At 35.2% G+C, this 69,046-nt stretch overlaps 10 protein-coding genes and 1 pseudogene across 14 annotated transcripts; 8 read left to right on the top strand and 3 right to left on the bottom strand.

Annotated features, from left to right (window-relative positions):
• The first annotated feature begins 10 nt into the window (after positions 1 to 10).
• LOC106398388 (3-isopropylmalate dehydrogenase 2, chloroplastic) lies at positions 11 to 2,642 on the top strand. The gene is given in 22 exon segments (XM_048774613.1): positions 11 to 600; positions 602 to 656; positions 765 to 906; positions 984 to 1,009; positions 1,012 to 1,055; positions 1,058 to 1,096; positions 1,209 to 1,221; positions 1,224 to 1,283; positions 1,375 to 1,479; positions 1,594 to 1,623; positions 1,626 to 1,643; positions 1,646 to 1,677; positions 1,765 to 1,785; positions 1,788 to 1,829; positions 1,832 to 1,888; positions 1,963 to 2,023; positions 2,026 to 2,069; positions 2,178 to 2,231; position 2,285; positions 2,326 to 2,393; positions 2,395 to 2,483; positions 2,567 to 2,642. Coding segments are annotated over 22 exon segments (1,251 nt in total). The 5' UTR covers positions 11 to 426.
• Positions 2,643 to 13,822: 11,180 nt separating this feature from the next.
• On the bottom strand, positions 13,823 to 15,280 carry LOC125603925 (classical arabinogalactan protein 9-like). The gene is made up of 2 exons (XM_048774626.1): positions 14,731 to 15,280; positions 13,823 to 14,556 (listed from the first exon to the last, which is right to left on the bottom strand). Exon 2 carries the CDS (start codon positions 14,554 to 14,556, stop codon positions 14,173 to 14,175), a length of 384 nt encoding a protein of 127 aa, XP_048630583.1. The 5' UTR covers positions 14,731 to 15,280; the 3' UTR covers positions 13,823 to 14,172.
• A 4,751-nt stretch (positions 15,281 to 20,031) lies between these two features.
• LOC106398399 (3-isopropylmalate dehydrogenase 2, chloroplastic) lies at positions 20,032 to 22,450 on the top strand. The gene is made up of 11 exons (XM_013838963.3): positions 20,032 to 20,401; positions 20,507 to 20,636; positions 20,726 to 20,837; positions 20,915 to 20,990; positions 21,073 to 21,161; positions 21,267 to 21,353; positions 21,459 to 21,575; positions 21,671 to 21,778; positions 21,872 to 21,925; positions 22,028 to 22,180; positions 22,258 to 22,450. Exons 1-11 carry the CDS (start codon positions 20,185 to 20,187, stop codon positions 22,342 to 22,344), a joined length of 1,230 nt encoding a protein of 409 aa, XP_013694417.2. The 5' UTR covers positions 20,032 to 20,184; the 3' UTR covers positions 22,345 to 22,450.
• A 1,018-nt stretch (positions 22,451 to 23,468) lies between these two features.
• Positions 23,469 to 25,854, top strand: LOC125603915 (3-isopropylmalate dehydrogenase, chloroplastic). Its single transcript, XM_048774615.1, has 11 exons — positions 23,469 to 23,739; positions 23,811 to 23,940; positions 24,003 to 24,114; positions 24,199 to 24,274; positions 24,379 to 24,467; positions 24,575 to 24,661; positions 24,743 to 24,859; positions 24,947 to 25,054; positions 25,140 to 25,193; positions 25,295 to 25,447; positions 25,578 to 25,854. The coding sequence occupies exons 1-11, from the start codon at positions 23,520 to 23,522 to the stop codon at positions 25,650 to 25,652; spliced, it is 1,221 nt and encodes a 406-aa protein (XP_048630572.1). The 5' UTR covers positions 23,469 to 23,519; the 3' UTR covers positions 25,653 to 25,854.
• A 36-nt stretch (positions 25,855 to 25,890) lies between these two features.
• On the top strand, positions 25,891 to 28,770 carry LOC125603914 (BRAP2 RING ZnF UBP domain-containing protein 2-like). Its single transcript, XM_048774614.1, has 12 exons — positions 25,891 to 26,194; positions 26,283 to 26,398; positions 26,491 to 26,599; positions 26,691 to 26,814; positions 26,984 to 27,081; positions 27,174 to 27,280; positions 27,380 to 27,626; positions 27,726 to 27,779; positions 27,917 to 28,060; positions 28,147 to 28,211; positions 28,294 to 28,348; positions 28,433 to 28,770. Exons 1-12 carry the CDS (start codon positions 25,979 to 25,981, stop codon positions 28,604 to 28,606), a joined length of 1,509 nt encoding a protein of 502 aa, XP_048630571.1. The 5' UTR covers positions 25,891 to 25,978; the 3' UTR covers positions 28,607 to 28,770.
• Positions 28,771 to 28,847: 77 nt separating this feature from the next.
• LOC111198053 (F-box/LRR-repeat protein 14) lies at positions 28,848 to 30,812 on the top strand. Of its 3 annotated transcripts, none has more exons than XM_022703583.2 (2): positions 28,848 to 28,920; positions 29,379 to 30,812. In XM_022703583.2, the coding sequence occupies exons 1-2, from the start codon at positions 28,899 to 28,901 to the stop codon at positions 30,794 to 30,796; spliced, it is 1,440 nt and encodes a 479-aa protein (XP_022559304.2). In that variant the 5' UTR covers positions 28,848 to 28,898; the 3' UTR covers positions 30,797 to 30,812. The 3 variants fall into 3 exon arrangements, with proteins under 3 accessions (XP_022559304.2, XP_022559306.2, XP_022559307.2); XM_022703585.2 differs by having other exon boundaries at positions 28,874 to 29,024; XM_022703586.2 differs by having other exon boundaries at positions 28,908 to 28,952.
• An 11,832-nt stretch (positions 30,813 to 42,644) lies between these two features.
• Positions 42,645 to 45,360, bottom strand: LOC125603920 (annotated as a pseudogene).
• A 4,053-nt stretch (positions 45,361 to 49,413) lies between these two features.
• LOC125603919 (RNA-directed DNA methylation 4-like) lies at positions 49,414 to 51,576 on the top strand. Its single transcript, XM_048774621.1, has 10 exons — positions 49,414 to 49,558; positions 49,648 to 49,749; positions 49,826 to 49,906; positions 49,972 to 50,060; positions 50,163 to 50,240; positions 50,323 to 50,364; positions 50,480 to 50,631; positions 50,700 to 50,891; positions 50,984 to 51,060; positions 51,171 to 51,576. Exons 2-10 carry the CDS (start codon positions 49,656 to 49,658, stop codon positions 51,437 to 51,439), a joined length of 1,074 nt encoding a protein of 357 aa, XP_048630578.1. The 5' UTR covers positions 49,414 to 49,558; positions 49,648 to 49,655; the 3' UTR covers positions 51,440 to 51,576.
• A 4,260-nt stretch (positions 51,577 to 55,836) lies between these two features.
• On the top strand, positions 55,837 to 57,585 carry LOC125603918 (U2 small nuclear ribonucleoprotein B''-like). 3 transcript variants are annotated; one of them, XM_048774619.1, is made up of 5 exons: positions 55,837 to 56,046; positions 56,263 to 56,435; positions 56,581 to 56,674; positions 57,006 to 57,079; positions 57,168 to 57,585. In XM_048774619.1, exons 1-5 carry the CDS (start codon positions 55,974 to 55,976, stop codon positions 57,438 to 57,440), a joined length of 687 nt encoding a protein of 228 aa, XP_048630576.1. In that variant the 5' UTR covers positions 55,837 to 55,973; the 3' UTR covers positions 57,441 to 57,585. The 3 variants fall into 3 exon arrangements, with proteins under 3 accessions (XP_048630576.1, XP_048630577.1, XP_048630575.1); XM_048774620.1 differs by having other exon boundaries at positions 55,876 to 56,046; positions 56,298 to 56,435; XM_048774618.1 differs by lacking the exon at positions 55,837 to 56,046 and having other exon boundaries at positions 56,169 to 56,435.
• Positions 57,586 to 57,695: 110 nt separating this feature from the next.
• On the top strand, positions 57,696 to 59,520 carry LOC125603917 (probable WRKY transcription factor 25). Its single transcript, XM_048774617.1, has 5 exons — positions 57,696 to 58,031; positions 58,157 to 58,273; positions 58,364 to 58,848; positions 58,930 to 59,091; positions 59,180 to 59,520. Exons 1-5 carry the CDS (start codon positions 57,813 to 57,815, stop codon positions 59,316 to 59,318), a joined length of 1,122 nt encoding a protein of 373 aa, XP_048630574.1. The 5' UTR covers positions 57,696 to 57,812; the 3' UTR covers positions 59,319 to 59,520.
• Positions 59,521 to 66,896: 7,376 nt separating this feature from the next.
• On the bottom strand, positions 66,897 to 68,440 carry LOC125603916. Its single transcript, XM_048774616.1, has one exon. It carries the CDS (start codon positions 68,208 to 68,210, stop codon positions 67,674 to 67,676), a length of 537 nt encoding a protein of 178 aa, XP_048630573.1. The 5' UTR covers positions 68,211 to 68,440; the 3' UTR covers positions 66,897 to 67,673.
• Positions 68,441 to 69,046: the final 606 nt, after the last annotated feature.

The following is a 69,046-nucleotide window of genomic DNA, read 5'->3' as shown; positions in this document are numbered from 1 at the left end:
CACAGAAATAAGAAATTTTATCGAATACTATAATAACCAATTTTGATTTATTACAAAATCAAGTGTAATAACTATTTCACTCTTTTGGTTGTGCATGACAATCATAATCCCAAGGAGACGGGAACATAGACGGTTATCAGTCTCCACACACGTACGTACACTAACTGTCTCACTTTATTTGTCGTCATCAAAACAACCAAAAAACACCTAAAAACGTGGCGAAAATAGTACTAACTAAAAAATGTGAACAGGTGAAAATAAATCCGTAAAATGCAATTGGTAAAAATGAAGATTGGGTTAAAAGAAAAAGTCCTCTTATAAATAGAAGTATTTGGCGGAAGGCAAAATCCCACGTCGGTCAAAAGCATCCAATCAAGAATCACAATTTTAGTGATACATCTCTATCTTAGTTTCTTCTAACTCAAAATGTCGACAGCACTTCAGATCCACGCAAGCGGAATCAAATTACCGGTCTCACTTATTCCTAGTACTACCAAACAAATCTCTAGGGCTAGTAAACGTGTTGTAGGATCAGATGCTCCGCCCACCACCACAAATAAAAAGTACACCATTGCCGTCCTCCCCGGTGATGGCATCGGCCACTGAAGTCACTCCAGTTGCCGTCGAAGCTCTCCGCCTCGCTGGCTCTCTCGAAGGTTACTATAATTAATTATATTACAATAAGTTTTGTTAATATAATCAATTCAAGAGTTTCCTTGCTGCGGAAGTAATGTGTTTAAAGTGATTTTCCTTGGTTTTTATAGGAATTGATTTCGAGTTTAAGGAGATGTTGGTCGGTGGTGCCGCTTACGAGGCCACCGGAGTTCCGTTCCCGGAAGAAACCCTAAAAGCGTCTCTTGAGTCCGACGCTGTTTACCTAGGAGCAGTTGGTATCACCAAAAAGATGTTAAGTACAACTTACACAACACACATATATATATATTTATGATGATATATATTAAGATGTGTATGCGTAATTAAAGGCCGTCGTCGGATCATCTACCGAAGCATCTAGGCCTGAAGTTGGCCTGATGCGTATCCGAAGAGCTCTCGGGAGTATATGGCTAATCTCAGACCCATCACCGTCTTTCCTCAGGTAAATCAGTTGATTATAACATGTGTAAATGTAAGTAATATACTATAAACTGTTATAACAACTCTTCTATATTTATATAAAATTAATATTGTGGTTTAATTGTGCTAAAAAGTTATTGGAAGCTTCCTCTTGAAGAGGAGTGTGACGGAAGAGGTTGACTTTATGATCATAAGAGAGCTCGCTGGAGGTTTTTTTATGACAATGCAACTGTTTTTATTACTACTTGTCTCAATAGAAATAGTTCTATTAACTGAATGATATGAAATTTAAAACGCTAGGTTTGTATTATGGAAAACCAAGAGGCTTTGGAATCAACGAAAAGGGCGAGGATACCGGTTTCTGCACGGAGATTTATTCCAGTAGCGAGGTATACTTAATTAGCTGTTGGTCAAGAAAAAAAGAACTTAAATTAGCTAATTATATAACACTAAAATTGAAAGTTTCTCTGCATTAGCCAATAATAATTATTACTTAGAGTTAATTGTTCCTTTAATTAGGTTGATGTGTCGCTCGAATTGCATTTGACATGCAATGGAACGACGTGGCAAAGTTGCTCAGTCGACAAAGCTACCATCTTGGAAGTAATTTCGACAATTTTACAACTAATATATATTTGATAACATGTCGTCAGGAATTTTTTTTTTTTTGTTGGGGTGGATTATATATAGTCGTCGAGGTTGTGGAGGAGGAACGAGTGACGATTATGTCGGAAGAGTATCCAGAAGTTGATCTGTTCGCATATTGCTAGTGGACACATCTGGCATGGAGCTGATTCGGTACCCCAAACAGTACGTTACGTTTTAGTTAGTAACTTAATTCGGTTATAGTAAACTATAATCTTAATTTATTGAAAACCGGTTTTGCAGTTCGACGTACTCTTGACAACGAATGTCTTTGGAGATATCTTGTCGGATGTTTCAGCTATGATCACGGCGGCATTGGAATGCTTCCCTCCGCCTGCATCGGAGCCCCGGTATTTATAGAAAAAAATATACACACATATATATTACCCTTAATAAAAAACATATTATTATTTAATCTGTATGTATACTGCCTAATATTCATGCATTATTTGATAAAGGGACCGCAGCTCTTCGAACCTGTTCACGGTTCAGCTCCTGACATCGAGGGAGAGGTAACACTTAATTAAATCACTCAACTTCGATGGTTAATATGACTTTTGTGGAGGGTACGTAAAAATTGAAATTAAAATGATTTGTAAATTATAGGACGTAGCAATCCACTGGCTGCGGTTCTCACGGCCGTGATGCTTCTGAGGTATGGTTTGAAGGAGAAGCGGTCGCAAAAAACGCATAGAAAATGCTATTTTTGATACCTTAAACGAAGGTTTCAGAACGCGTGATATTTCCACTCCCGGAGCCGAAGCTTTTTTGCTTAATTGATGAATTAGGTTAAATTCGCTGTTTTAAATGATTTTTAACGATCATTGACGATTAATGTGACAGAAAATGTGGGATGCAAGAAGATGGGTGAAGAAATATTGAAGTCACTTTACGTCAGAGTTCCGTCGTATCAATTGAACTAGCATCACAAAACCAACATCTCATAGCCTGCCGACAATTATCCATGAACTGATTTCAATTTAATGTCGTTAGTATAATTGTGTGTTGCATGAAATAAAACGACACGTCTCAATGTTGAGACTGCTTGGTCCGTGTAAAAAATATCTGTTACTATGCATTCAATATATTATTGGCGTGTTTATTTTATTTCTCCACATTGATTAATGATTGTTTGGTCGGGTACTCTTTTCCTATGATACACAGGAGACATGACAAAATACTATTGTATGGTGTCCTCCCCCCCCTCCCTTAAAAACACAACAAATCATTTTGGAGTAATTTCACATGGAGCAATATGACCGAAATAGAAAACACTTTTTAGACCAACACCAGTTTTAGATGCTTTCGAATGCTTTGCAAAAATTTACTTCTCCAGAGTGTTACCCAAGTTACAAACTGATTAAACATATAGCATTAGATCATCCACAATGGTTAGTTTCTAGATGAGTTTTTATTAGATAAAATATATTTTAAGTAACAGTTTCAAAAAAAAAATATATATTTTAGAAAACCAAAATAGAGGAAATATAACATTATCATTTCTCAAACAGAGATTCAATCCCATTTTGGAACTACTCTCTGCCATTTGTCACATAATATATTGATTTTTATTATTATAAATTTTATATTTGAAATTCTATTGAGTTTCTACCACTAGTTTACATTTTTTAGTTATGATTACATTGTTACATAACTAAAAAAAATGTAAGAATGTCTTTTTATATATATGATGATATAAATATATTTTTTTTAAATAGAAGCAAATATTATTTGTTATATATATACATATGTATTTAGTATGGGACGTTTGCGAATAAAAGGGTACGATAAATAATTGCAGGAAAGCGACACTGTTCACTGTTGTTAGGGCTAAACTAAAGAAAATGACGATGATATTTTTTATAATTAATCACGTGGATAAAATCTGAAGGAGACGTGTGCGATTCTCAAGTAGACTGGCGTCTATTGCTTGGGCGCTGGGACCAAAGAATGAGTATAAAGACAAGAAAAAGGATGATATGGTACTTTTTATAATTAACGAGTACGATAAAGACAAGAAAAAGTTATAAATGTGAAATGCTATGACAATCCGCGAACCCAAGCTCACAGTCTTCCCGATCAATTGGTCACAATTTGTCTTCTGGAATATTGTTAAAAAGTAAGATCTTTCGACAAACATCAAACACACTAATAACTTATATAAAGGAGTCAGTGAGGACTCACATGTGAAGGATTATGATCGGTGCCGTGCAGGAATGTGAACCTAGATCCACATAACGGATTGTCACACATAAATTATGAATGTAGCATAACACATTCACGTACCAATAATCTGAGGAAACATTTACAGCATTGGACACATTTCAAGTTTCTTATTACATTCTAGGTCACTTCTTGCTCTCAACACAATTTTTCATACACTTTAACACTTTTTTCTTACACTTTAACACATGAAAATACCAACATGTCCTTCGGTCTTTCTACTCTTTATTCTTTTTAGTTAAATCATACATATATACTAATCAATTTAATATATATTTCTTGTATTGCTCCCCCGAAAAGCATAGTTCTCTTTGTACCTCCACCACCGGATTACCTATATGTTTCTTCACGTACGATCTCCCACAAAAATTAAATCTGCGATGATGGATCTTCAAAGCTTAGATGCCGAGCCTATCACCGCCAAGATTCTCCCATTCTGGCCCAGACTTCCGGGATCAAGACATCGTCGACCACTAGATCATGGTCTTGCTTCTCACGGCGGCGACTAAGAGAAAGAGGCGGTTAGGGTTTTGATATGGTTTTGAAATACTGATTTTGATTATTTAGGTTTTGTAGTCCCTCTCTTGAATCAGAGCTCAGAGATGTAGTTGGGTTTTTGAAATCTCTCAGAAACTATGAGAAATCGGGTGTGCTGAAAGGAGCTGCAATTGATTTCGGTGATGCATTTATCTCGGTAGGAAAAATGTCTCATTCTTCGCCTCCATAATCCTCATTTCAAATCAAAGCTTGTCTCATGTTTGGGTTTTTGTGTGTTTTCTTCTTAGAATGAGATGAATTTCATTTTTGCGATGTTCTGAAAATCAGTCATTTAATTAAGTTGCAGTTACATCTATAACATGTAATTCTCTAAGATTCGTTTTGTATTCAAGAAATCCAAATGAGTTAAGGTTTTTGCCTCTAGAGGATGGTGTTTTCTTCTCCACTTCAGGAACTAGTAGTCCAGTGAGAAACCAAATTGTGTAGATTTAAATTGAAAGAAACGTCTGGAACTCACGCCAATGATAACACAATACAGCCAGGATTTGATTTTGTAACGTTTGATAATGTGATATTACTCTTATGTTATATCCATGTGTACACTTTATATGATATCTATGAGATTTTTTGTAAACAATTTATCCATAAGATGCAATGTGAACCACCTTTCGCATACTTTTTTCAAAATGACTTTTTTCTACACATATGTACACTTATATTATATTGTACATGTGGTTTTGGCAAGAACAAGTATTTCTTCAAGCTTTCAACAAAGTAATCCACTTAGAGCATGATTAACCCAATCTCTTATTTGGAGTTCTTAACTCATGATTTGACACTTTTTTAACACTTTTCGGCTAAGAGCCGGCTCTTATATCTCTTATTTAATAGACGGTTCTTTTTCTTAGTTAAAAGCTAAGAAACGGTTCTTAGCCGAAGCTAAGAATCCCACATTAAGAGCCCGGGTTAATCATGGCCTTATAATTGTTTCATGTCGAAATAATCATACTGTGTCTTAGACAATTTGGTCCTTTCCAAATAATGTTGCTCAGTTAGGTTACGGCTCAATACAACAATCCACAAAAAAACCTAAAACATTGTGTCCATGTGTACACCGTCTGGCCATGTCCACATGTACAACGTCTAGCCATGTATATACATCTAGCCATGTCCATGTGTACATTGCTACGCTTCCTCAAGAACCATCTGTGTACACTGTTGCGGTTTTTCTACGAACTGTCCATGTTTTTAAACTTCATTCTTATTGTCCTAACAAGCCGGTTCCCATTCAAATACTCTACCAAATCTTCCCTTACATTTCACACCCTCTGCCAAGCCAATAATCACTAGATCCTGCAATGGGTATCGTGCACAACTCATTTCAGTGTGGTTAACCGCAACAGGTGTTTGAAACTGTGTCTCCTCCAAATTAAATTGTGGTTTCGATACATACATAAATTGGCGGAGACAATGGCGACTGAGGAAAAGAAGGAGCTTATTGGGACCAGAAGAAAGAAAAACTTGTCATATTGACCATGGATGAGTATCTCTCGGGTTGAAATTCTGTGAACCGGGTTGTGGTCGGTTCGTCGAAATCTCAAACTAGGCATGGAAAGATGAATGAGATAAATATTTTGTCGAAGTCGCCGTAGCCATCAACAAAAACTTTGTAAGTTGAGATAAGGAAGGTAAATATATGATGTCAAGAAAAGAGTATTAAGATAATGGGGGTGATTGGTTGAGCTGTATCAAGTGACTAGCTTTATTTTCTATCTACAACCATAAAAATTACCAATCATGTTTTATGTAGTTGTTAAAGCTAAAGCCAAAAAAACTAAAGAAAGAACTGTATGAACCTTATTTTCTAAAGCAAAAAAAAATTGTTGTAAGAATCTCTTTCCTTTTTTTTCTCATTTAATTTCTACAACTACATTTGTTACAGACTTACATCTACATCAAAACATTATATATGATAAATTATATAGTAAAATTTCTATAGTTGTAGTTCAACCAATCACTCCCAAACGATGTTTTTGTGTGGCTGTGATTATATGAATTAAAATAACTTTATGCTTTTTGAAATCTGAAAACTATTTTAATCTTCTCAAGAGAGGGAGAAAAAATAGAAATAGTTATATAAACAAAATTGTTAGTTGAGGACAACTTTGTCATTTTTCCTTTATAAACTACCTCAAGAGTGGAAGCCCCTTTAGTCCAATGGTTTGATTAAGGGTTCATTAATGCTTATACACCAGCAGGTCCAGGTTTCAATTCCCGGAAAAAGCGATTTATTAAACAATTATGCAGGCTACGGAGGAAAGGCTTACAAGGGATCTTCAACATGGTGCAAGTAAACTCGACCAGGCGTGATCTTCGTTTGACCGTTCAGGTGATGCAGTTATGCGTAGATCCTTATAACATATGTAGTATTGTCGGTTGTCAGATCGTCTTTATAATCTTTCTCATAATTGTAATATCATAATAAATCAGCGTTAAAAAAAACTACCTCAGGAGCACAAAGTGACTTTCAGTGCAATAAAAACTCAAAAAGTGACATGCACTGTAAAAAAGCTCTCTGAGATATTTACAGCCTAGGACATATTTCAAATTTTTTATTACATTCTAGATCACTTCTTGCTCTCAACACACTTTTTCATACACTCACCTTTCTCATACACTTTAACGCATGAAAATACCAACATGTCATTTGCTCTTCTCTTGTTTATTCTACTCTTTATTCTTTCTAGTTAAATCATAACTATATACTAGTCAATTTAATATAAATTTCTTGTATTGCTCCCCGAAAAATCATAGTTCTATTTGTACCTCCACCACCAGATCACTTATCTGTTTTTTCACGTACGATCTCCCACAAAAATTAAATCTCGCGATGATGGATCTTCAAAGCTTAGATGTTGAGCCTATCACCGCCAACATTTTCCCATTCTAGCCCCAGACTTCCAGGATCAAGACAGCGACCACTGGCTCATGGTCTCGCTTCTCACGGCGACGACCAAGAGAAAGAGCTGGTTAGGGTTTTGATTTGGTTTTGAAATACTGATTTTGATTATTTTAGTTTTGTAACCCTCTCTTGAATCAAAGCTCAGAGATGTCGTTGGGTTTTTGAAATCTCTCGGAAACTATGAGAAATCTGGTGTGCCAAAAGGAGCTACAACTGATTCCGGTGATGCGTTTATCTGGTAGGAAAAAACGTCTTATTCTTCACCTCCATAATCCTCACTTCAAATCAAGTCTTGTCTCATGTTGGTTTTTTTTTTGTTTTTCTTCTTAGAAATAGATGAATTTTATTTTTTGCAATGTTCAAAAAATCAGTCATTTAATCAAATTGCTGTTACGTCTATAACTTGTAATTCTTTAAGATTCGCTTTGTTTTCAAGAAATCCAAAGAAGTTAATTATCTAGAAGATGGTGTTTTTCTTCTCCACTTCAGGGACTAGTAGTCCAGTGAGAAATCAAACTCTGTCTAGATTTAAATTGAAAGCAACGTCTGGAAGTCACGCCAATGATAACACATTACAACCATTATTTGATTTTGTGAAACTCTGTCCTAATTTGAGTTTGCGTCCATCATTCATTATGAATTGAATGTGAGCCCTTTTTGGCTAGTGTGTTAGCTTTTTTAAATATATTGTTAATGTACAGAACATTAACCCCATCTGTCCTTTAGGAGAACTTGTACAACATAAGGTTTTTATTTATAACGATGGGTTTGTATATCAAAATGAAAGAGTTAATGATGAAGGATGTCATCTATACACATGGAGAAATCTAACAAAAAACTATTCAATGAAAGATAATTGAACGCCATAACGAGTGAAGACTAAACAGTAACACCAGTAGATACCATATGATAGCTTCACAATAAAGAGCAAGACAACAAAGACTGCTCCCAACCAAGATCCATCGAAACGTAAAAAAATAGCACTGATAAGGTTGAGTTTGAACTGTTTTCTTCTTGAGCTCAAAAAGCAGAATTGAAACCTGAGAAGACTTGCATTTATTGTCATAACCAAAGTTGAAATCATCTATATACCGAGAAACAACACTAAGAACCTATCACTTCCGTTTTGATAAGAGTATGAAGCTTTCGAAGTTCACCTTACGACTTCGTAAATTTAAGAAACATGACCCAAAATTCCAAACCGTTGGACTAGAGCCGGAAAAATTCACCTCAGAACTTGCGAACAACACCATAATTGCATATCTACGATCACTGCAGCGAAGTAGACAAAGATCCAAGGCACGAGGCTTGCAATGAAAAGGATGGAGAAGACTCGAGAAACCACTCCACATATCGAACCACAACAAAATTTGCCAGAAACACGCAGTCAAGCCCAAAGAATAAAAATAGAGAGATGAGATGCCTTCTCCGGTGACGGCAAGGAACACCGACAGCCGGAGAGATGGAAACTGAGATGAAAAGTTAACGGCTGCTAGATACAAAATAAAAGATTCCGAGGTAAGGTTTTATGAAAACAAATATGATAATAGCTCGTTGACAAAAAAATGATAATAACTCATATAATTGAAATCGACAAGGCAAATATATAATATAATAACATGATATAATTTATGAAGCAAAAATTTGTGTACATAACATATATGCTCACAAGACGCAAGTAATTATTTGCACAAAATAATATACTAATTATTCTCAAAAGATGCAATTTATTGCAGATTTAGGATGCAAAGCTAATCGAACGTTCCATAGTGTTGTATGCAGAGCCGTTGTGGTCGTGTGCTATGAAGAGAGAATGTTCATCGAAGATGTCATACATGCAGAATTGTCTGTGATCCGTGCTTTAGGGGGAGAGCTGCATCGTGGAGGCGTTGTTCGATAAGTTGTTAATTATATCACATATGTTGCATGTAGTTAATCATCATATATAATATATTACAGATTATATGATGATGCATTTGAGATTTGACTAATGTTAAAATAATTTATTTAATTTACAAGAGAATATATTAATTAGACATATAAAGTAAAATATACAGTTTGAAGACAAAATTGAAATATACAGTTGTGATGGGGGAAAACACTTTGATTGATAACAAGCGCGAAACAAGATTAGCTTGATATCAATGTATTGTCATCATCCAACCAATCGGAATTCACCATTGATTTTTATTGTAATCGTAATTGTCAAATCATATTTCTGTCGGTTACATTATTTTCTCAAGAGCTTGTTTTGGCTTTCTTGATGCGATGTACCATATCAACTATTAAGCTATTGTTTTTGATAGACAATATTGAATAAAAAAAGTCTTAGATGGAAAGAGAAGAAGACAAAATTCAAATACTACATTGAATTCGTTTTAGCCTTTTAAAAAGAAACTAGACTTCGAATGGTAAAAACAATTCAAGTGATGTTGAATCAAAAAAAATATGTTGATCAAGTGGATCACGTGCAGATCATGTAAGAAAAATGTAGATCAAACAGTTTATTACAGATTATAATGATAAAAAACTATTCAAACAAAATAGATTATACTAGTGTGTTTCACCCATGCTACGCATGGGTATTAATTACTTTTCAATAAAATATAAATGTTATTTTTTGTTTATTTATAAATTAATAACAAACATTTGTTTCTAGTTCAACTTAACTGTGTAACCATAAAAACTAATGTTTATTTTACATGAAATTATATTTAAACAATGAGAAGGATTGTTTCGATGGAAATATCTCAAAAAGTTATGTCATTTTAGTATATCTATACTTTAAAACAATTACTAAGAGAAATGTTGCATAATTTAGGTATTATAATTGGTTGACCAATCTGTATGATAATATTACAGTGTAAACATATTTAACAAATTACTTATATTACTTTCATTTTGTTTTAGCAGATTAAAAATGGCCTCAAGCATCCATACATGCTTATATACTACCCATGATATTTATTATCATATAAAATACTACTCAAAAGTTGTCAATCTTAAAATGTTTTCAGCATTATTTGATGGTTAAAGGGAAAAAAGGAAAACAAAAAAAATATTAATCAAAGTTTTGCATCTGACCTATTAACTAAAGGGTGAATTAGCTAAGCAAAATTGGAGTCCATCTTCTCTTCTATTATTCATGAACTCTCGTCGACTTCAAAACCTTTACAGCCCATCAGATTGAAGTTCATCTTTCTTCAGAGAAAAAGAAAATATGAAAGCATATATTTTATTTTTGTGGAATAAATTAAATTGTTTGTAGAAGTTGATGTATGGAGTTGATGTAATGTATATGAGAAGAAGGTGGAAATTTTTTATTTTCACTTTTTTTATTTAGCTGTAGAATAAAGTGCTTGTTTTAGAACTATTTTTATTTTAATTTTTTTCCAAATTTTTTTTAACAATAAACATGTGGCATAAATAGATTGGTAAAGTGACTTGTGCTTTAGTATATAAACTAGTGTTAATCTCATGCATAGCATGGATAAAATAATTATATATTTAAATGATTTACTAATATATCTTTATCTGTAATTATAATTAGAAGACATTATTATTTTAATTAAATAGTATATAAATACATATATTTGGTTTCATTAAAACTAAAAATTTGGAAATGGTAAAACAATATTTCTTATATTAAAAAAAAATAGATATCTGTTTGCAAGCATCTTATGTTTATAAATTAAGATATCTTACCAACACATATAAATATAGTTTAAAGTATTGTATTTGATTCATCCAGTTTCTTTGTATTTGTCTTGTAAATGAACATAAATTTGTATTTTTTATTATAAAAAAATAAAATAATTATAAATTATAACATTATTAAAAATTTATACCTATTTTGATATTTTGAGACCTAGTAGAAACCTAATAGAAAGTATGGAAACAATATCCACATATTTTAGTGTTCAGAAAAACACATTTGATATTTTTCTTCACAATTTTTCCAAACATGTTCATTATCTTTTAAATTCAAAACACTCTTAATGGGTACATATTTTTCTTCTTCTTTCCTTTCTATTTTGTTTCTTATTAATAGACAATATTTTGTTTCAACTACGTTTTCTACATCTGTAACAAATAGATAACATAATTTTTCTAATATAAGTCACAAAACAGATATGAAAAACAATATATAGAGAAAAGAAGTACAGCTATTTTGTTACATTCTTTGCCGATAAAATTTGTTTCCAGTTTTTTTTATAAACTTGGACACCAGACTAGTGTATACTCAAGTGCTATTTTCAGTTTGAAACTTTATAGAATAAGGACAAAAAGAAATGCATTAATTTTTTTGAGTTCTTTACTATATTGATACTCTAAAATTTGAAACAATGATGATATAGAGAAAATGAAGAGTAATATGGTGAGCTCGAAGACGATAGCATTATATGGGGAAGAAAGCAGTTTGATAATGGAAAAACAGATCGAAAAGTGGGATCAAAATTCTGAGAAAAAAATAAGAATTTAGGTAGTTTGAATTGCTGAAAAATAGGGGATGAAAAAAAACAATCGATTACTTTTTATTTTTATTTTTATTTTAAAAACCAGTGCCATGTGTTAGAATTTTGTTGGCCAAGTGATTTGCAAGTTAATATATAAATGAAGATATTCAAATAATAAAAATGACAACAAAAACCACAATATAATATATATATATATATATACAATTCACAAATAACAATATCAAAATATGAAAATAATAGTAATTAACCAAATACATCTATCTTCCATTAAAATATATATATATATATATAAACTACAATACTATTTATTTACATAAATAGTTAAAAACACAGACATCATATAAATAATTTGATAAATGTATAATTTATATGACAAAAATAAGATAGAGAGACAAAAAGAAAATGAGAATTTTTTGTATTCACTACAAGAAAACATATTTTTTACGAGGGCAATATACGTTGTAACTTCGTCGTAAACGGGGTGTTACGACGAATGAACCGCGAAACACGTTTCGTCGTAAAACGCCCGTCGTAACCGACGTTTCGTCGTAAATGACTTGTTAAGTTTACGACGAAATATATTCCTCGTAAAGCGCAGGACAGAGATTCGTCGTAAACGACACGTAAAATTTCGTGGTAAACTCCACGTAATGGATTCGATGTAAAGCACACGTAAACATTTTCGTTGTAACACCCTCGTAAATATTTCGATGTAAACTCCACGTAACATTTCGATGTAAAGACCACGTAAAATCTTCGATGTAAAAGACTCGTAATTATTTTCGACGGTAATCAGTTGTAAATGTTTACGTCGAGCCTACATCGACGTTTCGTTTTATAATATATTTTGAATATTATTTTTAACCTCAAATATATATATATATAAATTTGAATTTATTTAAAATTCTGAATTTTAAATAATTTTAATTTTAAAACGAAATATGAAAATAAAAAACATTTATAAAAAAGCATTTAAAAGTCATAATATTTAAATTCATAATACAAACCGAAAATATTAAAAAAACTACATATCATCGAAGTAGTCGGTGGGGTTGCTCGGCTGTTGACGGGTTGGATCGGACTCTTGGGGATCTCGTACTGGCAACCCAAGAGCGGCTCGTCTCTGACTCAACATTCTCTGCATAACCGGGTTTCCCACGGCCATCACGTCTAGCAAATCCTCAAGAGAGTCTAAACGAACCTGCTGGCTATCCATTCGAGCTTTCATCTGAGAAGTCTCTTCATCCCGTCTCGAAGTGTATGACGAAGTTGCCCTTGCAACTTGGTTAACGGAGCCTATACCGACTATTCGGCCCTTCTTTCTAGGAGCCAGCTATAAAATTAAAACATATATTAATATAGTTATTAAAAATAATGAAAAAAAAATTTTAGTTGTACTACCTCTTCGAAGATTCGGTCGGCTTCTTCGGTGGACAATGTGACGGGTAATCCATCGGGAGACTCCTGAGTTAGTTGCGTCTCCCGTTCTTCAATCCGAGTAGCCACTGCTTGAGCGAGTTTCTCTGATGCAGGATCCACAAAAACTCCGTCGGATGTGGCGTGAGTCATCTTGAATAGGTCAGACAGAGATGGTAAGACTCCCGTCTTCTCCAACTACAAAAAAAAAATATTAAAAGTTATATTAATTGAATATTTTAAAATAAATATTTAAAAACAAAACTTACAACGTCTAGACGGATGCCTGCATGTGGTTTTTGGCCGGTTCTGTGAAGCATGGGCAAATTACCATCTTTATCCTTCGTTCTTCGAGAAGCCGAGCACGAATTGGCCTTTTTGATCGAAGACGGGTGCTTCCAATAGGCGATGAGGCCATCCCACACATCCGTCGTGAGCTCAGTGGGCTTTCCCTCATACCCGTCGAGCTCCCACTTGTCCTTCCAATCGGAGACTGTGTTGCAGAGGCGGATCTTTGCTTTTGCAACGAATTCCGCCTTCACCATCTCGGTGATTCCCAAAGACCAATGCCACTTTTGCTGAAACACAAAAAATTTGAAAAAATTACAATTAATAATAATATTTAAAAAATATATACATATTTAAAAGTTAAAATTTAATTAAATTTAAAAATCTTACCGCAAACATTTTAAACCACGTGATCTTAACGTGATTTGGAGTCTTGCTCCAGTTCGGATATGCCCCGTCGTAGTAACCCTTAATCGTTTTCGAAACGCTCCGGCCAACACGGTTATTAGCCCCAAACCTGAAAGGAAAACAATTTAACCGTTAGAAAATAAAAATATTTTAAATTTTTATGTAATAAAAATTAATAACTTACCAATAAGTTCCTCGGGGTCTATCGGGGTCTAGAACATCCAAACCCTCTCGTCCGGGCTGGGCAAGCAAATCCTCTACCGTATATCTCGCGAATGGGGCATATGAAGGCACACGCAAATCCGGATGAACTGCACCTTCTGGGACAGGCTCAGGTGCAGCCGCTGGAGGAGGAGGTGGAGGCATATGCGGTGGAGGCATTTGCGGTGGAGGCATCTGCGGTGGAGGAGGACTCCAAGCAACTCTCTGAGAAGGCTGAGAGTCTGGAACTGCGGTGGAGGATGATGGACCAGAAGACGATGGACCGGAAGAAGATGTACCGGAACCATCGTCGCCAAACAAATCTCTATAACTAGGTGCTCTGGATTTTCTTCTAGGAGCCATCTAAAAAAAATTAAAATAAATTTTATCAGTTACGACATAATAAAAATATTATTCCGTTACCTAACTAATCACCTAAACTAATTACCTAACTAATCACCTAAACTAATTCCGTTACCTAACTAATCACCTAAACTAATTTAAAAAAAAAAAAAAGAGAGAGAAGAGAGAGTTTACCTTAGAGAGAGCAAAGGAATTTGGGAGGAATGAGCGAGGCAGCCTCGCTCTCGGCGTCCCCTTATATAGATTAGGATTCGTCGTAAAATCGACGTAAATTTACGACGAAATTACCAGGCCCGCGTTTTTCCATTTACGACGAATTTACCAGGCCCGTGTTTTTTAATTTACGACGAAATTACCAGGCCCGTGTTTTTCGAGTTACGACGAAATTACCAGGCCCGCGTTTTTCCATTTACGACGAAATTACGACGCTTAACCCTAAACACCGAGAATGAAATCCCTAAACCCCAAAGTGACATATCATCTAACATCATATCTTATATCATACTACTTCTTACTCTTTCTTTTAGAAAATGTTACAATAGAGAAATCCAACATTTGATACATATATTACATCACTCTAAATCGTTTTCGTTCTCATCACTATCATTACAATCATCATCGTCGCTTCTCTCGAACTCGTCTTCACGTGCTTCATCTGTCGCATCTTCGGGAATATCTTCATATTGAAAGTTTTGCGGGTCGATCAAAAGGATTTCATCAGTTGGTTGTTCTGGTACCTCAACTTCAGTGATAGCGTCTTCTTCTTGCAAGGGCGGTTCTTCTCCAACGACAATGCGTCCACGAGGTGTAACTTTGATAGCAGTTACCCAGTTTATCCCGGAAGTTCGAAGCCGAGGATAAGGAAGGAAGCTAACTTGCTCGGCTTGTGAAGCTAAAATGAAAGGCTCAAATTTGTTGTATCTTCTCCCAAAATTGACATCCACAACACCAAATTTGTTATACCGAATCCCTCGGTTCACAACAGGATCGAACCATTCACATTTGAAGAGGACGCATTTTAGCTTCAATAACCCCGGAAATTCCACTTCAATAATCTCCTGCAATATCCCGTAAAAGTCTGTTTCACCTTTCACACATATTCCGTAGTTACTCGTTGCCCGATGTCTCCCATACTCGTATGTGTGAAAGGTAAATCCTCGTGTGAAATACATAGGTGATGTGGTGACCTTTGCAACTGGACCTTGAACCAATTCATGAAACCATACGGGATAATAAGGATCGTCATAATCAACCTGCAAAAAACATATATATATTCTTAAACACTTACTTAATTAATATAATAGTATGAGATATATTACCTGTGATTTTAACCACTTGACAAAGTGCTTATCTTTACGTGTATCCACATCAGTTGCAGATATTCCTGGTATTGCTTCTTCAACTTGAGATACAAACATCCTGCAAATTGAACAAATAATCAAATCATACATAATTAACTTCAATTCATATAATTAACATTCACAAAAAATTTACCTTTCAAAGTAACGGGTCATTGCATCCTCGCAGTTGAGCAGAATATAAGTGTGGGCACTATGTTTATCTTCTTCACATGACCACCATACTTCTTTCGTTTTACCACCAAACCGTCCAATTTCGCAGAAAATGTCAGGAACACCATCAATTGGATATGATGTCGGTACTCCACCATCATCATATCTTCTAGGAACTCTTTTTCTCGTACGAACAGTTGGAGCAAAGTAGTATGATGTGAAGTTAGATGTTTCGGCTGTCAAACTCCCTGCAACTATTGAACCTTCTACCTTTGCAAGATTTCTTGCTTTCCCCTTCAAATGTTTCATCTGTCGCTCATACGGATACATCCATCCGTTGTGAACAGGTCCACGAAGCAATGCTTCATACGGTAGGTGGACAACTAGATGCTCCATGACGTCAAAAAATGAAGGAGGAAATATCTTCTCCAGGTTGCACAATATGATCGGAATGTTCTGATGAAGTTGTTCGATGACTTCTTCTTTGAACGTACGTGTGCTAAGATCTCTGAAAAATGCTCCGATGGCTGTATATTTTAAAAGGAATCAAATTAATAACATTTCGTAACATAGGTATATATATAAATTTATAATTACCTGCAAGTGCTTCGTGGACATTTGCTGGAAGGAGCTCGGCAAAAGCAAATGGAAGCAGTCGTTGCATAAACACATGACAATCATGACTTTTCATTCCGGAGAACTTTTGACCTCGTTCAATACATCTTGACATATTTGAAACATAACCATCAGGAAACTTAACTTCCGATGCAACCCAGTCAAACAAGGTTGTTTTCGCTGCTGATGACAACCGGAAGATGGGAACAGGAACGTTTCCATTGCTCTTGATATGTAACTCACTTCTTGAGCAAATATCAGGTAAGTCCATCCTTGACTTTTTGTTATCTTTTGTCTTCCCAGGGACGTTAAGTAATGTATTCATGATGTTCTCAAAAAAGTTCTTCTCGATATGCATGACATCCAGATTGTGGCGTAAGAGAAGATCCTTCCAATACGGTAGCTCCCAAAATATACTCTTCTTATGCCAATTGTGAGATACACCATACCCATCAGGCATATTTCCAGGAACATGCCAATTTCCTCCAACCTTAACTGTTTCCTGAGCTCCGTAATAATCAATGTCCGCTTCGATCTGCTGGCCGGTGAGATATGGAGGAGGACTGTCTCTGACAATTTTTTTGTGTCGAAACAATGTCTTGTTTCTTCTGTACGGATGGGCAAGTGGAAGAAACCGACGATGACAATCAAACCAACAACTCTTCCTACCATTCTTCAGTTGAAAAGCATCCGTGGATCCAAGACAATACGGACAAGATAATCTTCCATGTGTTGTCCAGCCAGACAACATCCCATAAGCAGGGAAATCACTTATCGTCCACATCAGAACTGCTCGCATCGTAAAATTGGTTTTCAAGGAACAATCGTACGTCCTCACCCCTTCTGACCACAATTGCTTTAGCTCTTCTATCAACGGTTGAAGAAAAACATCAAGAGACCGTTTTGGATGCTTCGGCCCTGGGATTAATATGGTCAAAAATAGAAATTCTTGTTCCATGCACATATCCGGCGGTAAATTATACGGCGTAAGAATGACTGGCCACAAAGAATATTGTCTACCAGACATTCCAAATGGACTAAATCCATCGGTGCATAACCCAAGATAGACATTCCGAATATTTGTAGCAAAATCTCCGTGTACCTTGTTGAAATGTTTCCACGCTCTTGCGTCTGATGGATGTGCAACCTCACCATCTCTCTGGACATGTTCGGCATGCCACCTCATCGACGCAGCAGTCCTCTCAGATTGATATAATCTTTTCAATCTGTCTGTAATTGGTAGGTACCACATCCTTTGGTACGGTACCCTATTCCTCCCACGGCCTTGCGGTTTGAATCGTGGTTTTTTGCAGAATCGACACTCTTCTAACTTGTCATCTTCCTTCCAGTAGATCATGCAGTTGTCGATGCAAACATCAATCATCTCCGAGGGTAACCCAAGACTATAAACCAATTTCTGAATCTCATAATAAGATTCAGCAGACACGTTGTCTTCTGGCAAATACTCTTTAAACAACTCCGCCCATGCATCCATGCAATTCTCAGGTAAATTATGATCCGTTTTAATATTCATCATCCTAGCTGCTAGAGACAATTTAGAGAGACCTTCTCTACAACCAGTGTAGATTGGTTGATTTGCAGCATCTAGCATTTCATAAAATCTTTTTGCATCCAAATTAGGTTCTTCTACATTTCCAGTTCCATCTGCTATTGTTGTAGTTGTTTCTAAAAATGCATCACTAATCATATCTTGAACCCTATCATGATCTACCATCTGCTCCTCTTGATGATAATTATATTCATTATGCACATGATTCGGTTCTTCATTATGATGAGCATCCTCAAAATTAGCATTACTACTACTAGCTTCATTTCCCCCATAACCCTCTCCATGTTGATACCAAATGTAATACTGTGGTGTAAATCCTCTGTTTACTAAATGATTCCATACAGTTTCACTACGTGCAAATTTCGAATTTTTGCATTTTGAACAGGGGCAGAACATCTTACCGCTTTCCTGCGTGATCGGTGTACAGCCCGCCTGGTGCATGAATGTCTCTAGCCCGTTCAGAAATGCATTCGTCACTCTCCCGTCGGAATCTTTGTGCAAATACATCCAACTTCGTAACTCGTAAATACTACCGCCACCGACCATTTTTTCTACTATTTTTTTTTAAATTTTTTTTTTCCGTTTGTGTCTTGTGAGGAAGAGAGTTGTGTGTTGTGAGGAAGAGAGTTGTGGGAAATGACATATATATAGAGAAATTTTCGAGTTGGGTAGTTGAAATATAACAACGATTTTACAAGGGAAAGTTTACATGGATTTTACATAGTTTTTTTACAACGACTTTACAACGAAACTCGATAAGTTTTTCACCTAAATATAACGGTAACATGATTCGTTGTAATATCGATGTAAAATTTCATTTTCGACGTACTTACGTCGTAATATTACATGGCGTTTACGACGAAATTTGGTTTCGTCGTAATTGCGTTGTTACCCCACCAATTACTATTTCTAAAACAACGATAAGGAACCTGTGTCGTTCGTCTGTCTGCCAATTCAGTGGAACGACAAGGAGAAAGTGGACGGAAGTGCAGCTGGTTTGTACTTGAGAGGAACCTTTGACGATGGTCGGAGGTTTCACTCAAGTATAAACCAACTTCACTTCCCTCCATTTTCTCCTTATCGCTCTACTGAATTGGCAGACAGACGAATGACTCATGTTCGTTATCGTTATCTTCGAAATAGTAATTGGTGGTTCGAGAAGAAGAGAGTTGTGTGTTGTGAGGAAGAGAGTTGTGTGTTGTGAGGAAGAGAGTTGTGGGAAATGACATATATATAGAGAAATATGGTAAGTTTTACATGGATTTTACATGGAAAATTTACAACGCGTTTACAACGAACTTAGGTAAGTTAAAGCACTTTCAATACACGTTTTCACCTTTATGTAACGGTAACATGATTCGTTGTAATGTCGATGTAACGTTTACAACTATTTTGCATTCCACGTACTTTCGTCGTAAACTTACATTAACTTTACGACGAATACATTTCGTCGTAAATTACCATCGAGTTTACGACGAAATCATGTCGCGTCGTAATTGCGTTGTAAAGCTTATGTAAATTTACGAGGAAATAATTTCCTCGTAAAATGCCGTTGTTACTGCTACGTTTTCTTGTAGTGATTGTAAATTTTTTTTGGGGTAAAATATTGTAAAAGTTGTAAGAAAATATAATGAAAATGGTGTTATTTATAAGATATTAAATATATTAATAATTTGTGGCAAAATTATTTACTAGTCATAAAAGAAAAAAAAAAAAAAAGGGGGGTGAATATCAATCACCAAATGTGTAAACGGATATTACTGCATGTGGCAAATCTGCTTTTTCTTTTGTAGAAAAAAAAACAAAAAAAAAAATCTGAACTGAAGGCTGAATGGCATTTCAAATGCAATTCTCCTACATAAGCAGATGATCTGCGCTTCTTTGACTCTCCCACTCATTCATAATCTAAAAGCTTTCTCTAGTCCGAACTAAATGGCGGGAGCTCTAGGATTACACGTCATCACTACACAGCTTCCGATTGCGTTTATCTCCGCTACCAAACAGACCTTTAGGAGAGCTTCTGTGATCAGATGCGCCGCCAACCCACCGAATAAACGGTACACCATAGCGGTGCTTCCCGGCGATGGCGTCGGCAATGAAGTCATCCCCGTCGCCGTGGACGCTCTTCGTCTAGCTGGATCGCTCGAAGGTTCCTTCTCTCTCTCTCATGACGCCAAAATTGCTTGACCTTCGAACTGTATTCACGGAAGATTCAAACTTTGATGTCTCTTTGCATCATCAATACATGTATCAGGGCTAGATTTGAGGTTCGAGGAGCTGCCCATAGGAGGTGCTGCTTTGGAACTCGTCGGAGTTCCACTACCGGAGGAAACATTGAGAAAGGCAAAGCAGTCGGATGCTGTTCTTCTCGGGGCTGTTGGATGGCACGTGCTCATCATAGTTTATTTGTTTTTTTTTTTTTGATAAACAGTAATAGTTTAAGTTTTTTATTTTTTATTTATTGGGATTGAAGGCCGAAATGGGATAACAGTCCGAAGCATTTGAAGCCTATAACGGCGCTGTTGCAGCTTCGTGCGGGTCTTGAAGTGTTTTCCAATTTAAGGCCCATCACTGTGTTCCCTCAGGTATCTCACAGACACATCATTGTTCATCACTGTTTCGGTAATTTGATCTTCTTTGAACTTTGGGACGTGTCTCTCAGCTGGTTGATTCGACGTATCTGAGAAAAGACACGGCCGAAGGGGTTGACATTATGATCATCCGGGAGCTTACTGGAGGTCAGTCACCATTGTTATTCACATAGAGACAGAGATTTGCTTTTCGTTATGAAAGATGGTGTCTTTCTTTTGCTGAAAATAGGTATTTACAATGCGCACCCTCGGGGGTTTACCACTAATGAACAAGGTGACGAAGTTGGCTTTTGCACTGAGTCCTACTCTGCAAGTGAGGTATACTGTTTTTGTTGATTTTTTTTTTGTCTTCTTGCAAAAAGTTTACATGTTGTCTTGTTAACTGAGGAGCTGGTCAATAAATATCATGCTGGTTCTGCTTAGGTTGATCACATTGCTCGTGTTGCATTTGATATTGCCAAGCAACGGCGCAGTAAACTTTGCTCTGTTGACAAGGCTACTATCCTTGAGGTAAAAAACTCTTGTTATTTGCATAAAACTTCTACTAGCTGAATAATAAAAACAATGAGATAGATTCATAATTCATGCTTTTTCTTAAACCTTCTCTGAGAGCAGGGATCAATGTTGTGGAGGAAAAGAGTCACAGCAATGGGCTTAGAGTATCCCGAGGTTGAAGTGAGTCATTTGCTTATTGACACCGCTGCGATGGATCTTGTTCGGTACCCAAGACAGGTTTTCTTTTAGTAACACTTTTTTTTGGTTTGGTGATATCCTGTCTAGGCTACAATGATTCTTACAAATTGCGTTCAATCTTGTGATGTTTACAGTTCGATACCATTTTGACTGGAGTCATGTTTGGTGATATCCTCTCTGATCTTGCGGCCATGATTCCTGGAAGTGTAGGATTGCTTCCATCTGCTGCCCTTGGTGATTCAGTATGATTCAAATCCTGTTTTTTTTTCTCTTAATAGTGATCTCATTTTCTTGATAAAAGAATATTGGATTTCTCATATGCTGATGGGTTACAGGGACCTGGAATCTTTGAACCCGTGCATGGATCTGCACCTAAACACTACGGAAAGGTATACTCACAATCTTCATATATGTATATATAATATATATGATGCTGAATGTGAAAACCACTCCTGTGTATATAAGCATTTTCAACACATTGCGGACTGCAGGACACAGTGAACCCCTTGGCAGCTGTTCTATCAGCTGCAATGCTTTTCAGGTACGGACTGAAAGAGGAAAACGCTGCACAGAGGATCGAGAAGGCAGTTTCAGATGTCTTGGACCGCGGATTCAGAACTCGTGACATTCTCACTCCTGGAACGGTAAGTTATCCTTTCTTTTTTCTTTCTTTTTTCTAACCAAAATTGAAGATAATAAGGCAACTTGGTTTCTTGGACAGACATTGGTAGGTTGCAAGAGAATGGGAGAGGAGATACTGAGATCCCTTGATGCTAGAGTCTCTGTTTCAAACGGAAGTTTGGTTTAGCTTCAAATAAATTTCGATGTTTGTTTGTATCTGCTTAATCGTTCAAACAATGTAAAAGAGTATAAACTCAATTACGGGTTTTCAATCCGGATATCGGTTCGGTTTATGTTCGGTTTTTTTTCGGTTTTCGGTATTTCGGTTAGTAAAATATAACCACCATTCTAAATCCATATTTACTTCATATTTATTTCGGTTCGGTTTATATACGATTGGTTTTCGGTTTATTCGGTATTATACCAAAAAACATAATTATTTAGTTTGAGATCATATTATATGAATTTTAGAGTCATATTGTCAACACAGTCATTTATTAAAAATATATTACATGTTCAAATAAATGAACAAAAAAGTAAAAATGTTTCTACCATCAAATAAAATAATCAAATCTATAACTAAAATCAAAGCTTGAAATTTTAAAAATAAAAATATGAAACAAAACAGAAATATGAAAGAAACTTTTTTCCACTCTTCCCTATTTAGTGTTCATTAAAATCATGCTTTTCAATTGAACACGAAACTCTGTTTGTTTACAGATAAGAAAAAAGTTGTAAAAATTTTCCATTAATTATTGTCCATCAAATTTATAATCTTTATATTAATTTAGTGAAGACTAAAATAAAGCAAAAAGATCAAAAGAAGACTTAGAAAATAAGATGTCTGAATTGCGATGTATTGTTATTTAATTATAGTTCAAGTGTTTTACAAATTAATGTTCTTTATTATTATAAAATTATAGTAATAGTTATTAACACAAATTTAATTTATGTAACAAATAGATTTTCATGTATTGTTATAAAATAGATACATATTTACGTGTTTCTACTTTTAATCGGTTTTGTTCGGTTTATTCAGTTTAATCGGTTATATACCAAACCATATCCAAATTCTACGGTTTTTATAAAATTATATCCATTCGGTTTATATGGTATATACCAAAACCAAACCATATCGTCTATTTCGGTTCGGTACGGTTCGGTTTTACCATATTGAACAGCCCTAAACTCAATAGATGGTGGATATAAATGTTATTAATTAACAATGTAAGCAGTTCCATCAATAGTTAAGAAGTTGGGGGACCGATAATGAAAATTAAATAACTTACCAAAAGGACCCATAAATGCAAAAGACCTACTAAAGTCTCGAGTCTCAACATCCGAAACAAAGGCAATCCTGAAATGGCGGCGGCTCTGCAGACTAACATCCGACCGGTTAAGTTTCCGGCTACGTTCCGAGCTCTCACCAAACAATCTTCTCCCGCACCCTTTAGAGTGAGATGCGCCGCTGCTTCCCCCGGGAAAAAGAGATACAACATCACTCTCCTTCCCGGCGACGGAATCGGTCCGGAGGTCATCTCCATCGCTAAAAATGTGCTTCAGCAAGCTGGTTCCTTGGAAGGTTTCTCTCATTGGGGGTTTAGGATTTATTTGGATAATGTTTAGACGATTGAGTCTGTGATGTTTTATCAGGTCTGGAGTTTAGCTTCCAGGAAATGCCTGTAGGAGGGGCTGCTTTGGATTTGGTCGGAGTGCCTTTGCCTGAGGAGACCGTCTCTGCTGCTAAAGAATCAGATGCTGTGCTTCTTGGAGCCATTGGAGGGTATGCACGTTGGCTCTACTCTTTTTGTTGGTTCTGTGCTTACAGTGTTGGTGTGATTTCAGGTACAAATGGGATAAGAATGAAAAGCATCTGAAGCCTGAGACTGGGTTGCTTCAACTTCGGGCTGGTCTTAAAGTCTTTGCTAATCTGAGACCTGCTACTGTTCTTCCACAGGTAACCTTCTTCTTGTTCTTAGTCTCAGGAGTTCTCGGTAGCTTGTAGTTTCGTTTCCTGTGTGAAACTCAAGTTATCTTTCAGTTAGTGGATGCTTCGACCTTGAAGAGAGAGGTTGCAGAAGGTGTTGATCTGATGGTTGTTAGGGAGCTTACAGGAGGTATGTCTAGTAACTTGGTTGAGACTGATCTTAAATTTCTTGTCTTTCTCGTTCCATATTGGTATAGTATCTTTACAGTGTGTGATCATGTCTTATGGAAACAGGTATTTACTTTGGAGTGCCAAGGGGCATTAAGACTAATGAAAATGGTGAGGAAGTTGGGTATAATACCGAGGTCTATGCTGCTCACGAGGTACTCTATTAAAAACCTTGATGCAGTTTTTTGCGGACTGATTCAGAACCTCCTCTCTTGTTAAGTACCTGGGACAGATGTAATAAAGCGTTTATTATGTTCCTCAGATTGATAGAATTGCTCGTGTTGCCTTCGAGACTGCTAGGAAACGGCGTGGCAAGCTGTGTTCTGTTGACAAAGCTAATGTCTTGGATGTATGGTTACATTGTTTTCTTCTTGAAATGCTTATGTGACGCAAAGAACACGAGAATTTAATGCAATTTTCTCTTATGCAGGCATCGATTTTATGGAGGAGACGAGTAACAGCACTAGCCGCTGAATATCCTGATGTTGAACTGTCACATATGTATGTTGACAATGCTGCCATGCAGCTTGTTCGTGACCCCAAACAGGTACTTATATTTGCCAAACTAGTCAGCATTTGATAGCGCCTTGATGTTCTAAATTCTTACAGTGGTTTGGTCGTTTCTTAAATGCAGTTTGACACCATTGTTACAAACAACATTTTTGGTGATATATTATCCGATGAAGCGTCGATGATCACAGGAAGCATCGGCATGCTTCCCTCTGCTAGTCTCAGTGATTCGGTATGATATGAAATGATCTCATCTTTGAGCGTGCAGCAGTATGATCACTTCTGAACAACAAAAAACTCTGCTCTACTTATTACAGGGACCTGGACTCTTTGAACCTATACATGGTTCTGCACCTGATATTGCTGGACAGGTCCTCCTAACTCTATTTCTGTTCTTCCCCAGTATCAGAACTACTTATATATATGCCAAAAATGAAGAGCTAAACTTATGCATATTCTTTGAATTTTTCAGGATAAAGCAAACCCGTTGGCAACCATCCTCAGCGCTGCAATGCTTCTGAAATACGGACTTGGAGAGGAGAAGGCAGCTAAGAGAATTGAAGACGCTGTGTTGGGTGCTCTGAACAAAGGATTCAGAACAGGAGACATCTACTCCGCAGGAACTGTAATTTTCTCGAACTAATCATTATCACCTTTTGCTTTGAACATTCATCAGATCAGAGTTTGGTGTTTGTAAAGCTAAACAAGCAGGCAATAGTAATCAATACTTATGTTGTTCGTCTTTTTGGAATCAGAAACTTGTGGGCTGCAAGGAGATGGGAGAGGAAGTTCTGAAGTCAGTGGATTCCCACGTTCAAGCTTCTGTTTAATCATCTGTATAACTTTGAAGAGAAACTTTTTTATCATTTTCCAACAATAAGTGAGAGTCTCAGTTTCATCAGCCACAGTGTGTGTGATGTTAATGTTATTGGACGTATTTGATCACATTGAAACTTTTGACGTGCTTTTCTGTAAAATAAACATCCTGGTGGAGTTAAGACGAAAAACAAAATATATCCTGGCTGGAGTCAATGACGTGTCAGAGTTTCACTGGAAAATAAATATATTAAGGCTTGCTAGCGAGAGATCTCCGTAGTAAATAAACGAAACTCGTCTCTTTTCTTAGGCGGCAAGTGTTTGTTAGTAGTCTCGCGTGATGATGCCCTCAACTTCAACCTTAATCGCCGGGGAAGATTCGGTCGTTCCACCGCTGGCAAGTGTTTCCGGCGAATCGTCGCTCTCCGATATGACTCAGACAGTTCATTTTTCCTCTGGAAACCCTAGGATCGGAGAGACTCGCGGCGTCATGCATCTATTTCCCGACGATGCCGTTTCGCCGTCGTCTTCTTCTTCTTCCTCTTCGATTCTCCCTGTAAGATTTCTTCAAATCCGCCCTTCTTTCGTATGATTGCATCGATTTATCTCCGATTTGAATCTGGAATGATGTTATTGTCGTTTAGATTGGGAGGAACCCTCTTGTTTGCGTTCTTGGTGTGCCGAACCATATGACGTACGCAGATTTTTGCCAGTTCTGCGGCTCCTTCATCCAGCACATACTCGAAATGCGAACTGTGAGGTAAGAAGATCACTCTCTTCTTTTTCTAAATTGTGAACTACTGTATTTGGTTCTGAAAAGTTAGTTTCTTTACTTGCTTTTCATCTTTACAGGAATGATGGGATTGAAAATAGATATAACATTTTGATAAGGTTTGATAGTCAAGAGTCTGCCGATACATACTACCAGCATTTTAGAGGGAAACGATTCAACTCACTTGAGGTATGGTTTTGTTTTGAGAGACGCCCTAAGGCTGATCTAAAATTACATCTTTTCTTTGTGATTGATTTGCTGTTGCCAATTTTTTTTGCAGGAAGAGGTGTGTCGTTTGCTTTTTACTCTAGATGTTCAGTTTACTGGTTATAGTGGATCTATTGACCATACTCAGCCTTCTTCTGCTGGCCCAGTTGAGCAACCTACTTGCCCAGTTTGTCTTGGTAAGGTTTTAACCGGAGTTATTAACTTTGATATGGCTTAATCTATAGCCCTACGAAGTGCAAACTTCGTTGATGGTATAAAGATTGACAATATCGTCAGTGTCATATGTTGAATACGTTTGGTTTCGTTAATATTCTGAACCTTTTGTGATATATGTTCATGTTTCAGAGAGATTGGACCAAGACACTGGTGGTATTCTAACAACTATGTGCAATCATTCATTCCATTGTTCATGTATTTCTAATTGGCCAGATTCTTCTTGCCCAGTACGGTTCTTTTTTTCATTTTCATGCCAATTTTCGGACCCTCTGTCAATTTTCCTTATGTATCCTGATGTGGTGTTGTTTTTTGTTTTCAGGTTTGTCGATATTGCCAGCAGCAGCCTGAAAATTCAGTATGTTGTGTTTGCCAAACAACGGAGAATCTCTGGATGTGTGTTATCTGTGGGGTTGTTGGCTGCGGAAGGTATGGATTGCATTTTCTGCAATTAGCATGGAGCCCAGTGACAATTAATTATATTCTTGTTCTTGAGAACCATTTCTCGTTGTTAAATACTTATTGTAGGTACAAGGGAGCACATGCCAGAACGCACTGGGAGGAGACGGATCATTGCTATTCACTTGAGCTTGAAACACAGCGTGTTTGGGATTATGCTGGTGACAATTATGTTCACCGGCTTATTCAATCCAAAACTGATGGCAAGCTAGTAGAATTGAATTCTCACGGTAGTTTGAGCAAGGATGGTTGTGGAAGCTGTGAATATTCTGACAGTGGTATGACTGATGCTCTCTTGAACAGCAAAGTGGACATGGTATTGTTTTTGTTTCATGTTTTCACAATCCTCGTGTTCACCTTTAGAACTCTCAAGTTAATTTATTGCTGACTCATTTTTTTCATCTCCAAACCGCAGATCATCAGTGAGTACAACGAACTCCTCCAGGCACAACTAGAGAACCAAAAACAAGTAAGCACGCATACATTTCATGTCGCCATTACTACTAATCTTTAATTGTCTGACTTACAATTTGAAGTGTTTAATAATGTCTAGCAAATATATTAAGACTTCTTTTTTTGTTTGTTTCCTCGTTTGTCTCCCGTTAGTATTTTGAAAAATTGCTACAAAACGTCAAAGAGGAAACGGAACAGAAAGTCTCAGAAGCTGCGAACAAGGCAATAAGCCAGAGACTGCAGAAGCTGCAAGCCAGGCGTGACAGATGTTTCAAAGAGAAGCAATTTCTTGAAGATGTGAGTATACATATATAGGTTTCTCTTGCATATTGTTTTTTTTTTCAGTAGAGGAATGACTTATTTTTGTTCTCGTTCATATGTAGTTGAACGAAAACCTGATGAAAAATAAGGACGTATGGAGCACCAAGATTACAGAAATGGAAGAAAGGTATGTTGCATGTGGTGTGCATTAGGAACTAAGGATTTTAATTGTTTATTCGTCATAGATTAAACTAAGCTTGGACTTTTAGGGAGAAGAAGGCGGTTCAGGTGAAGGATGAAAAGATTGAGCGCTTGGAAGAACAGGTAAAGAAACATGTATAGTATAGACAATACAACCTACTGTGTCATTAAAGACAGTTACTAAACGTGTTTAATTGAGACTAACAGCTTGGAAAGCTAATGGCCCAAATGGATGGTGGTGAGAGTGAAGGATCAGAGTTAAAGGAGGAGGTCAAGGACGGTACTGTGTTGCCCATATCAGCCGATAGTACTACCACTTCGTGTGGGTCTGAGAAAGTTAAAAATGCGAGTAAAAACAAGAGTAACAGAAGAAAGGGTTGAAGACCTCCCTAAGCTGCTCGTAGTAGAGACTTAGATGTTGAAGCAATCTAGCTATTCGTGTTATGTGTGGTAATGAAAAGATCTGAAAGGAACGGTGGGATTATTCTTGTGTCAAATATGAAATATTGTATTTGATTAACAAAGTAAATCAGAGCTTGAAATCATACGCAACTGAAAATATATTTTACTAAAAGGCAAACTATTTTTTAATAATCTTTAAAATAGTAGGAGGTAGTCCTTATCCAACCGACCGACCTGTAGTGGGAATATAAAAAAGAAAGTAGTTCCGTTGATGAATAAACCGTCCCTTTCAGGTTCGCACTTGCTTTCTTCAACGTTGTTTCTGGTTAGATCAATTTTTCTCTTTGTTTGTTTTCAATAGCACGATTAGTTTCAGGCCTGGACTCATCTCTAGCAGGTATCCTTGGGGATCTATCTATCTTTTAGATTCTATGGATTATTATTTTCTTTATGTGTTTTGCTAGTATTTTCAACTTCCGTCTTATAACATATTTCCCTTTGAGATCACGTTTAGATAGAGGTCAACGCTTATTTTTGTTTCTTGGAAAGTTCCATCTGTGTTAATCAGTAACTTTTGAGTATATTCTTATGTGGGCGAGGTCAGCATAGTCTCTGTGTTCCCTTGCGGCGCTGTCTTCTTATTATAGTTCAAATGATAACTTCGTTTGTGCAATATCTATCTGTTGTAAGAATAATTATCTGCTGAAATGTTTCACTTCACAAGTTTCTCTATGCTTTTTTTCCTCTTTAGATCAAAAAGAGACAATGGAAGAGTTGCCAGACCATTTAGTTTGGGACATCTTCAAGAACCTTCACAAAACCAATGACAGAAACTCTCTTTCACTCTCTTGCAAGCGTTTCTACTCTCTAGACAACGAGCAAAGACAGTCTCTCCGGATTGGCTGCGGTTTAGTTCCTGCACCCGATGCCTTACTTTCTCTCTGCAAGAGGTTTCCAAATCTCTCCAAAGTAGAGATCGTTTACTCTGGTTGGATGTCAAAACTTGGCAAACAACTTGACGATCAAGGCCTTCTTCTCCTCTCCACCAACTGCCATTCGCTCTCTGATCTCACTCTTAGCTACTGCACTTTCATCACCGACGTTGGCATTCGTCATTTGTCTTCCTGTACAAAGCTTTCTTCTTTGAAATTGAACTTCGCTCCAAGAATCACTGGTTGTGGCGTGTTGTCGGTAGCTGTAGGGTGCAAGAAACTCAAGATATTGCATCTCATTCGATGCTTAAACGTGGCGAGCGTTGAGTGGTTGGAGTATTTCGGAAAGCTTGAGGTTCTTGAAGAGCTCTGTATCAAGAGCTGCAGAGGGGTTGGGGAAGGTGATTTAGTGAAGCTGGGAACTAGCTGGAGAAAGCTTCGAGTTCTGAAGTTTGAGGTAGACGCAAACTACAGGAACATGAAGGATTATGATCAGTTAGCTGCGGAGCGATGGCGGAAACAGTTGGTTCTCTGTGATAATCTTGTGGAGCTCAGCCTTGTGAACTGCGTCATAGCTCCAGGGAGAGGGCTCGCTTGTGTGCTGAGAAAGTGCAAGAGCCTGGAGAAACTTCATTTGGACATGTGTATTGGTGTCAGCGACTCGGACATCATAGCATTGGTCCAGGAAGCTAAACAACTCAGAAGCATCTCGCTACGTGTTCCTTCTGATTTCACTCTGCCTCTCTTAAACAACGCGACCATGAGATTAACCGATGAAAGTCTCAGTGCCATAGCTCAACACTGCTCAAAGCTCGAATCATTCAAGGTTTCGTTCTCAGACGGTGAGTTTCCTTCCCTCTTATCTTTCACCCTCCAGGGGATAATCACTCTGATCAAGAAATGCCCCATTAGAGAGCTTTCTCTTGACCATGTGTGCTCTTTCAACGACGTGGGCATGGAGGCTCTGTGTTCAGCTCAGAATCTAGAGATCTTGGAGCTTGTACACTGTCAGGAAGTGAGCGACGAGGGGTTGGTTTTGGTGAGCCAGTTTCCTTCCCTCACTGTGTTGAAACTATCCAAGTGTTTGGGAGTCACAGACGATGGACTGATACCACTTGCGAAGACTCACAGGCTGGAGTTGCTTGTGGTTGAAGATTGTCCTCAGGTTTCAAGAAAAGGTGTTAATGGTGCTGCAACATCTGTATCTTTTAGGCAAGACTTGTCATGGATGTATTGAGATTACATCATTCGCTTGAAAATATCATACATGTATATTACTGTTGTTGTGAACTGTGAAATCCCCCCCCCCCCCCCCCCCCCGGGATAGTTCTACTAAGAGTTTGGGCCAAGGTACAACTAGGCATCGACATTAAGCTATCCGATTCGGATCTCGTGCTGTTTGGGTATTTTAAAATTTTAGATCGCTTTACTAATCTATATATCGCATCTATTTAGATATTTGTTTGGATCCGATATAATCTGAGCTGTTCCCGTATCCGATTTATTTTGAAACACTTGTGCAATCGGGTATTTGTGTGTATTTGAATCCAGTTCATAACCTGATTTTTTGAATTGGAACATATGTATTTTGTCAAAAACAATTAAAACAGTTTTTAAAAAGGATAATTTATAAAATATAACATTTTTATTTTTATAAAATGAGTTTTCATGCGGTATCACACGAACTTTTTTGCCTAGTTTTGATAATAATAATAGTTATTTTATATTTAAAATATAGTGATGTTTACTATTTCAGTATACAATTATATTAAATCATAAATTTAAATATATATTTTAATACATGTATTATTACATGTAAATCACCTTTCCTATGTTTTTATTTTATTATTTATATTTATTAATTTTAATACTAAAATAACTTGATTTTTAATATTAAGTTTAAGATATTTTAATACAAAGATAGAGCTGGGAATTTGAATCAATATCTGCCAGTCTCGTCTCGTTTGGCCCGACGTAGGGAGGATGCAGATTGACTGATAAAAAAAATTGAATTGTAAATGCAGGTTAAATTTTTTTTTAGATGGGCTGATACGGATCGGTCTAATTTGAATTATGGATATCAGCTAATCTGTGAATTTTTATAAAATAAATTGTAAATACAGATTTGTTTTTAAAACAAAAACTCTTAAAAAGTAAAAATACAATTTTATATTGTTTCAACATATAAATATATAATTTATATTACTTTTGAATATTAATAATAATAATTATATTTAAAATTAAAATTATTTGCGGAACATGTGGGTGACTTGTAAATTTCAGCGAAACAGATGAAAAATCGACTATTTTCTTTGTGGATTATATAGATCGGATTTTTGAATGAAAAATAACATAACCTGTGGTGTGAGGGTCAAACATAGCGGGTTTGACCTGTTTTCCATTATACAAAGACTACAAAAAAAAAATTAGTGTTAGATTGAAGACACAGAAGTCCCTTCCATCAGATTTGTGATAACTGTAGATATGGTGTCAAATGGAATGTCCAAATATTTTTTTTCTAGACACTAATGTTTAACCTAATTAAACTTATGCTATGACCAAATTTAAACAGAATCATAACCAATTAAACTGCCTGAAAATCCAATTAAAATTTTAGTGTTCGTTTGAAGTCACTCAAGTCCCTTCCATCAGATTACTGTAGGTAGGATATCAAATTGAATGTCCAAATTTTTTTTTCTAGACACTAATGTTTAACCTAGCTAAGTAAACTTATGCTATGGCCAAAATTAAAACAGAATCATGACTAATTAAGCTGTCAAAAAATCCTATTAATAAACTAAAAGTATTAAATAGGTTGCGGTTCAGGATTTTGGTTTTCGGTTTTTCAGTTCTAGAGATTTAGAAACCATTTGGTTATTTACAAAATTTAGTATGGTTTTGGTTCAATTATTTTGATTTTCGGTTTGGTTTGATAGCAAAGTTGATAAACAGTTAATATCCAAAAATTCGGGTCTAATTTGGTTTCAGTTCAATTTCAGTTTTTTCTGATAATTTCAGATAATATTGGTATAAACATCGAATAATTTAGGTTTTTCAAATTAAATATAGCGTAATTCAGCTTGTTCAGATAAAAACGTCGGTAATTCAAATAATTTAAAATATTTTGGTAAAAGAATATTCGGTCAATTCCAAGGAATATATGATCTGTTCGGATATTTATGAAATTCGGATTGGTTTCGGTTATTTTGATCGGTACAATTCGGTTTTTCGATTCGAGATAAATTGTCTAGACCTATGTCTAAATGTACATTTTCTTGACCACGTGTGTTCTTTCAGCAACGGGGCATAGAGGCTCTGTGTTTGGCTCAGAATCTAGAGATCTTGGAGCTTGTCCCATGTCAGGAAATGAGCGACGAGGGGTTGGTTCTAGTGAGCCAGTTTCCTTCCCTCGCTGTGTTGAAACTATCAAAGTGTTATAGAAAAAGAAACTATCACGATGTGCCAGAAAACAATCGTCTTTCGTCGTTCACATGGATGTGGAGTTACCAGTTTGGTTCGCAGAGTCTATATGAGTCTGTTTGTTTATGACAAAAAAAAAAAAATCAAAGTGTTTGGGAGTTACAGACAAAGGGGTAAGACCACTTGCTAAGACTCACAAGCTGGAATTGCTTGTTGAAGATTGTCCTCAGGTTTCAATAAGAGGTGTTAATGGTGCTACAGCGTCTGTATCTTTTAATTAGTCAAAGAAAAAACGTCTCTATCTTTTAGGTTAGCTTGTCGTGGATGTATTGATATCACATCATTCGCTTTATATCATATACATGTACATATTACTCTTGTGAATGTGAAGTGTGAAATATTCGCTCTTGGTGGTCAGAAAATTACTAATGCAGGTGTACGTAAGCTGGAGGCTTCATGCATGACCTAATTGGCTCTTCCTATTAGTCTTTAGTAAATTGACTTATGGGTAATCGGTTTAGTTGTGGTCAGATGGTCAATTGTACATATATCTAATCTCAGTTTAGTTCAGATTTAGGGGTTTATATATCTCTTGAGAAAGCTAGTCATCTATGTATGTCTCTTTATGGATGATTACTGGGGTTTTATTGGTTGATTTTTGGCTGTTTGTATAGATCAAAGATGTGGTCTGTGTTTGACCTCTAATGGTTGTATTTTGGTATTATATGCACTCTAATCTCATAGTTTCAAAAAAAAAAATGCACTCTAATCTCATTGCTTAAATCAATATAATTCCTTTTGAGGAAAAAATAAAATAATAATTATCATCATAAACTGTTTCAAAAAATATATATATATATATATATATAAAAATAAAAATTATCATCATAAACATTTTCTCTTTAGATCTTCATTCACTACACGATTGCAGAAGCTAAGTTTTTTTTTTTAGTGTAACAGAGAAGCTAGGTTAATTATTACTGCTTAATAGCTGATGGGTTATCTAAATATAGCTTCGTAATTAAAGGAAAATAATTCTAACTTATTGGTTTAATACATGAGCTAATATCCAGTTATTCTGAAGATTTTTAAGTTTTTAATAGATTTTATTCTATCGTACGCATTTTTATCACAACGTCACACGCACGTAACTGGTTTGATCCTTTGTTCAACTGGCTTGACTTCACCTGACATGTTAAAGATCTTATGTCGGTAATAATATTCACCATCTCAGTTCTGAACTGTTTACTACACACCCAAAGATACTCATTTTCTAATATGAAGATGCTAGAACATAGTCTTGCTGTAATTTGTTCGATATTACAGCTGGGATATAAAAATGAAAACATGATAGAACATTAGAGGGTAGAGGATGTTTAGATAGTTGTACTTTTTTAAAAAAATTGGTAACATTTGTGAATGTCTACTAAAACACTGTTTGTTTTTGTCTGTGTGTGAAATCTGCATTGTCAGACAGATTTTTAAGATCTATATAGTGGATTGTGTTAAATTAGACGTAGTTCCAACATAAAAAATAATTGGTAATAAGTGTATTGATCCAACTATTGTATATTTTATTTAGGATCTCTTTCAACATCCGATGTGAGAAACTTTGTTTATAATACGTTTTTTTTTAGATGATGGTTTTTTGAACGTCAATTTTGGAATGTTTAGGTAATAACCGATGGACCAACATTGGATCATATCGATGTGGATCGTGTTGAACTGTTTGGATCTAGCTATGTAAGCTAGATGAATTTTTAACATAAAACTAAATGGAGATAATTAGATTGGTCATAACTCTTTCGTTTTAAGAGTATATATTCTCGCACTTTCATTCACTCTCAAGCATGGAAATCGCGGGAATAATATCCATAGGGTAGCTTAACATTGAGTGGCTATAATATTATGTTAAACTAGATAAACTTTTTACATGAAACTAATTGATGATAAGTGGATTGGTCCATATATTTATATTTTTAAGGATATCTTTCAACGTGGAAGGCTTTTTTTCTAATAGTTTGTGTTTTACTACGTAAAATATCTCTTGATATGATATTGTTAAAAAAAGTGAGATGCAATCAAACAATCGTGTCTGTTGACGTCAGCATGAGTGATTAAGACTTAAGAGACCATGAGCCTTACGTAATGAAACGGATGTCATTTTTAACAAGTCAAATCTACAAATCGTATGACTTTGCCGTTGATGGTTTCCTTCTGATTTACTGGCCTTAAAACATATACAAGGCCCAACTTTTCCTTTAGTTGATAGTCTCTATTATTAGATTCGGAAATTATTATCTGAGATCATTATAAGGAGTTTTTTGCAAAATTGACCTACAACTCAAAGTCAAACACAAAACTAACCTTTTTTTTTTTAAATTGGTTTTGCCCTATTCACCCCACAAGTTCATATAATTTACGAAAATACCATCAATTTTTTTTTTTTTTCGAAAATGACATTTTTACTCTCTCACCCTCATCATCTTCAAGTAATTACAAGATTGTTATTGTCATCAATACCACAACCACCATGAACAACCAATTTGAAGCTCTTAATGCTCCCAAAATCGATTTACCTTTCTTCTTTTTCCATTCTTGTGAACTAAACACAACATATCTCTCACTTTCTCTCCACAATGAGTTAAAAAAACTCAAGATATTGATTCTAAAATTTTTATGGTTCATAGAGTCATAGAAGCTAACGATTATGGGTGGGTGACTTTCGTTTGTGATTCTGTGTGCTTGGAGAAGCCTTATGTATGCTAAGGAACTTATCTCACCAATTTAAGGTATGACATCGAGTTTTTTTCCAGATCTGTTCGTCAGACGACTTACTTGGGAAGTCGTCTGGCTGTAGACGACTTACCTGGAAGTCGTCTGGCTGTAGACGACTTACCTGGAAGTCGTCTGGTCAACGCAGAGGTTATTTTTGCAATTGACTTTGAAATCTGTAACCTGAGACGACTGAAATGTAAGTCGTCTACTAATGTTTGGTTTCAAAAAAATTCCAAAGAACCTAGACGACTTACATTTCAGTCGTCATAGGTTAGTTTTGCATTTGACTGGATAATTTCAGAAGTTTGACTTCCCCAGACGACTTACATTTCAGTCGTCTGGCGAAAATTAAAATAATAATATTTTTTTTAAAGTAAACGACTTACAATTAAGTAGTCATAGGTTAGTTTTGCAATTGAAAAAAAAACTTCAAGATTTAATTATACACAGACGACTTATAATTCAGTCGTCCACCAGACGACTTAATTGTAAGTCGTCCAGGATTTTTTTCCGAGATTCTGGTCAAACCTCGTAAATCCTGGACGACTTACATTTCAGTCGTCTCGTGGACGACTGAATTATAAGTCGTCTGTATATAATTAAATCTTGAAGTTTTTTTTTTTCAATTGCAAAACTAACCTATGACGACTTAACTGTAAGTCGTCTACTTTTAAAAAAATATTATTATTTTAATTTTTACTAGACGACTGAAATGTAAGTCGTCCAAAAAGTCAAACTTCTGAAATAATCGAGTCAAATGCAAAGCTAACCTCTGACGACTGAAATGTAAGTCGTCTAGCTTTTTTGGAGTTTTTTTTAACCAAACAATAGTAGACGACTTAACTTTCAGTCGTCCGAAATAACAGATTTCAAAGTCAATTGCAAAAATAACCTCTGCGTTGACCAGACGACATATAGTTTAGTCGTCTAGACAACTTAGATTGAAGTCGTCCGCGTCTTCTCCACTAGTTTTTAAGTCTTCTACGTTAGTTTTTGAATAACTTGTATTTTTAAGAGTGATAAGTAACTTCAAGATATGTAAAACTCATATTTACAAAATATGTTCTCTCCCTTAGTTTTACTAAATTTGACTAAGTTTTTCAATGCAAACTTATAAAAAATATGATATGCTTTGACTAGTTACTATTTTTGTTTTCATCTCTTACCAACATTCTTGTTTATTAAGATGAGAAAAAGGCCATTGGAGTTTATTATTGCATATGAGAGATCCAAAGATAAGAAAAAGGCTACTGAAGTCTATTATTTCATTGATTTGTAAATGTGTAAACACATTGTTAGCACATTTAATACATCTTGGAAAAATTATTACTGATTTTACAAAAAATCACAACTAAAAGAGTATACATGCAATTCACAAAAACAGACCACAAACAAAACTATTATAGATCATTCATCTACAAAGACAAGCTTGGATTCCACTTGAGTAGACAAGACCAGACAACTTTTAAGAAGTCCAGACGACTTCTAAGAAGTCCAGACGACTTCCAGGAAGTTCAGACGACTTTGCCAGAAGACTTTTAGGAAGTTCAGACGACTTCCAGACGACTTTACAGGAAGTCCAGACGACTTTTAGGAAGTCCAGACGACTTCCAGACGACTAACAAGTAAGTCGTCCCAGAAGTCTTCCAGATCTGAAAAACCTGCATATTAAATCCAGATCTGAAAAACCTGCATATTCAAAAACGTTCAAATGGCTTAAAAACAGAAAAATGAGTGGAAGATTAGATAAATCTACCTTTACAGAACACACAAAAATACATATCTAAAAATAATAGATCTACCTTTAAATTAGTGGAAGATGAGTACCATCTAATTAAAAACCTGCAAAAAAAAAATAGATTAGTAACAAAGAAAGACATGAGACAAATTGAAAAATTCATATAAAGTTTGGTGTTTTCAAGTCAAAGAGATTAGAGTGGGTTTGGAGAGTTTTAGTTTGGGAAAAAAGTAAGAACTTTATACAACAAGAAGTTACCAAATGAAGAAAATCAGACATAAGAACTTACCAAAACGCTCAGAAAATCCAGACGACTTCCTGGAAGTCCAGACGACTTCCTGGACGTCCAGACGACTTTGTCAGAAGACTTCCAGAGAAGTCCAGACGACTTCCAGACGACTTCCAGACGACTAACAGGTAAGTCGTCCCAGAAGTCTTCCAGATCTGAAAAACCTGCACATCAAATCCAGATCTGAAAAACCTGCATATCCAAAAACGTTCAAATGACTTAAAAATAGAGAAAATGAGTGGAAGATTAGATAAATCTACATTTATAGAACACACAAAAATACATATCTAAAATTAATAGATCTACCTCTAAATTAGTGGAAGATGAGTACCATTTGATTAAAAACCTGCAAAAGAGATAGATTAGTAAGAAATACATGAGACAAAACTGAAAAATTCATATAAAGTTTGGTGTTTTCAAGTCAAAGAGATTAGAGAGAGGTTGGAGAGTTTTAGAATGATGAACATTACATTTTTGTTGCAGCCATTTGAGAGAGAGGAGAGAGAATGTGTAAATTTTTCTTTTATAGGGAGACAAAAAATCCAATTAGATTAAATATTTTTGACTCAGACGACTTCCTGGACGACTTACATTTCAGTCGTCTGGTGAAGAAATTAAAACAGACGACTTACATGTAAGTCGTCCAGAAGAGTTTAATATTTTTAGCGGGAAATTAAATATTTTTAGCGGGAAACTAAAATAGAAGACTTTCCAGACGACTTACAAGTAAGTCGTCTGGACGACTGAAATATACGTCGTCCGGGTAAATTATTCAACAGACGACTGAAATATAAGTCGTCCACACCCTAAACATAACCCCTAAACTTAATTATCTAATTAAACACTTCATAAAACCAAATCAAACTTGAAAAGTGTTTACTATACACAAAATAAACACATATAGGTGAAAACTAATTTTTGAAAAAATTATTTTAGTTTTCCAAAATCTAACCCTAACAATACATACAATACTACAACATATGTTTGCCAAACTCCTAAACCAAAGTATTTCATGATTCACTACTTTCACTCATCTATCTTCAAAACAAATCAATTTTATCATATCTTAATTTATATTAGTTAAAACTGTTTATAATTACTTGATTTTTATTTTTTACGCATCAAAATATTTTTTTACAAGATTTATAAATTCTTTTTAAAATAAACTGGTACCAGACGACTTACACTTCAGTCGTCCAGACGACTTCCAACATCTCAGACGACTCAGACGATTTAATGGGGCTATATTCGTAAAAATGGCTTCTGTTTTTTTGTTTGGTCACAAGGGGCTGAGCTGTAATTTCACTAAACTTTTAGGTTAGTTTTGCTTTTGATTCAAGTTTGGGTATAGGTTTGGGATTAAAATCAAGTTGTGGGTTAGTTTTGGCAAAAATCCCTAACTTTTTTCTCTCATTTTTGTAATATTTTTTTTATTTGTTTGCCAAAATACTAAAATTGAGTTTAGAATACATAGAAAGCTTCGAATATGTCGCACTAAAGTTGTTCTTAGTTATGTTTTCTTGATGATAATCTTCTTAGCAAAATAATAATTTCTTTTAAATAAAATTTATTAATCAGTATGTATTATAAGCCTTTAAATTTATATTTGTTATTACCTTAATATTTTGGAGATAATTTCTTATCACCACAACAAATTTATATTTTCAATTACTTATGTTTTGCAACTCCCTGAATAGAGATGTTTGGCTGATCTATAGTGTAAGCTTCATCATCATTGATTAATAATATAGTTTAAAATGAGTTAGAATGTATGTTTTACAATGTAAATATTTTAATTCGTATGTACATATTTAAAAGCAGTCCAACTATGAGTTCGTTTCTATTTTTGGATTGTAGTGGTTAGTTTCTAACATCATGAGAATGTGTCCAACTACATTTTCTGTAGTTGCCAAGATTAGTTGGCTATTTAATTTTATTTATTGTTAGGGCAAGTTTTTTATATTGTAACATGGGACATAAATTATGAAAACTATTTCCTACTACAACTTCTTGAAGCAACATTTTTAAGATACTGATATACCATTTCTGTAGCTTAATAATAACTTAAAATTTCTTTCATCTAGATATTTAAATACTAATTTAAATGATAAAAAAATCTTAAAAATAAATAATCTTAATTGATCAGAATTCAATGGTAAAATATTATTTCTTCGTGTTCATATCCAATTCACTCGTGTCATAAATTCACAAATTTCTTATTTGTAAGTCAAATTTGAAAAGTTGAATTATTGAATAGGGGATACGGTTAATATATAATTGGCCAATAAAATTCATCTGTTTTCCAAAAAAAAAGGATGATAGATGTTTTATTCAGAATCGTAATACTCATCAGTTATCTTTGACTTAATTTTTTTTATCATCTGTGGCACAATGGCCTAGTAGTTCCTCTTATTAGAGGCATTTGTAGGGTTCCAACCCTGATTGGTGAGATGGCAGCAGAGGTGGTACGACCTGGTTACCTTTTGTTGTTCTTCTCCGTCTCCTAAAAGTAATGTTAGTGTTTGAAACTTTACATGATGGTTTTGAGCCTCAAGAGCTCCGGTTGGTGATTAATTTCTTATAACTTGGGATCTCCTAGAAAACACTCTTTCCAATGGATTGGCGCCTATTGGTTGTTTTGTTATCTCTCTATGTCTTCTTCTTCACTTCGTAATGAACTGATAAAAAATTGAGAAAAGTTAACCAAATCACATTACAGACAATAAGACTATCTTTGTTATCATCATCACTGGAACTAAAACATTGTTGATTACCTGATTTTTTTTCATACTTTACTGAAAATTAGAAGATCTGAATTTTCTGCACGTTGGCGGGTGCTTGATATTAAAACTATATATCACAATAGTGAAAAATAAAATAAATATAATTACAGATAGATATATACATCAACTTATATATCATATTTGGTATAAATATGTATATATATATATATACATATACTATCAAAGTTAACTGTAAGTGTAAATTGATAATGCAAAACTAAAGCAATATGAATCAAATAAAAAATTGTTAATAGTTAATTGATTCAATTTTTATTTAAGTTTATCGGTTTATTAGATTAATTAACATACTGATTTTTAACCAGTTTAACATATTTTAACTAAAGAAAACAAAAATGTAAAATTTATTAAAATTTATATATTTAAATAAAACATAATTAAGGAATAAGATACATTTAAAATAAATAAACATTAAATAATGTATAATATCATTTTCTGTAAAAAAAATAATGTTAACTCTACTAATTTTTTAAAAAATAATATAAAGTAAAATAGTTAAACTATCAAAATAAAAAAAATAGTAAAAAGTATATTTATATTTTTTTTCAAACAGATGTAGTTAAAATATAAAAATAATAATATCAAAATGTAAAATAATTTTTTCTTTTAAAATAAACTAATATATATTTTTAAAATCTTTCTTCGCATAGCAGAAAACTCCTATTGTTTTTTGTATACAAAGAAATAATTTGTTTTCCATAAAACTGGATATGTTAAAAGAGCCCACATAGAAAGAACTTTTTTTTTTGTTTTTTTTTGTTTTTAATTGTTTTTTTGTTTTTTTTTTTAATTTTATTTATAATGATTTACATGTAGTTGTCTATTAACATAGCAATACATAATGTTAGTTATAATCGGTGCCGCTAGGAGACGATGCAATAATCATGATCATGCGAGAAGGTAAGACATAAATTTGGTGGATTTGACAGAGTGAGAATTGTAGATGGATTTCTTCTCTTCTTTGACTATTTTTTTTCTTTATGTCACAATGTGTTTCGTCCAAGGTTTTGAAAACCGGACCAGACTGGCCGGTCGAACCGTTCCGACCGTGACTCGTTAAAGAAGCCGAGTCTGGTTCGGTTTTAAACCCCGGATTTGAGAAAAACCGGTGAAACCGGCTAAAAACCGGTGATCCGGTTTAACTTCGAAACCCGTTCAATAGAAATCAACATATAATTAATTTACTTTCAGTTGTTATTAAATTATAATATTTCACAATTAATGTTTAATATTTACTATTCAATTAGTTTTCTAATTGATTCTTTTTTTTAAGAATTGTTTAAAAAAATATCTTTTTGACCCTCATATTTTATTCTCATTTTTCTATATTCATATAATTTAAGATTTTTAGTTGTAAAAATAAATAAATATGTAATTTAAACGGTCATTCATTTTTTTTTAATCAATTTTAGTTGATATAGTAATACTTGTATATATAACTAAACTTATGGTTATTGTTTATTATCTAATTAATAAAAGAGAACATAGAACATATTGTATGTAGAAGTACATTCTAGGTCTATATAGTGTAAATATATGATTATTTAGATTTATTATTTTAAAATAGAAAACCCGGTTCGACCGGCTAAACCGGTCCGACCACTTAACCAGTAGCTTTACCAAGTCGGTATCCGGTCCGGTTTTAAAAACATTGGTTTCGTCTATCTTTGTTTGTTTGATTTGTATAGCTTACAACAGCTTCGCAGTTGATTTCACAAATATTTGCAATCTCTATAAATTTCAAGATTGTACCTTAGACATTGGTCGGTTTCTACACCTACTTTGTCAGTATAGAGTTTTTCATAGTTACACTTGTCTCTTGTTATAAATTATTAGAATAAACTAATCGTTTTTATCACCTATTAGCATGATATTCATTTTCTGCGTATTGGTTTTTATTTCTTTAGCTCAATAATAAAACCAGAAAAACATTATCAAAGCGCCAAAAAAAACTATTAAATCAATCACACATTCATATCACAATTTTGTAAATTAATTAATGCATTTATGCTTTTTATTCTTGAATATCTCAAAGACCATTTACATGTCCCAAGTTCCTATCCAATTGTCATCTTATGGACACTACAGGTATGTAATTGTCAGTTTCATGAGAGCGTTTGGACCTTCTCCACACCTCCGATGAACATCCTTCATCCAATCAGCTGATCTACAAATCCCACTGCAGCTCCAATCAAACGACGCAACACACATTCCCCGCCTGCGCCTTCCACTCACAATCTGCACTTTCTCATCGATCAAACCTCCATACTTGAAAAATAGATAAAAGGCCACTTGAGTTTTTCTTTTTATCTGTAGTACCACAACAAAGCCTACGGTCATCTACATTCTCCACATCCAATCCAAGAAACCATGATCCAAAAGACACATCCTCATTCACATACTTGTGAAGTACGTTTCTGTATCCACACAGTCAAACGTATGAGAGCGTATAAGCACAAAGCAGCTTAGGTTTTTTTGGGGAAAGAACTCACTTGTTTATAGATATGTAAGACGCTAACTCCCTGGAGATCGCGTAGAGCTGACCAGTGGCGTGGCGGAAGTACTTGTTACCCTCTTCTCCAAATTTTTAGTACTCCGGTTCATGATACCTCACTCCTCTTCGTAAACAAATGAACATGAGACAAACAAACATTGTGTAATGAGATTGAAGAAGTCTTTGGTAAGGTGAAGAGCTCTTACTTCTGAGCAAGAACGGGTCCACACTTCATGCAACCAATGTATACTCGAGGCTTCGTACGGTATCTTGCTATCTCTGCTCCCAGCGTGGCTGCAGAAACATCCGTAAACAGAAGTTGAGATGAGAAGAGACATAACAATTTCAGATAAAAGCAAAAGAGGATTTGATTCTCTCTCTCACCTATGTTTACATGAACATCATCGTCGACTTTCACGTAGAAGTATGCGTCCCACAACGCGAAAGCAGTGGTGAAGTAAGATTTAGTCTTTGCTGACAGCTCTAGATAACCTTCAACGTGATCCTTTGTGCTCAGAAACATTACATAAGAATTTTAGAAAACAGAAAGGCATGATGAAACCTATCCACAACTCTTACCAGCCTCAAGGAGTCTCCATGTTTATGTTCTTCAGCCTGAATCGCTCTATCAAGAATCCCACCAGGAGTAGCACTGCACACGAGAAAACACTAATATTATATTTACATGAATCAACCTCGCAGATAAATGATATGTGCCAAGTTTACCTATGGCCTATTACAAAAACGCATCACGATCCCTTTCTCTTCCTCTAGCTTCTTTCTCTCCTCACCTAATATAAGAAGGCTTACGTTCAGTCTCAGTTCCAAACAATATACTTGAGGATGATACCTGAGGGATTAGATAAACATTACCGGGAGGCATCCAAGTAGTACGAACCGAATCCCTGCGCTTTCTGCTATTAAACGCAGTGTTGATCCCAAAAACCATCAGATACTTTCTTTTGGTGACAGTTTCAGGGAGGTTGAACTCATCAGAGACTGGTGAACCGTTCGTGATGGATTCTTGCGCGGCTCTCGCAGCCGCTAGTTCCATTTCCATAGCCGAGATCGTTTTGTCTAGCGATCTGTGTAACACACTTATTCAAGCTCAATGCTAAATCAAAAAGAAGTAAGTGAAGTTTCATATCAGGTCTTTTTTTATCACTTACTGAGTTGCATCAGGACTCTTGTACACTTCTCCAAGGCTTGTCTTATAATGAAGAAAAATACGGAATTAAGAATGTCCTTCTAAAGATTCATGACAGTTATCAAGTTCCACCTAAAGTTATAAGACTTACTTTTGATGAATCAAAGTCCTCTGACAATAAGAGCAGCCGTTCATCTGAAGCTGCTTCCCTTGATGCAACATTGGCTTCAGGCTCTGGCCACATTCTACCACAAAACACACACTTTAATTAGGGATCATATGTTTGCATTCCACAAGAAAATGTCACGCAATGGTTGATATTTGGTTCTGTGAGATAAAATGCAGGTCAGGTTATGTACTATAAAGTCTTCTACTTTTTTTTTAAAGATAAAGTTGCAATTTTTACCAGAATATTTGAAAAAAGAGGAGTTGTATAGTTGTGTTAGCTAATCTACAGAGCATTGTTCTGTTTATTACCTGTCGGAGAAGAGAGTTCCCGCGCAGAAGAAACTGATGCAGAGTAAGAAAGTCCATTTCTTTGAGACAAAACTCTTTGAAACCGCCGACAGCTCTACTCCTCTATGGTGATGATGCTTCACGACATTTTGTTGTGTTTCTAACCAAAACCATATAAGGATCTTCTTCTAACTATCGATCCCAAGAAAACCCAGAAAGAAAGAATCTCATCAATCCGATACTCATCAAACAATCTCTTCATGAACTCCTCCGTGATTGCGTAAGGAGCATCGGGAATAACCTCATCCACCCACTTAACAGCCTTCACCATTATCATCCTAAAACACACACAACCAACGACACAAATCAGAACAAAAGAATAAAGCTATTTTGGATACACAACAAAAGAGATCATCATCACCTCTCGTGAAGAGGCGTAACGGGAGGTCCCTTGTTAGCTATGATCTCCTCGTCGCTGACAACGCCGACGACCAATTCGTCGCCGAGAGCACGCCTGTCGGAGCGCGTTGCAGTGGCCGTAGTGTATCTTGTCGAAGCAGCCGTCCATGTAGATACAGACTGGTTTTCGTTTTCTGAAGGGAGCAACAAATCGATCTAGCAAATTAGGCTTTGGAGAAATGAGAAAGGAAACGTCAAAGATCTACTCTCAGATCTTGGAAAAAGCGAGACGAAGAAGGCGAACAGCAACGAAAATAGGCTTACTGGGCCATTGGCATTAACATTCTGTCTAAAAAAAATCGAAGTTCAACATACCAAATCCGGTGCTGACATGTCAAAAAGAACTCTTTTTATTGGCTGATTATAATTGAGGACGTGGAAGCATGAGGGGAGCCCTTATTCCCCTTTTAGTATTGTATATATTGATGTATGTAATTAATCTTTTCTATGACTTGAAGCCTAAACCTCCTAATTTAGAAACGTTGATGAACAGTTAGTAAAAACCACCGGACTAAAATGATTTCCACAAAAAACTTTTATTTTTACAGTCTAACAATTAATTATGATTTAGTAAAGTTGTTAGATGGTGAAAATAAAATTAAATAACTACGATAGTAATAAATTTCACAAACTCACAAAGACCACTAATCTTTTATGACATTCTTAAGTTACGTTACTTACGTACAACGGTATATAAGGATATATAAGTATATAACTAAGTTGTTGACAACAGAAGTACGTATAAATATAACTAGTGATGGAGCGAGTTCCTGACGTATCAGAATTATGTGTTTTCATCAAAGTAAAATGTTTACATAGAACGTTTCTACCATACCGGCAACCAACTCTTCATGCTTTTTTATATCATCCCATGAGAAAAAACATATACTTTTGTGTGAGAATTAGATCATACCACAGTTTGCTAACCTAGTTTAAAAAGAGAGGAAATATACATTCGGGAAAGATGTTAGTACATGATCAAGTCAATATGTACATTAACATTATCGATGTCAAGAATATATTAAAAACTCACATATTGTTTATTAAATTTCTGAAGTGTAGCACACCAACATTTTTAACTCTGTCCGAACATGAAGAAATTTTGAACACCTTCTTTGAGAATGCAACGAACCAAACAATCTCGCAAACATCAAATACAAAACGATGTATTCAACCTTTGCAGAAGCCTTGACATAACATGATGCTTATATTAGCAAGATTTCCAGGAAATCAATGAATATCCGAGAGAAACAGACTGTGATCGAACCCGTCCCGTGGAAATTACCCGCCCCATGGCCCTAAACTGGACATGCAGGACACCGACCCCAACCCCTAACGCCAAGCACACCAACAACTTCATAAGTAGTGCCTTCTAGCATCTAAACAAGATACTCATAATCCGCGTATGTAAAACTAGAGAAAAATCTACAAAATGTATTTTAGCCGCTACTTTTCACATATTGTAACACCTTTAAGGCTGCTTGATATAGTGGATTCGATGAACTGATGAGATTCATGAGAACTGGCTGAGCCATAGTCGTCAGATAAAGGTCAATGAGAAGGTCTCCAACATCTTTCTACATTTCAGACTGGATTCTACAAGGATAGAGGAGACTTGCAAGTAAACTTGTCTCATCCAATAATTTGATAACATCAAACAATATCCAAACCAAGTATTCACTCTTTGATATCTCAAAAATTCAGCATATCTAAAATACTAACATATATGATTCATACGGACACTATATCTAAATTCAATATGGATAATGACATGATGATACTAGAAAAACTTATAAACTGCAACGTCTGGTACTTATTTTTCGTTTTCATATAGAGTTGTACCTTAAACTATATATTATTATATTAGAATAACATATCAATACATAAATGCACCATTGAATTTCAAAATCAACATTATTGGAAACACTTACAACAAAACACGTATTGTGACAAACATATATGTTTATTTGTAGGGAATAAATATGACGTTCTAATTAAACGCTAAATTTTCTATTTTTCACAATGATAAGTTACATTCAACTACTATTTAAATAAAGTCTAACCAATTAATGAGTACGGTCGCACAATAATTCGAATTCCTGATATATAATAAAACTCACTAATTCACAATTGGCATATAAATATGGGCAATTGTCAATAATAGCACCTTTTGAAGTTTATGTCTCAAAAATAGCACTAGAAAGAGAAAGTCACAAAAATGACATTCATTAAAGGGTAAAATATCCCTAATACCCTTGGTTTAAAATTAAATAAACAAACAAAAAATAAATAAAAATAAATAAAATTAAAAAAATGAAAAAAAGATTTTTTTTCATATAGTTTCAAATTATATGTTTTCAGATTCGAAATTTTTACAATTTTTTTTTCGAAATTTTTTTTTTTTTCAAATTTTCTTTTTATAATTTAAAAATACTTTTTAAAACTGTTTTAAAATTTTTATTTTTATTTTAGTATTTTTTTTTATAAAATTTTAAACCCTAATTCCAAAACCCCACCCCTTAACTCTAAACCCTAAGGTTTGGATTAATTAACCCAAGGGGTATAAGTGTATATTTACCTCTTTAATGAAACCTATTTTTGTGACTTTGAACCTTGAGTGCTACTTTGGGAACATAAACTTGGTTTGGTGCTATCCTAGTCTTTTTCTCTATAAATATGTACTAAAACAATATAATGTATGTATAAACTAAAAATCGTGATTGATACTTTCATTCTCTTTCACGTTTCATGATAAAAGAAGAAGCGTTAATTAATGTCCTTGTTTCTAGGAAACACGCACCATGACACAGGTTTAGGATAGAAACTGACTCTCCCGTCATTGACCTACTTTCTTGCGTATTGTGCAATTTGTTCTTTGATTTCGACGTAGAAACTGTAGATTGGTTAGGATCAAAACCGACTCGTCCGTCATTGAAATATTTTCTTGCCTATTGTCATATTGTCCTATGTTTTGGTGTTTTGGACGACGTGAGAATGGTAGCTCGTTTAGGATCGAAACCGACTCGTCCGTAATTGACCTATTTTCTTCTTACTATCTTGCCTAAGATAATTCTTTTTTTTTAAACGTATAAAATAGGAAGAAATGATGTTTAAAAAGACAGCAAAAGAAAGAAGTCGTAGCTCGTTGGTTGATATCCAGCTGTGTGTTCTTCATCAGACAATCTCCAATAATTTCATACCGACACCAACTCCAGTGGTACTCCAGTTGCCAATTCGGCTTACCTTCAAGTTCAACCCTTTTTAAAGACTTCTAACACATTTATTTTATTCAAATTAAACATTTAGAACATTAGAGATTCTTTTTTAGAAATTTGGTCAGGAAGGCTTTTTCTTTTTAACATCTCTATTAATTTACCTTTTTATAAATAAAACTTCAAATTTATAGAACAATAGTGAAAAATATTCACATACAGAATACTGTGAGTCTGTGAGTATGATAAAGAATAAAGAATGGAAACAAACAACCGTACACAGAAACTAAAGAGTAAGATAGACTCAAAACCACTGCATCCGATCCACATTTTGAAGCATCATACTTTTCTTATTTTGATCAACAGAAGCATCATAATTCAAACCATCTTTTTAGGAGAGAATCTAAACTTGTGTGGAGTATGATAGGCAATCAAAAATATTATGTTAAAGTCCGCCTTGTCTCTAAGACGAATTAGATGTTTAACCGAAAAATAACCCAGCTGATTCTGTCACCTAGAATTCTCTCCCGCCACACATAATAGGTCGTTGCTTGGAACAAACAAAACATTTCAGAATGAATATGGTCCATTTGAAACTAGTTTATGTATATATCTTAACCAGGGTGTTTCTTGTGCTTTCTAAATATAAGTCCAACTGTTCTCATGTTTTGACATGTGCAAAACTTTACTCGGTAATATATTAACAATCATGTTATTCTTAAGAATATCACCTATCTTCATTCAAAATAATTTGGTTGTAAGCACACGCATCTTCGGTTATTTGTGAAGAGACAAATCAGCATTTCATATACAAAAATCAAAAACCAAAGCCCAAAACTCAAATTGAAAAACCAAAGATCGTTTTTCTAAATTAGTGTTATTGGCTTTGGCTCATTCAGCCGAATATCATAAACCTTTTAGTATTTCCAAAAGCAAAAATTGAGGAGAAAAAAAAACCCGAAGCGAACACAACAACCGACCCTCGCAATTCGGTTCGGGTATCCCAAATAACCCAATCGGGTGGGTCCGGAATGCTAAACCGAATATTGCCTATCGGTTTAATTAGATTTTAGGGTTTAGTCTTGTTGTATCTGGTTTGTGCGAATCTTTCTTGATTTCGAAGCAGCTTCGTCTCCGGCGAACAAAACCCTGACCCCGGCGACTTGGACTCCGGCTCCGGAAACTCAGCAGGCCTCGGTTCGAAGGTAATCGACTTCTCTCTCTCTCTCAATTGCTCTTGATTTGAGAAGCGAATGAAACAAAAAAACTCAGAGTGTGCTGAGGAATCCTGAAGGTTTGAAAATGGATGGTGTGGGGGAAAGCTCTTCGGTAGGAGAGAAGCCTGTGGTTGTTAGGGTTAAGCGTAAAGTAGGACAATCTCCGCTCGATGCTTTCTGTAAGTTTCAGTAGAATCTCTCTTTGAATCTTTACGCATATGCTATGCTATCTATCTCCTAAATTGTGGCAATTAGGGTTGGAGATAAATGAAAGACCTTTCAAACGACCTTTACTCGACTTCTCAAAGCTATCTTTATCCAATTCCGAAACGAAAGGTACTTTTATCATCTTCTCAGGTGGTTTGGACTCGGTGGAATCTTGAATTTTGTTCATGTGGCAGAGGATGTTAAGCCCAAGAAGGTGCTTGTGCGGCATTTGGAGACAGTCACGGACTCTGAAACCACTGTTGATATCATCCACTCTTTATTTGTGAGTAAACTTTGTTTTTTTTTCTGGTTGAAAGTATAAACCTTTGCACGTTGTTGTTGTTGTTTTTGTATGTTCTGACTGTTGTTATTGGGTGTTCTGCAGGAGTCTGATGACCGTGATGAGCATAGTTGCAGTAAAGGAAAGTTTGAGGATCGAAAAATTGACTTCAAGAAAGACAACGTATGTATTGTTTTAGGGGTCATGTCTCTTCACTGCTACTCGAGTGCTAGCTTTAAGTTCGTTTTGTTTTTTGGGTCTGCAGAGGAAGGAACAGCTCTTGACCAAAGCTGTACAGCAGCAACAGGTAACATGTTTTTTTGAGATTAGCATTTTAGGAGGAGATCTCATTACTCATTTTAAGTTATCTAACTCGAAACTTATGTAATCAATTTAATCAAAAGTTCAACTATTCTGTTTAGACCGCTGCACAGAATGCTCGGTTTGAGCAAATATGGCGGAGCAGGAAGGGAAACAAGGAAGACATCCATGATAAAGAACTTCATGAGAGGTGTAGTTTCTACGATGTTATTCGTGTTGATGCTGAAGAAAGACCAGGCGATGCACCACCAGAGTAAGTTCTCTTGTAATATGCATTTGTAGTTTAGCTTTGGCTGAAGTATTTTATATCTATTGCTCTAGGGTTGAATCCTTGGAGGACCAGAAAATGCTGGCTAGTTTCTTGCCTCTCCTTAGAGAATGCATTCCAGCAGCAGCTGAAGAGATTGAAGCTGGTATCCATTCCAGTCATACCGAAGCGTATGTTTATGATTTCTACGCTGTAAACGAAGAGATGGATATCAGTGAAGACAGTTCTAAGCACCAGTTTCCACTGTGCGTAGTTTTTTCATACTGAACTCCTTTCATTTATTCGTCTTTTTTTGTGTGTCACCTGCTGCTAATTTCGGTTCTTGGGGTTATTTTAGTGTCACAGTCGAGGAGGAAGAAGAGTTCTACGATGGACCTGATGATGAATCAGACTATGACTCTGATGATTCAAACGGTAACAATTTTACCATCCAACTGCTTATTTGCCATTCTTGTTGTGTCCTAGAAACCGAAAGTCAAGAAAGAAGTAATGCTAAAAACTATATAAACTTTTGTATGACTCAGCTGAAGATCATCCAAGGAATGATTACCCAGACGAGATCTCTGAAGAGGAGGAAGAAGAAGAAGAAGAAGAAGATGATGAGGAAGATGAAGAAGAGAAGAGTGAAGCCTCTGACGGTGAATCAAAAGACGAGGAGACATCAGAAAGACGTGTGAAAATGGTCCTTGATGAGGATGAGGAGTTCTTTGATGGTTATGCAGAAGAGGATGTGAATGTTTATGGGGATAGCGATGATGAGGAGTTTGAGGACGCTAAGTGGTCTTACCGGTGAGATTGGTATAGCAAATGAAGATGCTAATAAAAGACTTTAGTGCAAGGCTCTGTGAATCAAAATTGTTCATCTACTGTTGAAACAAAACTAACCAAGTTTGGTAGATTTCTGGGTATTATAAGACCATCTCCAACCCACCTCTATTTTTATCTCTATATCTTATATAATAAAGTAGAGTATTCTCTCTCCTTAGGCTATCCAGCTCAGCAAAGAAGTAGGGGCTTTAGACACCACGTGGCATCTAAAAAACAAATAGATTGCTCTCTCCGGTTTGTGTTGTTTTTACGTTATGGGCTCTACAATTGTATTTTAATTTCGTTTGTGTGTTTGCTACATTTTGTTTGGGCTTTATGAATAATCTTAACCCCATACAAATTAGGTTTTCTATTCTTCTGGCCTTTTACCTTCTTATTAGTTTGGTAGCCGTAAGTTCTCTGGAACTAAATCACCTTTCAGCTCACGGTTACGTTTTACCTTTAAATCAGCTCGTCATGATTGCATCAGAACATCAGTTACTCTTTCTTCTTCGTCTATCTTCTACAATCTCACGTTGATTAAATATACATCGGGTCTTTGCTTCGTTCATAATCTCAGAAGCCTAAGCAGCAAACAGCAAATTGAGGATTGAGAAGGCTGATGTGTAGTTGCGTGAGTCAGTATGTCAAAGAGAACGTAGCTTTGAAAATCTGAGCTTAGGTATGGAAGGCAAGCCTGAAGTCATCGGTAAGATCTTCTTTTTCTCTCATAACCAGTTCTTTGGTTGTCTCTGATTTTGAATTCATCAATCGATCCACAGCCCAGAATCAGTGGAGCTTTAGCTGAGTTATGTAGGAGAATCATCGCGTGATTGAAGCAGCCAATAAACTTACTTGATTTGCATGTGATGTGTTCTCTCAGGTGATACTAGGAGAAGGTAGTAACCAGATATGTGACGCAGGACAAGCTCTTATTAACGAAAACTTATATGAAAGGTTATGTAGTCATGTATACTTTTTATTGGCAGCAGACAAGAAACAATATGGAGAATTATACGCTATCTTCAAGGTAATGATTTGATATTGTAAACATATGTTTTACAACTGTTAGCTATCTTTCGTCTTTCTCGAATAATAAGATGTTCGTTTTAGTATTATATCTCATGTCTATTATCTTTTTGTTATGCAGGAAATTCAAGGGCTACTTAGGCACGGTGTAGCTGTTGTTAAGATTTCTACTCAGTTCTCACTTTGGTCATCTGCTTTATTGAATTTCTTCCTCCATTCACAAACAGGTTTGAATTCTTGACATGAGACTTCTCTTAGTTTTACACCAAAGCAAATAAGTATGGAATCTTACAAGATACTTATTTTTGTGGTTCCAGCTGCTTCTCCATCCTGACTCTGATGATTCTGCTTAGCTATCCCAGGTAAGAAAAAGAATAAGAAGAAGAAACAAATAAATGTTGGAGATAATATGTTGCAAAAAGAAATTTGGAATCTTAGATGTTTTTTTCCTTCCTTCTCCAGATTCAGACGGGAAAGCTTTTGATCTATATTACTTACTGAAATGAACAAGCGCTTGGTAAGTCTCCATGTTTTCTAAATGATTTATGTTCATTTCCAATACTGATATCCGAATACTCAAGATTGTTTGCATAATCTACAAACACTCTTGCCTAATAAATGAAATCTTTGAAACTTAAGAGAAAGAAGGCACGTGCAAGGGCAATAAATTCAATGCTATATGTCACTTCCTTGGTTACCAAGCTTGCGGATCTCTCACACTGAAATTCAATTGTTATTATGCATATGTAAGTCACTGCCACTCTGACCACAACACTAATTCCACATCCTCGCTGCAGGTTTAAATGGTGACATGGAAACAATGACCAACTCTAAAAGTCATGTAAACAAGTGGAAATCTGGTGCTGTACCTACTAAAATTGGCAGACGTACAATTCATCCGAGTAAGCAGTTTCTGTTTTGTTTACAAAAACATCAAAAAGATGCATGCTTAATAATGTTGCTTTTTATCCTTCTCAGTTGTTAGTAATGTTTAAATAGTTTGTAACAGGCTTTGAGACAGAACACATAGAAACCCACGACCTCTTCAGGTGCACATTCGCCACTTTGTTATTCATGTGCAGAAACCCACGACCTCTTCAGTATGATGGTCCCTGATGCTGCAGATTACATGGGACGTATCAATATAAGCGACATAAATGAAGGACACACTTGCTACTAATGAAGCTGAACAACTATCAATAGTCTTCTCCTTCTAGAGCTCTTAATCTCTCTGAAGTTGATCTTTTAATTGATCTTTGTGTTGTTTATAGTTTTTTAATAGAGAAAAGAATTATCATGGTAAGATACTACAAGGCTGTGGGAGATTAGCAAGTAAGCCAGAGGAAGAATCAAATTAAGAGAAAAAAAAGAATGCTCTGATTTTTGTATACACCATACAAGACGCTACTACTCTTAGACTTGGTGGTGAAGAGTGAATGGAATGGACAAGAAAAAAAAGAACAATGATAACAACAATCGGAACAACAATCGCCTAAATGATACTACTATACTCTGCAATGTTTAAAGATCCAACCCATCCATCCATCAGTAACCACAATCACATCGCTTGAAAAACAATACAAAAAATGACTCGAAAAATATCCCTTCTTAAGTCTTAAAAGCTACAAGATATTCATACTAAAATCATTTCACGAGCATGTTAAACATCAGGGGCCACCATCCAAAATATCATTCGATTTGTGTTAGCTAAGGCCGCTTAAGACAATCTGGTTTACAAAAAATATGAAAATTCTCAGTTTTTCGGATCATCCTCTCAACTCACTAACCAGATACATGGATCTAATAGTGATTAGATTCCTTAACGCCGGTAACACATAAACTTACAATGTCAAAAACATACAAGAATATTTCCATCAAACAACACTGATTTCGTCTCTTCACTTGGTTTCTAAAGATTCATATCTAAATGCCTTTTACGTCGATGGCATTTTGATGTTATGAAAGTAGACAAACTAGAATAGCGGCAATTGCAAAGCAACAATAATTAAAACATACCAAGGTCCGATACAATAGCTAGAATAACACATCAAAACATCCTTCCATGATATATGTGTCGAACAACGTCCGTGTTTACTTTGGAACACTGAAAACAGTGAAATCGACAATTCAAAACCGAACCTGAGTAAACGATGTCGCATTCCAATTTTTTTTAAAAAAGTTTATTATAATATTCTAAGCTATATGAAAATTATACAAAAATAATTATCTAAATGAATAATAAAAAAAAATCTCTATTTCATTTTATCAAAAATTTGTTTACCTTATAAAAAACCTTTTTATGTATTTTATATATGGATTAATATATAGAAATATTTTTAAAAAACAATTGGGAGCCCTTTATATGTTGGATTTCATTCAAATGTTTTAAAACAATGAGCTCCAACCCGACCCTATTTATATTACTATTACAGATGAATGAGAAATTGTGTTCTATTAAAATTTACAGATTATATGTTTTTATTGGGTAAATAGTAGCTTCACTCTCTCCATTTTAAAATAATGATTTTTTTAAGGGATTCAATTTCTTTTAACATATTACCGACATCCACTTACTGATTTGCATGACAATAATAATCAACATGCAAGTATAATCCATAATATTAAACAATTTAGCATCTACCATCGGAAAAATTCACATGCACATAACAATAAATCAAAAACCATAGGACAATACTATTAAAATAAAATAGATTAAGTCATCATAGCAAAATAGCAACAAGAAAAAAAACATCACAAACTAATCTATAGTAAAAACCTCATTTTTAATTTATTAAAATTAAATTTAAAATAATTTTCAAATGTTTTATAAAATTAAAATATATTTTAATATAAAATAATTTTATTATAACTCACCCGCCCGTAGGGCGGGCTAACCCCTAGTTTTTCTCTAAAATAGAGAAACTTTATTATAGAGGTGGATTTGCTCCAATGTATGCCTCTATAATAGAGTTCCTCTATTTATAGGGGAAAATATAGAGATTTGCTATTTTCATCTCTAAATATAGAGGTAAAAAGTAGGATTCCTCTATATTTTCCTCTAAAATAGAGGAACTCTATTATAGAGGCATACATTGGAGCAAATCCACCTCTATAAAAGAGATCTCTATTTTAGAGAAAAATATAGAAACATACATTGGAGATGCTCTAAGAGATGAAAGACTCTCTTTCATGTTATTCACTTTCGTATAGTTCTTCTCTAGCCAAGAGAAAAAAAGAAGTGACCTTATTATTTTATCAAAGAAATATATTTAAAAGCTTTTTTAAAATTTCAGTCGGCTATTCGAGTCCCGGTTCGACCGGTCCAAATGAAATAACCATTGGGAATCGAACAACAAAACGAGACGACATCGTTTTAAAGGTCTTGAATAGCGAATTCTTAGGGCTTCCGCGTCTCTCTTTCAAAATCACATTAGAGTTCTCTCAGTCTCGGGTATCGTCATCGTCTTCGCCGCCGTGAAGCTCAGTGGAAGATGTTAACGGCCGATATACCACCGAACCAGTCAATCTACATCAAAAACCTCAATGAAAGAATCAAGAAAGAAGGTACACTCTCTTCTCTCCATCTGATTTCGTCAATCGATTTCAATACTTGTTGAGCTTGCGAGATTGTTTAGTGTAGTATCTTAGCTGCTAGCTTCCTAGGGTTTTCAAGAATCGTATTGAATCTAGCGGCGAAGTTTATGAGAAAGATATGTTGGCTCGAGGGGGGCAGTATCAGTCTCGTGTTGTTTAGATCTAACGTGGTTTTTGTTTTGCCAGAATTGAAGAGATCTCTTTACTGTTTGTTCTCACAGTTTGGGAGGATTCTCGATGTGGTTGCTTTGAAGACTCCTAAGCTCCGTGGCCAAGCTTGGGTTGCCTTTAGTGACGTCACTGCTGCTACTAATGCCGTTCGCCAGATGCAGAACTTCCCTTTCTACGATAAGCCTATGGTCAGTAAATCTTCTCTGTGTTAGTTATATGTGTTTTCAGCTGTTTCTTTGTACAACTAAAGATTGCCTCTTTCGGGTGTATGGGCTATTTATTTGCTTCCAGTCATGTGTATGAAACTAATGTGTGGTCTTTTTTTGAGTGCAGCGCATACAATTCGCAAAAGAGAAGTCAGATTGTATTGCTAAAGAGGAGGGAACTTTCGTTCCCAAAGATAAGAAGAGGAAGAAAGAAGAGAAAGGTAACTGATCCCAGACTTATGCTTTGATTAAGATTATGGTTTAGTTTTGGTGTTTATTTTATTTATTAGGGGTTTTTCATAATTTACTCTATATGTTAAGTATTTTGGTTTAGTTGTAGCAAGACCTATATATAAGGGTTTTTATTGACTTATTATAAGAAATTAACCAAGAGTTAACCTTAATCTCCAAGAGAGTTTATGGTTAATAAGAAGCTTAGCTTTTCTTAAGCAAAAGTAGATTCATATCAGTAACTTTGATTTTACTTTCTGCATTTGTTCTTTGAGATGTTGGATACAATGGTAAACTTAAAAAAAAAACTTTCACTTGCAGCTGAAAGAAAGCGTGAAGAAACCCAACGACCAAACACAGCTAATGGCCCAACTCCACAGAACGGAGCCCCTCCGGTAAGTGCCTTCTTCAGAACAATCTTTAACAGCAGTATTGTATTTGGAGATGATATTGATCTTTGTCTTATCTTTAAATCTTAAAAAGCAATCATCGTTCAAGCCGAGCGGACAAGATGCGATGCCACCAAACAACATACTCTTCATTCAGAATCTTCCGCACGATACAACAACCGCTATGCTTGAGTTCCTCTTCCGTCAGTATCCGGGATTCAAAGAGATAAGAATGGTCGCCGCTAAACCAGGGATTGCGTTTGCGGAGTTCGAAGACGATGTTAAATCTTCCATGGCTATGCAAGGTCTTCAGGACTTCAAAATCACTCCCCAGTTTCCAATGCTCATCTCTTTCGCCAAGAAATGAAGAGAAATGCTTGTGTTTTTGTTTGTCTTTTAAGATGATGACAACGAGACTTAATGTGTATAACCGACGGTTTAATGTCTTGGTTCCATTGACTCCGGTTTGGTTTAATCAGAGACCCTTACTACGCGGTTTCACATTTGAGGAATATCTCTTTGGCATTAAGTCAACCGTTTATAGAAATATTAAATTAAAAATGATGTTTTAGACAAGGCAGAAAAAGACAAGATAGAGAATCTTGCTCGATACGCAACCGTTGTCTTCTTTATCCTCTTCTCATAGATCATTTCTCTGAGGAAAGTTTCTTTTTTTTTTAGCAAACCCACTTTGTTTTTGTTCCTGTGAGTTTGAAAGTTGTCTCCCTTTGTTAAGACCATGTCGTCCACTTCTTTCTCCGACCTCCTTGCTTCCTCCGGCGTTGACTGCTACGAACAAGACGAAGACTTTCTTGGTGGGTTTTACCCGGAGAGAACCGGGTCGGGTTTACCCAAGTTCAAGACGGCTCAGCCTCCTCCTCTTCCGATATCACAAGCTTCTCATGGTTTCTCCTTTTCAGAGTTACTTGACTCTCCTCTTCTTCTCAGCTCCTCTCATGTAAAGCTTCCAACTTTCTTATCGCTTTTCATCTGTATATCAATTTTCCATTTTGAAATCCATGACAATCGGTAAACATTGATTCACTTGTGATGTTCTGTTCTTTGGCTTGTGTTAACTTGCAGAGTTTGGTATCGCCGACGACTGGAGCCTTTCCATATCAAGGCATCAATGGAACAAACAATCACTTAGATTTTCCCTGGCAGCTACAAACGCAGCCGCAACCGCCAAACGCTTCTTCTGTATGTGTTTTCCTTTACCGTTTCTGAGACCATCTACACTTCCCTTTTGCTGAAACCAAAACTTGTTTCCTTTACCCTTTCTTTATACAGGCTTTACAAGAAACATATGTTGTTCAAGCTATCCAGAAGAAGCAGGAGGATCCGGTTCATCGTGAGTTTGGATCACATCGCGAGGTTAAGGTACCATCATACATGGCGGTGAGTAGGAACTCTAATGATGGTTATGGTTGGAGAAAATACGGTCAGAAACAAGTGAAGAAGAGCGAGAACCCTAGGAGTTACTTCAAGTGTACGTATCCCAATTGTGTTTCCAAGAAGATTGTTGAGACTGCTTCTGATGGACAGGTCACTGAGATCATCTACAAAGGAGGTCACAACCATCCTAAGCCTGAGTTCACCAAGAGACCATCAGGATCAAGAAGAATGTTTAATCCTTCTTCTGTTGTTAGTGAAACTCATGATCAGTCAGAGAACTCGTCGATTTCGTTTGAGTACAGTGATCTTGAGCAGAAGAGCTTTAGATCTGAGTATGGTGAGGTAGAAGAAGAGGAGGAACAACCTGAGATTAAGAGACTGTAAGTAGTTTTTTTAGTTAGTGGAAGCAAAAGGTTTTTAAGAGAGAAATTTTTTTGACATTTGAGTTTTTTGGTTAACAGGAAAAGAGAAGGTGAAGATGAAGGAATGTCTGTAGAAGTAAGCAGAGGAGTGAAAGAACCAAGAGTTGTTGTTCAAACAATAAGTGAAATTGATGTTCTTCTAGATGGCTTTAGATGGAGGAAGTATGGTCAGAAAGTTGTCAAGGGAAATACTAATCCAAGGTTATAAATCGTTTAACTAGTTTCTTGGCTTTTAAGAAGTTGTTTTCATGTTACTAATCGTTTTTGTTCTAACTTATATATATGACAGGAGCTACTACAAGTGCACATACCAAGGTTGTGGAGTGAGGAAGCAAGTAGAAAGATCCGCCGAAGATGAGAGAGCGGTTCTCACTACCTATGAAGGAAGACACAATCACGACGTCCCAACCTCGCTGCGTCGGTCATGAAAACAATACATTCCTGGGACTTAAAGTCACTAGTAATAACATTTTAGGATTTGGTGAAAGTAAAACACCTACTATGGCTATCTTTTGTGCTCATTACAGTTTGTTTATTTGTAACACAGTAAGTAAGCAGTACATTGTGTCGTACAGAGTGGTGGTTAGTATTTATTTTTATCTTCATATCCATGGAGAATCTCACTATTCATTTGTGTGACTTCAAACACTTGAGTCCCATTTTAGTTTCTTGTGTTTTGTCCTTTTCTTGATTTTTTTGTGTGTCCATTACACATTCAAGATTGATAAGCATAATAGTGGAATGTAATCAATTTTTCATGATATCGTCACATTGTGCATTGTGACACCCCACTCTTTAATATTTTTTTTACAAAATTTTTAAATCCGTAATACTTTATCAGAGTTTACAAGTAGTGTAATCAATAGCCACTTACAAAAAAAAAGTAGAAAGAAACAATAAATAGAAACAACAAAAATATATAGGCTCATCTTTCTTCTCTTCGCTCATATACCTTACTCTTTCTCTGTGTCTTCTTTATTTGACCTCACCAAAGTCTTGGAACCAACCTTAAGTCATCCTTTATCACCCCAAGTAAAAACAAAGTCCTCTATCTTTTTCTCCTATTAGGGATATATATCCCACATCGGGAATTATAAATAACATTAAATAATATATAAAGGGTTAGGATCAATCCACTAATCACCAATTGGTTTTAAGTTAGAAGTCCATAATAAACTCGAATTTAACATGATATCAGAGCTTAGATCCTAAATACCCTAAACTCCTAATTAAAATTAACCCTTCCGACCGGATATAAAGGTCATGATTAACCCTTCCAACCGGGTATAAAGATTGTGTTAAACTCGCTCGACCAAGTATAAATGTCCTAAAATTCTGAGATTTATGGTCGATAAAAGCTATCATCTCGAGGAGGGGTATTAGAGATATATATATATCCCACATCGGAAATTCTAAGGGACATTAAGTAATATAAAAAGGGTTAGGACCAATCCACTAATCACCAATTGGTTTTAAGTTGGAAGTCCATAATAAACCCGAATTTAACATCTCCATTTCTTTAACATTCACATTGCACTCTCATTCTTAATGCATTCTCCATTACATTTCTCCTCAAAATGAAAATATAACTTAATAGTTTAACCCTAAGCGTACTCTCTCTACTCACTTTCTTGTTCATATGGATAAGAAAAAAATCATAGATTTAGGCAGAGAAGAGACGAACTCATCACATTGAGGCGTAGGGCAGGGTCCATTAATTCATGATTGACTTATATGCCATCTTTACTCCTTCCCGTTGTCCCACGGAAATCTCACGGTTATCTTCGTAAACATCCAAAAGTAAACTATAGGAGTTTGTTTGCCTTTGACGATTAGTTCATTTTGGGAAATATACCTACCATATATGACCTCCATGCAAACGCAAACACTAGAAAGTGCAAAGTGCATACGTAAAAGTGTAAAGTAAATGATTGGGTTGGTTTTACATATAGTGTTTATTATTTTTGAATTATTATTTTTTCATTTCCCACATAAAAATCATCTTCAGATGAACCATTGATTCTAGGAAAACATAAATACTCGATTCCGTTAGTTATTCTGTTAAAACTTTAAAAGTATAATTCATTTGACACATATTTTTCTTATACATTTAGTAACATCCTGAAACATTTAAAAGATATCATATGCACTTCTAATCACTTGTAGAAGTAGTCGGCATTTCAATTGTGATATTTTCATTAAACTGATCAAAACATTATGGAACAACTCCATTAACTTGACGACCTATGAAAGGCCATCACAATGATCATAAAGATCAATATCCATAATAATTAGTTTGTTTTGGTTCGAATATGTTTAACACCATCAGAAGGCGTATGACCTTTAATCATCCAAACATTGATCGGGAAATAAAAAAAAGAGTTGATTATGTCCAATCTGATTTGATTGGGAACATATACTAAATGCACAAAACATAATAGTAGACAAAGTTGTATATAGTGTTCAGAGTTCTATTTCTGCTATATTCTATGTTGATTATGTATCACCGATTTAGCTTTCTGAATCGGGATCTTTCATTAAAAAAATTTAGATATTATTCACAATAATAATAATAATCATAATAATTCTTTGATTGGAAAAAATAAATCTCTAAATTTTAGTTAGAGTAACCCGTAATGGATTATAGTCATTAATGTATGTCAGTTATATATAGAATTATTATTGTTTTAATTGTAATATATTCTTAGAGAGTTTATTTTATCTATTAAAACAGAAGTCATGATTTATTTTATGTGTATTTGTTTACTTGGACCATCCCTTAAAAAATATGATTTTTAATTAAATTATCATGTATTTTCTTAATAATAAAACCGAAGAATCTCATTAATAAGTCATCTTATATACTGAAACCAAACTATAACATTTAATACAAATATACAAGAAAAATCGCTTGAAATACACTAAGTTAGATACCATTTTTCAAAAATACACTTAATCAAAAATATTTTAACATTGGATTTGGGATTTAATGATTATTGTTTAAGTTTTAGTATTTAGAGGGTAGAATTAGGTTTATAAATTTCTATAAATATTCTTAACATTTATAAATGATTTAAGAGAGTTAGGATTTGTTTTTTCATAATAAATTTAATGTATTTATGAAAATAAATATCATTTAAAGGTAAATTTAAAAAATGGTATCAGATATGAGGTAAAGATTTGCCTGTTTTCGGTTTAAATCAATACTCAGGAGAAAGTGACATTTTTTTCAAAACCATTTACATTTTCAGTAAAAAATATTTGCCAATTTCTTTTGGTGGGAAAGAAAATTAACGGAAAAGGTACACGAGAAGTAGTATTCTTTTGTTTTTTAATCCATTGTTATCGGTTCCTTCATGCATAATTATTGAGGCCATTATTAATTTGTCCATATATAGTAAATAGTATTAACTTTCTTGGACGTTATATGATTGAAATTTTATATTATTTGAACCATATGGTTTGTTTATCAGCTTCAAATTAATGCTTTAGGATTGGTCCACCTACATGACTACATCTACATGTGATAACTGCATGATTGGTTCCCGTCTTGAGTTCGTATTATTATCAATAAGTAATCAAAACAATATTTATATTTAACCACCGAAACTTTAAAACCAAACAAACTGGTCTAAATACGTTGCATTACAGTTGAACATGCAGTTCTTCTGTATTTTCATATTATAATGAGTTAAGACCACAGTTTAAAGAAAGTCTCGTTTATAATTCACTACAAGAAAACACGCCGAATTCCGACGGAGATTCCGACGGACGACACAGCCGTCGGACACTTTGGACGGAATTCTGACCGATTTCCGACGAAAACAAAAAATCTGAAGTCGTCGGAATTCCGTCGGCTAATTCCGACGAATTTCCGAGAAAACATGGGTCGTCGGAATATTCCGACGACTTTTCGACGATATTCCGATAAACAATATAACCGTTGTAGTCGTCGAAAAGTCGTCGGAATATTCCGTCAAATTTCCGACGATATGCCGATGAAAAGATATAACCGTTACGGTCGTCGGTATTCCGTCGGTATTTTCCGACGAATTTCCGACGAACCAAGTGACCGTTGCCGACAAATAAATATGACCGTTTTATAGCCGTTCGAGATTGGAAAATACTGACGGAATTCCGACGGAATGCTTAATATCTGTCGGTATTCCGTCGGAAAGTCGTCGGATATCCGTAAGCAATTTCCTATAAATGCAACCCCTCCTCATTCATCTCATTCACACCTCATTCTCTCTTCTTTCTCTTTAGTCATAACAATTCCGTGAAAATCATGTCTTCAGGAGCTTATTATCGTTCGTGGATGGATAAACCTCATTTGGATCCCAACACTAATTTGCTTACGGAAGAATACGTTCAAGGAATTGGAGAATTCATGAGGCTTGTTCAACAGCAACCGGATGCAAAAAGTGGTATGTTAAGATGTCCCTGCTCTACTTGCAATAATAATAAGGTTATAAAAGAATTTGATGTTTGGACTCATTTGTATATGAAAGGGTTTTCACGTAATTATAAAGTTTGGTACCTTCATGGGGAAACTGGTTATGAATATGGTAGTACTAGCGAACCTCAGCCTGTTAGTGAACTTCAGCCTGATATTAGGTTAGAAGAACCTAGAACGGATATAGATTATGGTGTAGGTACTGAGCAGATGGTACATGATCATTATAGAGGGGAAGAACCAAATCCCGAATCTAGGAGATTTTTTGATATGTTAGATGCAGGAAAACAACCTTTGTATCAAAATTGTAGAGATGGTCATTCAGTCTTATCATCTGCAACTAGATTAATGGGTATTAAGACAGACTATAATTTGGCTGAAGAATGCATGGATGCGATTACTGATTTTGTCAAAGGTATTCTACCTGAGGATAACCTTGCACCGGGTTCATACTACGAGGTTCAGAAACTTGTAGCCGGTCTTCAGTATTCCGTCGGAATGAGTCGTCAGTATTCCGTCGGAATATACTGACGAACTTAATTCCGTCGGAATTGTAATTTACCCGGGAAAACCAAACCGCGTGAAATTTTCGCGGACCGCCAATTGATATATATTTAATGATACCGACGGAATACTGACGAACCCGTATCCGTCGGAATTGTTAAATATAATTACTCATCTTCTTCCTTCTTCGTTATTTCCGCCTCCGGCTCTCTCTCAATTCTCTCCGCGATTTCTCTCCCTTTCACGGCGATTCCGGCCGTTCTCGAGCCCCCATCACCGGCGGCCCCCATTCCGGCCCCCAATCATCTTCCCCAAACCCCAAATCATGTAAGAATCATCCCAACCTTGTTTTATCCCAATTTTTTAGGGTTTTGGAAGTTAGATCTCGGATTTTAGGTTGTTTGATTGAAAATTTTAGGATTGAATGGATAGTTTAGGATATATAAGTTAGGATTGTTGTTTGGATTGTTGTTTAAGTTTTTTTTTGGAATTATTTTGTGTTTTTGTTAAAATTCAAAACGTTTTCCTGTTTTTAAAACGTTTTTTGATTTTTAAAAACGTTTTTCAAGTTTCCAATAATAAACTATGTATAATAAAACGTTTTTAAAAAATTTTAAAAATATTTAACAACATTTTTCTATAATTATAAAAATTTATAATTTTGTATACATATATATATATAAATCATGTATAATAAAAAATTTTAAAATTTTAATAATTTTTTACAAATTTCCAGTAATAAACTATGTATAATAAAACGTTTTTTAAAAATTTTAAAAATATTTAACAACATTTTTCTATAATTATAAAAATTTATAATTTTGTATACATATATATATATAAATCATGTATAATAAAAAATTTTAAAATTTTAATAATTTTTACAAATTTCCAGTAATAAACTATGTATAATAAAACGTTTTTAAAAAATTTAGTTGTTTCTGTAATTATAAAAATTTATAATTTTGTATACAATATATATATAAATCATGTATAATAAAAAATTTAGTTGTTTTTTTTAAACGTTTATAAAACCTTTTGTAAATATATAAATGAAAACATTAAAAATAGAAATGGTTTGAAAAGATTTTTGATAAATTAATTTTTTTTTAGGTCCGAGGATGTACCCCGCCCCGCAGCCCGTCTTCGACGTAGTTCGGTGAGCAGTTCCCGTGCATCGGGATCGTCTCACGAACAAAACTCGGTTCCCGCATATATTCCCGCTCCAGCTCCCGCTGCCCCTCCCGCTGCTGCTCAACAGGATCCGGGGGTCATGCCAGTTGATCTATTGGTTCAACAACCAGGTCGAGAGCATCTCCCGGTTCTCCATCCCAACCCACGACGAGGACATAGCACTTGGTTAGTATTTTTTTTAATTTGTAGTATTATGTTTTTTTCCATTAATTAACTTGTTAACTAACTTGTATTTTTTTTAAAGGTTCACCAAGTCGAAAAATGGCATTAGCAGGAGCATCAACCAGATGATGTACTCCATGCTTCGTTTTGGATATTCAAAGTGGAGTGTGATTCCTTTCGAAGAACGAGAGTTGTGGTTTCGTCAGTTTGCGGTAAACTCTTCATTTTTTTAAAGTATTTACATTTTTTAAAATATATTTACTTATTAAATTATGTTTGTTTTGTAGCAAGAGTTCAACTGGCACTCCGATCTCACGGAAACAGTCCGTAAGAAATTCAACGAAAAAGCCATGGACTCTTATACGAAGCAGATAAACGCGTGGAAGACAGTTTGGCAGAAGAACAAGAGGCCACGGTTCATCAACGGGACGGTGTGGGAGCAGTTGATAGCTCATTGGGAGAAGGAAGAAACTGCAGAGACGTCTTCTAGGAACTCCAAGAACCGGAAGAGCGATCGTGGCGGGAAAGGTATGTATGTGCACAACCTCGGCGCTTGCTCTATGTCTACTAAGGAAGATGAACTTGTAAGTTTTTTTAATTATTTATCTTTATATTTTTTAAATAAATATTTTATATATTCCTTGGCTAATAATGGCGGTTTTTTAGATCGAAGAAAATGACGGTAATCCCGTTGATCGTCTCCAACTCATTAAGGTGGCTCACACTAACAAGAAGACAGGTCAAATTCAGGATCCCATGATCAAAGGTGTCGTTGATTTGGTGGAAGCTGAAATAGCAACTCAATCTCAGCCTCTCTCTGATGACGGCGATTCTACGGGAGCTTCAACCAACTTGTCCCTATTGCAAATAAATGAGATGGTTGAAAAGGTAATTTTTTTTATTAATATATTTTTTATAATGTCGATTACTAATTTGTCTATATTTACTAACTTTAAATATTTTTGTAGGCGGTTCCTAAAAGGAAAGGAGGCCGTTTAGTTGGGTTGGCCCGCCGTGCTTCTTCGTATCCGGCGTCTTCTTCGCAAGCTCCGTATGCCGATCCCATGATTCTCGAGGAGCTACATGACAAAGATGAACGGATTGGGGCATTGGAGGAGCAGAACACCACTATCCTTTCGGAGAATGCCACTATCCGTTCGGAGAATGCCACTATCCTTGCTGAGCTGGCATCCCAGAAGAAGTTCAACGCCGAGATAATGCAGAAGCTAGATCGTTTGATGTCTTCGAGTTCTTAGTTTTTTTCAGCTTTTTAAAACTGTCTGAATGTTTTTTTCTTTCGTTTTGCATGAATTTTAAATTTTCTGAATGTTTTTTTTCTATTTCGGTTTGTATGAATTTAAATTCTATAATATTATTAGTTTTAAATTTCAGATTTTATTTATTTATTAATTAATTTTTCATATAAAAAATATATATAAAAATGCAAAATTAATTCGTATTATTAAAATTGACATTTTCCGACGAACTAAGTTCTCGGTAAATACCGACGGAGTATGACTCGTCGGTAAATACCGACGGACTATGATTCGTCGGAACATACCGACGAATGGTGAGTCGTCGGAATTTACCGACGAATCGTAATCCGTCGGTATTTACCGACGAGTCATATTCCGTCGGTATTTACCGACGAATCAGACTCCGTCGGTATTTACCGAGAACTTAGTTCGTCGGAATCTTCGGAGGATCCGTCTCCGTCGGTATATAGTTTTTCCGATGAACTCTAGTCTCGTGTGTCCGCATCGGAATATTGTCGGAAGTTCGTCAGAATGTTATTTCTCGGTATTCGTCAGAAAGTCGTCGGAAATTCTGACGAAATTCCGACGAATTCTTTTTTTCCGACGAAATGATACCGACGAACGCCTTCGTCAGAAATGCGTCGGAATAGGCCTTTTCCGACGAACTTCCGACGATTTTGGCCATCAGAATCTCTTTGTTTTCTTGTAGTGATTTAACTAGTTGGTCCAAAATTATGATTCAGTTTCAGTTTAACTATTCAGTTTCATTATTACTTGACATTTAACTATTTAGTTACTCATCCACACACGAATGATTGTTTTTTACCCACCCACACACGATTTTACCTTTCGTATTATTTGGTTCGACTTTTAAAAAAAGTTTTGTTTTGTATTTGGGAATTCTATCCTTAATTGTATTACAATTCGATTCCTGTCCTGTGATCCAATTACATATGCATATAGTTAAAGATCATATGATCTTGTCCTCATTGCCACGGAAGACTAAAAATTAGATTACCGATTTAACATAGATCTTGTCCACATTAGTACATTACAAAAGCTTTTTGTTTTTAATCATATACCAAAATAAATTTAAAAAATGAAAATATTCCCTCCGGGAATGTTAATAAGAATCTATTTTCGGATCTGAAAAGAAATAAGAAATTAAGAAAATAGAGACAGAATTAACGAAGAATGAAAACATTAAAACACTAGTTAAAATCCTCAGAGATGCTATCAAGGTGAGGCTGCCACATAGACACCGACGCCGACCGACTATGTCTTCGACGGTGACGGTTCTCTTTACCAGCCGAACATTTCTTCTCGGATGACGACAACATAACATCTTCCAAATATTTCTCACACAACGTCAAATCAAGATCCTTATTACTAGTACTTACCATGTGATTACTATTGATGTCGTTGGCGTTTCCAAGAGTCTTTTTCCGACGTTGGACATCCTTTTTCTTCTTTGCTTTCTTCTTCTCCGGCAAGGAAGTATCCGGTATAAGAAAGTAGATGCTCCCACGCTTGAGCTCAGATTCAGGAGACAAGATCAAGATCTTACGTACAACTCCTTGAGAACATGGTTTGCTTAAGACATGGTTAGGGTTCGCCTGAAGGATCTCACCGGCTGTCATTGGACGAGTGATCTCATCGACGTGGCCGTTGAGATGTACGATTCGGATCAAATCTAAGGCTCCACATGGAAGTACACAAGCTAAACAGCACCGTAAACTGTTTCCCATATCTTTTTTTGCTAAAAAATCTTATAAGTTTTCTTATCAAAAATAAAAAAGAGAAAAAGATTAAATAAGTTTTTAAAATTGTTCTTTGCCGTTGTTGTTGTTGTGTGTGTTGTTTTGTGAGGAAGACGAGCTTACGTATATATAGAGACTAGAATAAACGAAAGCGATTCATTAGAGGGAGCTTAACCATACGGATACGGATGCTTTATTTACTGGAATACCCTTCCTTCTTGTTGTGATTAACTTAAGCAGCCCACCTATTAGTGTTCACTTTTATATATTTTTTATCGTTTGACAAATGACTGAAAATATCGTATATATTAAAATAGAAGTCACAATCTTGATTCATGTATGATTTTTTAAAAAAGGGACCTAATAGATCTATTCTTAGAAAATCATATTAGATTTAATATCTAATCTTATCATTTAAATTTTAGGTCTACCATAAATTTTTATTGAGCTATCAATAATTAAATTTAAACAATAGATGATACATTGGATTTATAGATAGTATAAGTTAAATAGATATAATTTAATGTTGTAATACTATACCTCTATATGCTAAATATTTAAATATTTATTGATGTTAACTTTTAAAATTATAAAGATTTTTTTAAATAACAAAAATCATATTATCTAACAATGATTAATCTTTACTACCTTAAACCAATGAAAACAAATTTTAAACTATATAGTTTATTTTAAAAATTTTAAAAATGTTTGTTCGTAAATGATTTTGTAATATTAACACATAACAAAAATATATATTTTTAATTTGGTAAATACTTTTTTAATAATACGAGAAAAAGAAAAAAAAACAACAATGGTTAAAAATG

The sequence above is a fragment of the Brassica napus genome, unplaced genomic scaffold, assembly GCF_020379485.1.
Source record: "Brassica napus cultivar Da-Ae unplaced genomic scaffold, Da-Ae ScsIHWf_423;HRSCAF=653, whole genome shotgun sequence".
In the NCBI taxonomy this organism is placed as follows: domain Eukaryota; kingdom Viridiplantae; phylum Streptophyta; class Magnoliopsida; order Brassicales; family Brassicaceae; genus Brassica; species Brassica napus.
This window is presented reverse-complemented; position numbering and strand designations above follow the sequence as displayed.

Bases quoted from the DNA above. Each gene is read 5' to 3' on its own strand.
- LOC125603914 (XM_048774614.1), top strand. From the start codon at position 25,979: ATGATGCCCTCAACTTCAACCTTAATCGCCGGGGAAGATTCGGTCGTT. The intron at 27,082-27,173 runs GTACGGTTCTTT...TTTTGTTTTCAG, and splicing joins GGCCAGATTCTTCTTGCCCA to GTTTGTCGATATTGCCAGCA. The intron at 27,780-27,916 runs GTAAGCACGCAT...GTCTCCCGTTAG, and splicing joins AACTAGAGAACCAAAAACAA to TATTTTGAAAAATTGCTACA.
- LOC125603915 (XM_048774615.1), top strand. From the start codon at position 23,520: ATGGCGGCGGCTCTGCAGACTAACATCCGACCGGTTAAGTTTCCGGCT. The intron at 23,941-24,002 runs GTATGCACGTTG...GTGTGATTTCAG, and splicing joins CTTCTTGGAGCCATTGGAGG to GTACAAATGGGATAAGAATG. The intron at 25,448-25,577 runs GTAATTTTCTCG...TTTTGGAATCAG, and splicing joins ACATCTACTCCGCAGGAACT to AAACTTGTGGGCTGCAAGGA.
- LOC125603919 (XM_048774621.1), top strand. From the start codon at position 49,656: ATGGATGGTGTGGGGGAAAGCTCTTCGGTAGGAGAGAAGCCTGTGGTT. The intron at 50,892-50,983 runs GTGCGTAGTTTT...GGGTTATTTTAG, and splicing joins TCTAAGCACCAGTTTCCACT to TGTCACAGTCGAGGAGGAAG. The intron at 51,061-51,170 runs GTAACAATTTTA...TGTATGACTCAG, and splicing joins TGACTCTGATGATTCAAACG to CTGAAGATCATCCAAGGAAT.
- LOC111198053 (XM_022703583.2), top strand. From the start codon at position 28,899: ATGAATAAACCGTCCCTTTCAG. The intron at 28,921-29,378 runs GTTCGCACTTGC...TTTCCTCTTTAG, and splicing joins GAATAAACCGTCCCTTTCAG to ATCAAAAAGAGACAATGGAA.
- LOC106398399 (XM_013838963.3), top strand. From the start codon at position 20,185: ATGGCGGGAGCTCTAGGATTACACGTCATCACTACACAGCTTCCGATT. The intron at 20,991-21,072 runs GTCAGTCACCAT...TGCTGAAAATAG, and splicing joins CATCCGGGAGCTTACTGGAG to GTATTTACAATGCGCACCCT. The intron at 21,162-21,266 runs GTATACTGTTTT...GGTTCTGCTTAG, and splicing joins AGTCCTACTCTGCAAGTGAG to GTTGATCACATTGCTCGTGT.
- LOC125603916 (XM_048774616.1), bottom strand. From the start codon at position 68,210: ATGGGAAACAGTTTACGGTGCTGTTTAGCTTGTGTACTTCCATGTGGA.
- LOC125603918 (XM_048774618.1), top strand. From the start codon at position 56,184: ATGAGAAAGATATGTTGGCTCGAGGGGGGCAGTATCAGTCTCGTGTTG. The intron at 56,436-56,580 runs GTCAGTAAATCT...TTTTGAGTGCAG, and splicing joins CTTTCTACGATAAGCCTATG to CGCATACAATTCGCAAAAGA. The intron at 57,080-57,167 runs GTAAGTGCCTTC...AATCTTAAAAAG, and splicing joins CACAGAACGGAGCCCCTCCG to CAATCATCGTTCAAGCCGAG.
- LOC125603925 (XM_048774626.1), bottom strand. From the start codon at position 14,556: ATGGCTCCTAGAAGAAAATCCAGAGCACCTAGTTATAGAGATTTGTTT.
- LOC125603917 (XM_048774617.1), top strand. From the start codon at position 57,813: ATGTCGTCCACTTCTTTCTCCGACCTCCTTGCTTCCTCCGGCGTTGAC. The intron at 58,032-58,156 runs GTAAAGCTTCCA...GTTAACTTGCAG, and splicing joins TTCTTCTCAGCTCCTCTCAT to AGTTTGGTATCGCCGACGAC. The intron at 58,274-58,363 runs GTATGTGTTTTC...TTCTTTATACAG, and splicing joins AACCGCCAAACGCTTCTTCT to GCTTTACAAGAAACATATGT.